General features: G+C 40.6%; 1 protein-coding gene across 1 annotated transcript; it reads left to right on the plus strand.

Moving 5' to 3' along the window:
- The first annotated feature begins 31,958 nt into the window (after positions 1–31,958).
- On the plus strand, positions 31,959–53,653 carry OPRK1 (opioid receptor kappa 1). The gene is made up of 4 exons (XM_030012847.1): positions 31,959–32,344; positions 32,843–33,169; positions 46,963–47,315; positions 52,044–53,653. Exons 2-4 carry the CDS (start codon positions 32,910–32,912, stop codon positions 52,574–52,576), a joined length of 1,146 nt encoding a protein of 381 aa, XP_029868707.1. The 5' UTR covers positions 31,959–32,344; positions 32,843–32,909; the 3' UTR covers positions 52,577–53,653.
- The last annotated feature ends 18,436 nt before the right edge of the window (positions 53,654–72,089 follow it).

The raw sequence follows: 72,089 nt of genomic DNA on the forward strand, positions 1-72,089 counted from the left end.
TAGGACAGGAGGACACCTGCTCCCATGCTAAGTGGAGGCTGAGCAGGAAGTTCATCATATGGGGAGAAGACTGCAGTAAGCTCTGTGGATCACCTGATATTCAGAAATTGATGCTTTGCTCTGTGCGGACTAGATATTTCTGTAAACAAGCACTTGGAAATTTGTTTGTCCTAAGGTGAATATATTTTATTTATTGAGCAGGTTCTATATAAGCTGATGTTTTTACAGTAACATTGATTTTTCCAGATTCTAGCTTAGATTCTCAGATGGAATAAATCACTGTCACTTCAAAGGAACTACCTACACTATAGCGTCACTTACCTTCAAATGAGGAACTTCAGTTTACACCAGCTCTAGAATTGGCCTAGGAAGTTAGCAATTCTCAGTGATATTAATGTAAATTTACCTGATTGTCGTGCATGCTCTTTTAAGTGAGAAGAATGATCTTAATTACCTCAGCTCCTCCCTTTCAGCACTCTTCTGACTGGGAGCAAGCAGAAATAGCTCTGCAGAAGTGATAGACCTAGGGCTAAGATTGAATGCTGTATTCAGTAATAATAAAGGTGAAAGCAATAGATTGACTAGTGATTTAATTCTGCTGTGGTGGGGTAGAGCTTTAGAAGGAAACCCTGAGAAACACACAAAAAACATTTCTGCAGGCATCTGCCTCTAGGGAATTTACAGACCAATATATTTAATGTTTGGAAGGTAGTTAAGCTAACATTATCACTTCCGCTTTATTCACCAAAGTGCTGGGTTAAAAAAGAAAAGTGTTTCAGATGAAACTGCTGTGTGATAAGGGAAACTTAAACTTGGGATTTATCTGTGCAGCTCTATTCCAGTTTCGGGATATCAGGACCTCTCAAGGGCTATTTAAGTCAGCACACAGTGCTTAGCTCTTCAGACAAAAGCCTTTTTTGTTGAGCCTTCCTCCTGCACCTCTGGTTGGGAGGCTCATCACCTATTAGGAACAGCCAGCTCAGGCTTCCCCAGAAATGCTGGCTTTATGCAGCATGTGGGTGAATAATTTTGAAACATTTCACTGGCAAGAACCACTTCTATGTGACCTCCTTATCCCTCAAAGGACTTTGCTGTTACTTAAATTTGGCTCTCCCTGTGGCCTGAGGAACCTGGTCTGAACAGCTAGACACACACCTATACATAACTATATATTTTTATATATATATATATATGTGTGTGTGTGTATATATATATATCTTGGTTATGTAACTTCTTGAAGCTGTATGTGTGGGTGAGGAATAAACAACCAACTTGCCACAAATAAATAACACCTTATAAAATATTTATAATGTTTTCTAAGTAACACACTATGCCTAACAGAATGAGAACATTTAATTTACATTGACAGAGCTACTAACTAACAGTAAGGGAGATATTGTCCAACAGGGAATTACCTTCGTCTTTCCTCATCTTCTAGAAGCCTATTTGAATAGTCAAAGCCCCAAAAGGTACCCTGATACCCTGTGATCAGGCTGTTCAGGGAGGCGTTGGTTGAGAGCTGGAGCTCCTGAAGGTGCTCCGGGCTGATCCTGTGCGCAGCTTTGCTCACCCCGGAGCAGATGGGCTCGGGAGCCTGGCTTGGCAATGTGGTTGCCTGCAGTGTGCCTGCCCTGCTGGGAGTCCCTGTGCAGAATGTGGGACCCTGCTACAAGCCCCTCTTCAGGACATGGGGAAAATGTGTTTTCTGTGGTCAACTAACAGTATCAATCCAGTCGCAAAATGGGAAAAGCAGCATTGACTTTATCTAGTTTCTGAGGAGAAGGCAGAAAGATGCAGCAGAAATTCATACTAAAGAAATTCATACTGACGCAAGGCCTGAGCACCAGCTTATGTGACTGCAAGCTGAGGTGACAAAGCTGAAGTGATACTTTTAGTTTATAAGCCAGGTCAATAGGCTTCAAACACATTTGGTTGCTTTAAAATCCCTTTTCCATCTGAAGTGATGCATTAGGTATGTTATGGGAAAAATTTACATTCAAGACTTATAGAAGATGCCCGAATGATAGTCCTAGACCTTGGAGTCTGCTAACTTAAAGAAGGTGCAGGAGAAAGGCAGCCAAGCTTCCTTTTTTTTTTTTATATGCATTTATATATACCAAAAAACTTAGCTCAGAGCTGGAACATACAGATCCTTTGGAAATATCCTACTAATAAAATAAGAGTATGTTCACAACACATCCAGAAGAGTAACAGTACGCAAAAGCCATTCAAATCAAAAGAATAACTCAGTGCTACCTAGACAGATTAGAGTTGGAGACAAAACACTCTGAAATCACATTCTAATTGAAAAAATGCAAATGAGATTGTAAAGTTCCATACAAGGCACAAACCTTGAAAAATGTAATGTCAAAAAACCTCAGGGTGACAGTGGGCAGCAGATTAGCTATAGATGGTGATATGCTTAACATACAAATACAGAGGAAAACCAGACAGGTTTTTTTCTGGTCTGCAGGTACAGGAAAATACTATCAAGGGATATAGATGTTTTCAGCACTTACCAGATCTGGAAATGCAGCACGCTTGTCTGTCTAAAAGAATATTTTTAGAAAACAGGAAGGAAGAAAGGACTAATTTGCAAGAACAAACCATCTTCATTATTACATGTTCAGCTAAACTTGTTCTTAAACTTTGTGGTAGCTCTATTTCCATTAAAATTGGATGGGTTTTTCTGAAGGTAAAAATGCAAATGCCATCTGTGGTTTGACTGCTTATGCACTGCATTATCTGTAATAGCGTTTGATGATTATTTTAATTTAGGCTACAGCATGTTTTTAGCTTTCATTGAGTCTCAGACGCTTGTGATGGCAGCACAGATGTATGATCGGAGATATGAATTGCCTGCTTCAGAGAGATTGTCTTCTAAACTTTATAGAGATTTTCTCCTGGGTTTTAGCAACCTGGGGTGCCTGGGCAAAGAGCAGTTAATTGGTATTGTGGCTTCAGGGAAGCAACGTTTCCAGGGAACAGGATCGGGGCCAGAGACACTGTGCTCATTAATTTGACCCTTGGGATGTCTTGAGCTGGAGAGTAGATTCTGTGGGATGAAAACTCTCTGAGCACCAAGGAAAGATATGGAGTAGCTCCAAGACTCAAACCCATTGGTTTCACTGTTATATGTGGGTGTAAAAAAGAGCGGTAGGCTGTTTCCCACTAAAAGAAAAAATATATGCTGGATCTCAAAAGAGCTGCATACGGTGGAAATTGCATTCTTCAGGCTTCTAAAATCAGAACAGGGAAATATTCCAGAGGACTATCCTACATCAAGAACTGTGTTGGGTGGATGGACTACTGTTTGATTTTGCAAATAAAGTGGTAGTTGTTCAGAATTAAATGCAGGTTCTACACTAAAAAAGAAAAACTCAAGTGGTACTGAAATAAATCAATACAAATCAGGAACTGCAGAGTTTTGTTATCATTTGTCATGGTTTCAGCTGGGATAGAGTTAATTGTCTTCCTAGTAGCTGGTACAGTGCTATGTTTTGGGTTCAGTATGAGAAGAATGTTGATAACACTGATGTTTTCAGATGTTGCTAACTAGTGTTTATACTAAGTCAAGGATTTTTCAGCTTCTCATGCCCAGCCAGCAAGAAGACTGGAGGGGCACAAGAAGTTGGGAGGGGACACAGCCAGGGCAGCTGACCCAAACTGGCCAAAGGGGTGTTCCATACCATGTGACATCATGTCTAGCATATGAACTAGGAGGAGTTGGCCTGGGGGGGAATCACCACTTGGGAGCTAACTGGGCATCGGTTGGTGAGTGGTGAGCAATTGCATTGTGCATCACTTGGTTTGTATATTCCAATTCTTTTATTGTTATTATTATCATTATTATTTTCTTCCTTTCTGTCCTATTAAACTGTTCTTACACCAACCCACGAGTTTTACCTTTTTTTTCCCCGATTCTCTCACCCATCCCACTGGGTGGCAGCAAGTGAGCGAGCAGCTGCGTGGTGCTTAGTTGCTGGCTGGGGTTAAACCACGACATCATTATAATACCAACAGTGGAGGTCATTTGAGAGATTTGGATGTACAAGTTACATAGCAAGAGTAACACTGAGCGCTGAGATATGCTACTCTCCCCCAAGCAAGTCATCAAGTTTATAACACCATGACACCAGTTCACTCTTGCAGCTGAGAGGAGTGCCTTCGGACTGGGAATTTGGAATGAGACCTCCGCTTGACATGAAATTTTGACGTATACAGTCAGAGCTACTTATTTATAAAGCTGCAAATTGGGCATGCTTATTTAACAGGAACTGAAGCTGTGTGTGGGTGTGGATTTCTCTGCTTTAGTCCAGTATCCAGGTATCAATTTGGGAAGGATTCTTCTCCCCAGGTAAGGCTGATAGGTGCCTTTAAAGGCGGGTGGAGTGTGTACACTTTCTTCTGAAGCTTGGGAACTGGCAAGATCATGGAGCTAAATGTTTTTTTGAAGGAAAGGCCTGGACATTGGCAGCAGCATGGTCTCTAGCTGTAGTAGGTGTTATTTTGGAGGACTGGGATATTTGGTGATACCTAATAACCACTGACATACAGAAACTTAGATTACCCAAGTTATGTTTATAAAGTTTGTACAAATTTAGGGACTGTATAAAAACATGTGTATGCACTAGCATAGGAGCATGCATATCATCACTACATAGTCCTTTCAAAAGTTACTATGAGCAGAAAGCTAGCTACTGCTCTGCTGTGAAATCAGGAGGCATCCATGTGTTCCAACAGTAATTGACTGAAACAGTCATTGACCTCTTTAACTAGTGATCTGATGTTTCCTGTGATGAATTCTTTTTGGCCAAGCATAACTGCTATTCTTGTAGTGCTGTTGTTGATTCGGCTTTCATACTTCATAGACAGCTGCAGATGCAGCCATAGCTATTTTCTTTTCCCTTTAATTTGCTGTGGAAAACTGGTAATTTAAAGTCTAAAAGACCAGTGGTAGAAATAGCCCAACTATCCCACAGGGTTCAGACTAATATTTCTTTCTATTCTGTTTCTCAGTGGTCTTTTATGGCTGTTGATTCCCTACACTGGTCTCCCATGGATTATTGGTCACTATTCTCTCTTTTCTGTCTGAATGTGTATTTTATTGTTTTAGAGCCGTGAACACTATTGCAGCCTGGCACAATGTAAATAGTTTCGTGAAAAAAACAAGTCTGTTTAATTTGATTTTTCTATTTCTGTGACATCTGCAAGGTGCAGTTAATCAGGCAAGAAACCTCAGTTAGGAAAAATCTTTCCATCAGATTGGGAGAGCCAAAGGCCCAGCGTGGTCAACAGAGTTGTGCTAATTTGTTGTTTGTCAGGCAGGTGTTTCCCTGGCACTGCCAAGTCCTAGAAACTGGTTGGATGGTTGGGCTCAGAGGGTGGTGGCTAACGGGTCATACTCTAACTGGAGGCTGGTGAGAAACAGAGCACCACAGGGGTCTATCCTGGGACCTGTCTTGTTTTACATCTTTATCAATAACCTGGAGGAAGTGACATTACACGCTCATCAGATGAGCAGATGACACCAAACTGAGGGGACCAGTCAATATGCTCAAAGGCAGGGCTGCCATCCAGAGGGACCTGGACAGGCTGGAGGAACAGGCCAACAGTAAACTCATGAAATTCAGTAAGGACAACTGCAAAGTCCAGCCCTTGGGAAGGAAGAATGGCTGGCAGCGATGCAGGATGAGGATGGACTGGTGGGGCAGTAGCTCTGCTGAAGAGATCCTGGGGGCCGTGGCAGACAGTGAGTGGCACACGAGTCCAGTGTGCCTTGTTGGAAAGAAGGCCGATGGTGTCTTGGGTGATATCAATAGCAGCGCAGCCCATAGGTTGAGGGAAATGATGATCCCCTTTCACTCAACACTCTCAGGCCACACTGAGATTCTGTATTCAGTTTTGGGTCACCCAACAAAAAAAAAGAAGACATCAATCAGCTGGAGCAAGTTCAGCAGAAGGATGTTGAGATGGTCAGAGACTGGAGCACTTGCCCTGTGAGGAGAGGCTGGGGGATGGCGTCTTGTTTGGCCTGGAGAGGAGACAGCTGTGGGGGCACCTAACAGCAGACCCCAGTATCTCTGAGGAGGTCATTGAGAAGAGGGAGCCAGGCTCTTCACAACAGGGCATGGTGGGAGGAGAAGACACAAGAGGCATGAGCTGAAACAAGAGAGGTTCAGACTATGTACAAGGAAAAACTTTTCTCCACGAGGACAGTCAGACAGTGGCACAGGCACAGTTGTACAGTTCCCATCCTTGGGACTTTTCAAGACCTGACTGGATGAAGCCCTGAGCATTCTGGGCTGACCTCATGGCTCAGCCTAGTTCAAGCAGGTGGTTGGACCCCTGCAGATCTTTCTAACCTGAATTTTCCTGTGGTTCTCTGGACAGATGGTGTCTGTCACACAGCAATTTGCAATCTAAATTGAAAACAAAGATGACCACAGGGGATCACAAGAGATGCAAAAAAACTATAAAGCATTCTTGATCAGGTGGGAAACAGTAGTTTTGGCATGCAGTGGTTTTACTGTTTCGAAAATTTAGACTAAATGTGAAGCGTGGAAACATTGAAAATTGTGGTAACTGTGACTGTGACCCATAAAGACTGTGCATGGCCTTTTCTTAACAAAACTCTGTCAAACCGGTCCTGTCCAAAGGAGTGTTGACTGTAAACCCTGGTGCCTCCAGCGTGTTCCAGTATAGGGATGGCTTCCTATCTGAAAGAAGTCAGTAAGAAAAATGAGTCACAGCTGCTTTCTTGGGAGCTTGCTGCTTTCAGAGACCAGGAGAAAACTCAAGATGGAATTTATATATTTTTCAGTTCACCTTTTTCCTGATTTTTCTTTTTTTTATGCAGGTCAGACTGGGCTGCTTATCATAATGATTAGAAATCTGCATTACTCTCTGTGTCTGGATTTTGTATTCCTATGTTTGGGTTTTCTAGCGTCCTATAGACTCTGATTTAAGTGCTCTGTTTAAAATTATGCTTCCTAGATTAACAATGACTGCATACAACCTACAAAGTGAATCTGACTGCTGTATACCCTTTACAGAATGCTTTAAAGATTAAAAAAGGAAAATTATCTATTTGTATATGTGGTATTCATGTACACAAAATTTTGACTCATCTCCTCAGTCAGCAAAGTTTTGTCCATTTAGGAGGATTAAAAATTACACTTTTTCTTTCTGTTACAACTCTCTCAGTCAACATTTCCCTTTAAAATGGCAATGTGCAAAATTTTACATTCTTATTATGTCATTGCTTGTAATCTGCCTCTCTCCAAACATATTTTGCACTTTCTCAAGCAGAGAGTGCAAAAGATGTGCCCAGATCTGTTAACAGAAAATGTACAAATTTCTTTTGCCTGTGTGAAATGTATTCACTGTCATAAAGATCAACTGATATGTTTAATTCATACTGCAAGTTTTTAATCTGCTCATTTGACCTTTTTGATATACTGTCAATAACACTGGTGCTTGAATAATGAATTTTATCTGTTCTAAGCAGTAGACTGATTTACTGCCTTCACAGAAGGTTTTGAGAAGTGTCATGTCATTCAAGTGGTACTAAAAGTGAACGATGCAGTGTTATGGAGGAAAATGGTAAATATTGCCTTTAGCAAATGTCGGAGGTACTGGAGCAAATTCTTTGCACGAAGATTCATGAAATATTTCTGTCTTTCCTACAAAGTATAAAGAGAATTCTTCAGCACCTTTTTCCAGGGACTCCACACCTTTTGATGAATCCTCAGTTTCTTTTCTCATAGTTTCTCATGTACGCATTGGAGTCTGCGGTGCCCCAAAGTTTTGATGTGTTCATACCAATGGCCTAGCATGAACCAGTATTCAAATAGAGTTGAAAAGATGCAAGAAAGCCTCTGAGACTGTATTTATGTGGCAAGGTTTTGGTATGGGGGGAGGCTGCAGGGATGGCCTGTGTGAGAAGAGATCAGGAGCTGCCCCCATGTCAGGCAGAGCCAGTTCCAGCTGGCTCCAACATGGGCCCACTGCTGCCCAAAGCTGTGCCCAGCAGCTGGTGGTGCTTCTGCAAAAGATATTGAAGAAAGGGTAAGAAATGCTATGCAGCAGCTGTGAGAAAGGAGTGAGAAAATATGAGAGAAACAGCTCTGCAGACCCCAAGGTCAGTGAAGAAGGAGGGCAGGAGGTGCTCCAGGCGCTGGAGCAGAGATTGCCCTGCAGCCCATGGGGAAGACCATGGTGAGGCAAGCTGTCCCCCTGCAGCCCAGGGAGGTCCACACCAAAGCAGATAGCCACACTGCAGTCTGCAGAGGATTCTGTGCTGCAGCAGGTGATGTGTCCCCTGCAGCCCATGGAGATCCCACGCAGGAGCAGGCTCCTTGCAGGAGCTGCAGCCTGTGGAGAGGAGCCCACACAGCAACAGGTTTCCTGGCAGGAGCTGCAGCCCTTAGTAAGCAATCTCCCTGTCCTTACCTCAACCCACGAGCTTTTCCGTCTCATTTTCTCCCCTGTACTGCTAAGGATGGGGAGTGAGAGAGCAGCTGGGTGGGCACCTGGCGGTCAGCGAAGGTCAGCCCACCACAGAGACAAATGGCATATAGACACCATTTAAGAACCAGTTGGGTGTAGGGGAGAAGAACAGGTGAAAGTTTAGAAAATAAATCTAATTTCAGCCTGGTTCTGAACTGAGGGATTTCTGATCTGAGCAAGGTCAGAAGTGAGTGGACGTTGAATGGATGATGAATGTATATATGATTCATTCACCTTTGTAGTTGTGATAGTTGGTAAATTAGAGTCTGCAATGAGAGTCACAGGCTTTATACATTTATCTGTACCCCAAGCTCAGAGTGGAAAGAGGTGTTGCCACACAGCCCATACAACTTATTTTCACCCAGCATTGAATTAAGACTTTATTTTCTTTTACAGCTTTTCAGTTGTAAGCAAATGCTTGCTTGTAGCAAGATGCTATTTAATTCAACCTTAACCTGTCACTGTGAGGTTGAGGAATATTGTTTCCTTCCCCTTAACAAATGTGATACCCAGCAGGACTTGTTCAAGATGACAAAGAAATTTGGGTCTGAAATTAGATTGGAACCTGAACTCCCACAGGATCCCACAGCTGCAACGATGGCATTGAGGTGCTTTTGGTGACAGCTCACACTAATCATGATGAATAAAGCTGTACTGATCTTTTCACTACATCTCTCTCTTGAATGTGTTCTCTGCACGAAGCAGAAATCCTGAAGGTAACAAAATGGTTCATCTCCTTTAAAATCTCCATGGTAATGCATATGCACAGGAGGCAGAGTTGCACAGATGAAACCAAGTCAAAACCAAGCATCCTTCCCTTTGCCTTTTCTGCCTTTTCCATGCCCAACCTGGGGAGCTTCCCGCATTGAAAATATTGCACTTAAATAAGTAAATTTCAACCATAGTAATTCAAGATATTATTTCCTCAGTAATCTGAAAAGTGCAATTGGACATAAACACAGCACAAAATAGCTTTAAAAATTTAAATCAACTGTTATAGTTGTACATCTTCATATTTATGTTTATGTCTATGTTTACATATAAATATACATAGAGAAAAGTATATATATATAAATAGGCAATATTATGTCTTTTCATAAGTTATGTGAGACTGTCTCAGATCAAAAGTACTTTATCAAAAGTTTGTCCATTAATAAATGTGTTCTAAAAATAGTGTCTGTTTATCAATAGTATTTAAAGGAACATTTTGATACCAGGATCAAGATTAAAAAGCTTAGATCAGGATTAAGGATCTTTGAGATGAAACGTATTTTTTTGTGTTCATTACAAATATGTATGGACATTACAAGATACACTACATCCTTCATGTTCTACTACTTTGGTTTTTGGTGTTTGGATTGAGTAAATGCTGTGGTAAGGTTCTTTGACAAATGTTTATTCAGGCATTTGTTCAAATTGAAATTGTTTTGTATAAGATACAAACTGGAAATTTTTATATATTTTAAGGACAAGTTAGTCTTCAGTCTGGACTTGATTTTTGAGTCCCAGTGAGATTTCAAGAATAAACCAGATGGCAGAAAATGGGTTGGCTCACTTTGGAAGCATTTGTATTATGATAATAGCACTGACATAAATACATATTGTCCTACTGGACTAATGTCTTACCTGTTTTATGCCAAGAAATTGTGGTTGATAGGAATTCTGTTTTTTAATGTAAACCAAAAGATGATAGCTGGCATTACTGGTGGTAAAGTTTAAAAGCATTGAAAAAAACCCCTCTTAAAACTCTTGTGCTCACTCTCTGAATTTCTCTTTTTTTTTTTTTTTTTTGATACCTGGCAAGCTTTGCAACATTGGTGGTTTGTGTAACTTGGTCTCTGTGGCATATGGATGTAAATGTCACACTTCTGTTCCCTGAAGTAACACAGGGCTAAGACAGTGTATGGTCCTGGGCTGTGCTGGTGGGGGTCTTGCTGACCACAGCGAGGGAAAACATGCTCCAGACCATGAAGGCTTCAGCTTCAGCACACTAACAGCAGGGGAATGAATGCGCCTGCTGGCATTACAGACATGGTAAACTGGTCAAGATTTTACAGCCCTTGTGTGGCTAAACCCATCCATCAATTTTTTTTTTCAATGTAGGCACAAAACATTTTCATTTCAAGTCCTGGTCTACAACCAGCTGGCTGCTAAAGATCAGCGTGAGGTTTGTTGGTGCTACAGACATCTTGTTTACAAGGTTAAAAAGCATATCTGGGCTATATCAAAGGAAAAACATTTATATCGTCTCACCGAAGAACATTCCCTCAAAGCTCTTGTAGCTGCTTGAAAAACTGCAGCCTGGTTTCCTCACACCCTCTTGTTCTTAATAGGCTGAGACATGGCAGAAGTGACAGGCTATGGCTGACAATTTTGGATACAATCAGACCAGATCTAGTGAGGCCAGGATTTCACCCTCAGACCTTCTTACAAGGAAGAAAACGTCTGTTAATTAAAACATTTTATTAAAGCATATTAAAAACTGCCTTGCCTTTGCCCTAGATAATGGCAGTTGTATGGAAACAAATTAGCTGTTTATAATTACCTGGTTTGTCATCCTCAGAATTCACCATGTTAGAAAACCCAGGGATGCCTAGGGTAAACCTCAATCAGATGAAATAACCTTTTGATCATGTTTGAAAGCATGACTGTTCTTATTCAAGCAAAGCCACAGTTAGTGTCACACCGAAGAAATATTAGCTGGAATCATACACACCCTCTGCTGAAGGTGATGAGCTGATGAATCTCACTGTACAAGGTGTGATAATATTACAGCTGTCTCGAAAAGCAGGTGATAAAGGTACTGGAATTACTGAAATATAAGCAAGGGTAAGATTTGGTCTACAGAATGTTTATTCCTGGTCATAAAGGAAAAAAAAAAAAAAACCACAAAATCCCCATAGTCTTCTAGTTTGTGTTGAGTCTCTGAGGCGCAGATGGTTAGAAAGCTGCCTTTTTACTTCTGAATTGATATATACTGTATTGAGACACAGTAACCATGAAAATCAATGATGCCACTCTTGCAGTACCCTATGAACTGGAGGAGTACTCCAAATACAATGAAAGGAAGCAACTGTGGAGATATTTTATATTCTTTATCTCCTAGGGACAAAAATAATTTTAATTTAAAACTCTGTTTGTTGCCTTCAAGTATAGATACATACTGACACAATGGAGAAGTAAAATGTTACAGCAATTGCAAAGTAAATTTTGTATCTAAAGATGAATTTTCAGGGCAAATAAACAGAAACAAGAAAGAAAAGATCCATGCAGTTAAATAAGTATAATAAGAGTGGAATTTAACACATTAATCACAGTCAACTTTAAAAGGTAGGAGGCCTTCCTTCATTCTCTCCAGACAGAATATAATCCTGCCAGAGAAGGGAAAAAAATAGCTGTCTGTGAAACTCCAATAAATTTTTCATACCCCTGTAGGACTATAATCTTAGAGCAGTGAAGACGTCCTGAACTTTTTGTATGTAACACCGGAGTCTAACATGAACTGAATCAATGTGGATTTCTCAGGGGGGAAGAGTTCAGTTCTCAAGAATTTTCCTTTTGTATTTAAGAATAACTTTAATGTCATGCTAGAGAATAACACTAGGAGAGTTTGTAGGCATGAAGTACTTGTCTAATCAAATGGCACAAACAATTTGAACTATGTGGTTGTTAAAACTGACTATTAACATTTTAAAGGAAGCAAGGAATAAAGCCTGCTTACAGTGGCTGTAGACTAATTTATTCATCAAGACCTAATAGCAATCCCAAAACTTATGAAGCATTTTATTGACCTCCTAGCTACAGAAGTGTGGTTAAGTCAAGCATTCTTTGGAGAACACTTTACTAGACGTTTGGGTTTAGCAACAATGCTTTCTTTTAGAAGAGTTAGTGTCAGTTATTCTGTTTATAGCCATGACTATGATTTGGGCTTTTCTTCAAACTGATTTAATGCTTGGACTGAATTCCCCTCCGAAGAGGACCCGCGAAGTGAACTACATGATATGATATAGTTTGTTGGTTTGGATTTAAGAGAAATAATCCGTGACCTCGTGATCCAGTGGTCATCCTCAGCACGAGGTCAGCCCAGCCTCATTGGTGCCCACACCAGGTGTGGTGAGTGTCTCCCATTGACTGTAGAGGAAGCCTGGAGGACTAACTTTGAGCAGGCAGCAAATGCTTGGTGCACTGAAGGGGAGCCCCAGCCCTGCAGGTGGGCTGCCTAGTCTTTTTGGTGTGTAAGCAGTTTGCAGCAGACATAGCCTACCCCTCTCTGTGTAGGAAGCTCATTATAAAGGATCTTAATTTGGGGTTGTGCTAAGCATGCTGCTAACAAGCACCAATGATACGACGGATATGGAATAGGAGCCTGGCAATGTTCAAAATGCTCCTGTGAATGCAACTGGTCAAGCTCTTTTCAGTGCAGTGGTTGCCTTGGCTGTGGGTACTGAAACCAGGTATGACCATGAGGCGCTACCTGCCCTGAGTCTCCTTTCTTATAGGACAGGCCTCAGCATTTATATCGCATTTGGAACTAAAATTTGGGAATTATTTAATTCCTCTATGTTGTGGAGATGGTGATGCAGTGACTTTGTGCTGTACAGAAGTAGCATATGCTAAGGGGAGCTGTTGAGTTTCCTTGCTATCTGTGTAATGGCAGCAGTGTGGATTGTTAAATGCTTCTCATTGCATTTCTCTTAATTGAAAATTTACAATATGGAAGACAGGTTAGCACAAAGTAATTTTGGAAGTTCCTGATGCATAAATGTCAGAGGAGAGATCTAAAATATTAGAGAGACCTTGATTAAAAAAAAAAAAGGAAAAAAAAAGCAGTGAGATAAATTGATACTAGGTGGAAATAATACAGTGGATAACTGGGTTAGGCAGAAGGAATGCTCCCATCATTTATCCAGTTGGCCCTAATATGTCTCTTACCAATAAGAGCAGCAAAAGTAGTTTGGGTAGAGAGATGGGTATTCCTCATTTTCCCATTAGCTTCCATTCCACTAATTATGGCCATGATGTAGCAGGTGCCAAACATGAAGGCATCTAAACATAAGGTCACTATAAGGTTTGTTCTACTCACTTTAGGGCAGCATTATTCCCCATGTCAGAACTGTCTGCAGGCTGTTGTGCCTGGCTAAACCTTCCTTCTGCCAGGCTTATGGGCATCCCATGCAAATCCTCCTTCAGGGCCCCCTGAGCTATTCTCCTGCCCCACACATGGGCAAGCGGGCAGGACTCTGCCCAGTGCTGGTCACAGCAAAGGGATGTCTCCAGTTCTCTGGGAGCCCCAGGTGACCACAACTAGTAGAGCTGTGAAAACGTTCCAGGCTCTTCCATCTGGCTACTGAAGAAGCAAATTGGTTGTTTCAGGATCAGATATACCTGATTCAAGGATCAAAAGTGTCCTGAGTTAATTTCAGCAGTTTCCTTTTTGAAGGAATTTGCTTTACTTCACAGCTTATGTTAAGGACCAGAATCTCTCATTATAATTTACTTCCCAGAATATTTTATAGGATATATTTTCTCTGTTTTCTTTTGCATACATTACCCTTTGCAAAGAAAGATTTCAGTGCGTCTGCCATCATTCTTGAGGATTACTCCCTTTCCCCTGTGATTTAAGAATGTCCTGAGATTTCTGTCTGGTTTTGAAATGTGTTTTTGTAAAAAAACCTTCAGTCTATGTTCATTTCCATAACTACAAAAATTCTCTGACTTATCTATTCTGTTACTGATTACAGTTTTATCAGTGCTGGACAATGAAAAAACAGTAATTTACTTCTGCCAAAATTACTTCTCTGTTTAAAATCCTTGTTTCCTGTTTGTTACTGATCTTGAAACTTAATTTTCCAGACAAAGTAAGTATTTATTATTTTTTGTAAAGTATCTTTTGCAAGCCTCTCAGAGATTTAGTAAAATTAATGTATGAAAAATGTAACTAAAATAAAAATTAGATTGTAAGCTTAGTCCAAGTACTACCAATCCTATCAACTGTAGAAATATAAAGGATGCAAAACTAATTCAGAAGGAAAGAAAAAAACATCAATGTTAACTTACATTTAAAAAAAATAACATGATGTTGTTTACTTAGAGTTTAAACAAGGAGGCAAGTATAAAATAATTATTGAACTGAAAGCAATCAGTTCATGCTGTTTTGTGAAGATATGACTAAGATAAGACCTTTCCTTAGAACAGGTAACACTTCCGAGTTTTTTGCTCCCCTTTTTCAATTTTAGTTTCAAATCAAGGTAAAGACAATGGTCTGATAATAGCTTAGTTTTTAACACTGTCAAAATTGCATTTTAAATGGCAAGTGGCTGACAAACTAATAAAATGGGTGCAAATCCAAATGGTCATTGTATGCAAAGTGGGTGCCAAGGACACGTCCAAGGACTCGTCATACTATTCTTATGACATTTAGTTGCTTCCATGGCAGCAGAATGGCCACAGCTTTGGCACTCCCTTGTCAGCCTTTACTTAGGATGAAGCAGCTTTCCGCTCTGTGGGGTTTCAGTGCAGCAGTACAGGCCTCCATAATGCCATACTTAAAATAAATGAAAAATCTGGCCTCAGAAATGTCTCTATGTCATAATCAGGGTCTCGTTCTTCTGTCTTTAAAATGGAGGAAAGGCTCCTCATTCTGCTTTCTCATCTATTTCAAATCATTCAGCTATGTGTCATAGACCATTGCTTATTTCCCAAATGCAGGCACCAAAAGTATTCTTATTACAGACCTGTTGGAGTGAGTCCAGAGGAGGGCCATGAAGATGATCAGAGAGCTGGAGCACCTCTCCTGTGAAGACAGACACCTCTAAAGATCATCTAGTCCAACCCTCCGCCACAGGTGGCAGGGACATCTTCTACTAGACCAGGTTGTTCAAAGCCCCATCCAACCTGGCCTGGAACACTTCCAGGGATGGGGCATCCACAACCTCTCCGGGCAACCTGTTCCAGTGCCTCACCACCCTCACAGTGAAGAACTTCTTCCTTATGCCTAGTCTAACCCTACTCTCTTTCTGTTTAAAACTGTTGCCCCTTGTCCTGTCACTACAGGCCCTGGTGAAAAGCTTTTCTCCATCTTTCTTATAAGCCCCCTTTAAGTATGGAAAGGCTGCAGTAAGGTGTCCCCAGAGCCTTCTCTTTTCCAGGCTGAACAACCCCAGCTGTCTCAGCCTTTCTTCATAGGAGAGATGTTGCATCCCTCTGATCATTTTTGTGGCCCTCCTTTGGACCTGCTCTAACAGGTCCATGTCTTTGTTGTAAAAAATTCCTGTTATGGATTTGTTGTCACATATAGGGTTTTTTTGTTGACTTTTTTCTTGTAATTGAGCTCATCTTCAAAGCCTTTATTCATTCCATGTGTTTTTGTTTTCCTCAGTGACTCTTCTTTTCCATTTTCCTTGCTCAGACATTCTTCATCTTTTGTGGCAGCTATTGTCATCTTCCTCTTCTGGCAGGTGGAAGCAGTGGGTCAGGATTCATGTTGCAGTCTCTGTCATTACTTCACACCTATCAAGAAAATAGATTAGGTGATCATTGCTGGAAGATAGTTCTTTCCTTCTACTGTTGCTACGATCCAGATCTCCAGTGCATTCCACTATAGGGACTCATTTTTCTGCATCACATTTATCTTGAAAGAGGAGAACTTTCTATGCATCTTTAACTTCTCTGAGACCAGTTCCTACTTATAAAATCTCAACTCCATTGGAACTGGAGGGTAGGACAACACTGTTTTCAGAATGCTATCTTCTTTTAATCTCCAGCCATAGGAAATCGGTTAATTTTGAAGGAATGCTGTCACTGGCAGCACCGTAGTCTTATTGTGCTACATACAGAATGCCTACAGTTTAGAAGGTATCAAATTGCATTACTTGTTTTTAGGTAAAAAGAACAAAACTAAGTGTCACATGTATCTTTCTGGCTGTCTCTCCTAATAGCTTTTAAGGCAATTGGCCAATTTTAACCCAGCTTGTCAAAAGAATAATCAAAAGGATTTAATACCTGTGAGATGAGTTTAGTGAAATTGAATGGTCGGATGGAGAAGAGAGCGCACATTGGGACCCCATATGAGATAGAGGCTGAAGAAGGAGGTTTTAAACAGGACAGGAGTTGTTCCAGTACTGCTAGGACAACTTATTTTATTTTTAAAGCATTTATGAGTTCTTAAGGGTCTCCATGATGATCACTGACCTGGCTTGGCTTAGGTTAGTTGTCTGGGGCACAGTGCCCTATTTTATTATTTGTGTCAGGAAAGTAGAAATGGACAGAAGCGATGTACACCTAATTCATTCCAAAGCAAGTACACTTAAAAATGTACTATATGATGAAGTGTTTAATAAATTTGTGTTTTCCAAATGTCAGTTTGAGCATCATTTATCCACTTGGGACAGTGCATTTTTGCCGATCCATTACTGCCTCTAAGTCTGTAATTGAGTGGTTCTCTGGGTGTAGCATGTTGATTAACTTCAGTAACAACACTTTTTTCTGCATTTTTCTCTAGACTGGAAGCATGTCATCTCTGTAGAACATATATAAACTAGATGATAGACTATTATGTTGGTTTATAGCTTTGCATTCTAGATTAGCCATGAAGATTACATTAGCCTCATTGCAAAAGAAATGTTTGTTATCTGTACATTGTTTCTAGTATTAAAAAATACCACTTTATATCCATCCTTGGTCCCCCTTTCAAATATTAATTACTTTATTTAATCATTTTCATAATCAAAACAGGCTTGAAAATTAAAAAAAATATGCTTTCATACTAAATGATTGTTATTTTCCTTAGACACTTAAGCATGGTTGTAAATTCATGTAGATTTAATTAGAAGCACTCAAATGCCAGCCTGACTGTCCTTCCAAATTCAGATTTTTTTATTAAAAGCAAGGAAGCAATTCACCAAATTCTTCTTGTGAAAACTTACATGCAAGGTTTTTCACATAAGAGCTAGGTGAAAAACTGTCAAAAGATTTTTAAAAAGGCAGGATATGCAGTTAGGAAGAACTCAGTGTAGAAAATTTCCATCTTTCATGTACTAAAAATTTCCTTTTCTATGTTTTCTAAAACCCATAAATACTGGAAATTACAACTACAGTCATGATGGTGAAGCAGTCAATGAGTGTTTTTCTGTTGGCTGGAAAACGCTGACGATTTTCCCTCTATTTTTACTCTAGCTCTTATTACCTCAGTTTTATTAGTCTTATTGGCTACTGGAAATACCTAACTGGTTTGTGAAGTGTGTCTGTTTTTTTCTCCAAATACATTCTTGGACTAAAGACTACAGGGTTTTGAGGGGAGAAAACTGGAAGGAAAAGACAGAGGAAGGGGAAATAAGCCTTCAACACAGGGTAGATTTTCTGCTGTTTTGAGCAAGTCTTTGTTTTGCTAATGTCAAAAAAGCAGTTAATTTCACAGTGGTGGAACTGAAGGCTTTCAAGCAACAAATGGTTATCAAACTGATGGTCTTGCCTGAGACAGTGTACGCTCATGGCTGTAGAAGGTTCTCCATATTAGACTACAGAAAAGCAGGTAACAAATGGGGTAACAAAATGACCCTACCAGATAACAAGGATAGTGCCAGCTGCACGGCTGAGTACCTCCTGACATCAGGACAGTGAAATCACTGAGAAGCATAGGACTTCAGAGGATCCTTTTGTTCAAATCTAATTTAAATTTATTTGGGCAATTTACTTCAAAGCATCTTTTTTATAAACTTATTAAATCTGATTGAAAAAGAGGTTAATTTTCTCATCCACCTTGCAATGAGTTGGAAAAATAAGTAATTTTATGGTATTTCCTATGGAATCCAGAAGTAAAAAGGCAACATGGAGGAAAGAGTGAACATTTATTGAAAGTTTTTGCTTGGGAGTTGTCCTGCGAGACATTGCTTGTAGAAGAAAAGGATGAGCAGTAACATAGAGTGTAAAATGGTAGTAGTGGTAATTCCCTGTAGTCTGACACGGAGAGCCTTGAGACCTGACTGCCCCAGGCCAGGTGAACCAAATCTTCTGAAAGTTACTGCCCTGTGGCTGGATTTTGGAAAATCTTGGGGAGATATCATTCAAATCTTTGCATTTTCAGCTGGATTTATTCTATGTTATTCAATTATTTGTGTGCTGACTCGATATGCTACGAAAAAAATGGAAGTGGAACACGCAGAAAAAAGTTTTCAGGTGATCAAAACTATAATGTTTACTGTCTCTGTTCACAAGCTAAAAAATAATCACAGGCTATTTTCCTAGACTGCACTCTCTCTACAGAGATTATAATTAAAAATCAGTTTTCCCATGTAGTTACTACAGTTATTATGTCTTATTCTAAGTAAAGGCAGCAGGCATACAGCCAGCTGCTTTTGTCCGCCTCTGCCTCTTTCTTTGTCCAGTCTCCCCAGGCTTATAATCCTCCTTTCCTTCTGTGTGTCTCTTTCTTTTCTTTTTCGCTGCCTTGGCACCAGGGCAGGACCTGATGAGCTGAGGTGGTTGTGTTCGGTTGGAGCCAACCTGCTCAGGGCGAGCAGACTTTATGGAGATATCACCTTCCTATGGTCTGAGAAGTAGTAAGTGAGATTTTTCAAAAGCTTGCAACAGTAGCACCATTTGGGGAAATTTCCATATAAGCAGTGGTCTCATAGTTCAAGGTGATTCCATTCTGAAAAATGTGAAGTCTTTCCGCTAAGATGTGTTAGTACCAGAGGGCCTCAGCAAAAAGACAAGGTAAAACCAAACTGCTTAACTTTGTTCTCTGAAGTGGCTGAATGCTTTTCTTCTTTGCCAATTTCTCTCAAAATCATTCAGCTAAAGGCCAAAAGTTAGCATGAAGAAAAAAACCCCAAACAGATCCGGTATTAAAAGTTTGTCTGAAAACTGAAAAATAGTGCCTCAGAGAGGACAATGGTTGAACATCTCTACCTGCTGCAGCAGTAACTTCTTAAAAGCTGATCCAAACCACTCTGGGAATAGCCCTCCACTAGGGGCTATGGGAAGGGGCAGGAAGAGACTTTTTTGCTTGTTGCAGCAGGAGTTCACTCATTTTTCTCCAGGGATTGCTGCTGATGCCTTTTTGTTGGCTGCTGTGGGGCAAGGCAGGGCATGGGCGGAGGGGGCACAAACTTGTGCTTACTTTGCTGAAATTGGTGATTCAGTGAAGTGGCTTAATCCTGCCAAATAATTGTAGCCATCAAAGTCATTTGGAACATTTTTCAATGGAAGCATATTTTTTTCAATGTTTATTCTGTTTTTCCAGTTTTCAGTTGAAGCATATTTAGGCCAGGGTCGATTAAATATGCTTTTAAAATATTCTGGAAGTGTTCTCCTCGCTAGCCAGGCATTTCCTGTCTTTTATGAGTTTGATGATTTTTAACTACTGACAATTTGACTTTACAAGAAAAGAGGAATGATAGTCTTCGTAAAACTGTATAAAACTCAGAAGATGTTTAATGTCACCTAGCAGTGCTTTTTATTATATACAACTATATTTATGCTGCATAAATGAAATACTTGATGTGTGTAGAACACAATTTTCTTTTTTTTGAGGAAGAGTCACTAGGCTTATCAGGTTAGGACAAGTTTGGTACTCCATAAGGTAAAAAATCCAAATATGAACCAGAGAAGCTATTATCCTGCCTTATCTCATATTGCATCTTCTACGCATGTCTATCTCTGTAACTCAAAAGGTGAATAGGTATACAGTAGAAATTAAGTTTTGATCTCATGGTGAAGAGATTAGTAGTTATATGTTCAGAATTTAGTTGCAGCAGAATTGGTTGAAATGGAAATATTTCTTTTCTGCTGAGTGTAAAATGAAGAAAGACAAGAGAAAAAACTTTCTTAAAAATAAGAATGGGAAAGGTTTAATACCAGTGCAGTCTGGGGAGATGATCATAGGAAGAAGGATATGTCCACCTACAGTATTTTAGGAACAAAAATGTGTGCATCTTCTATTGTAGAAGGGCTATGGAGCCAACTGTTGAATAAATTAGTGAATAAAAACAGTGAATAAATTACTTTGGAGCCATTTTTCAATTCTGTTTTAATATGTGATAGAATTTTAACCCCCCCCAAATTTGAATCCTTCCCAAGAAGGGTAAATTATAATTTGGCAGTTGTATTTCATATCTATGGTGGTTGCACCTTATAGATACACCAGTGTCAGAATTAAATATGTCATCCTTCCTTATTTTCTGGTTTTCTTATTTCTTGGTTGCACTGAAAAGGTCATAAGGCTAAACCACTTCAAAGATTTGCTCTCTGTCATGTATCAATTCATACTTCCTAAGAGATCTTTTTCATACCCCAAAAATATACGAAGTCTTACCAAAATGTAGGTTTGATAAGATCATGTGCAATTCATGTACCTTCTGGAAGTAAAACGAAAACTAGAAAGGCAAATGGCATATTTTGGTTTTTTTATAGTTGTAATTAATTGTTGCTTATACCTTTCAAAGGAAAGTAGCAATGCAAGTGCCAATTATCAATTATAGATGTATTGAGTATATATATTTATTTGTGGAAACAGGGGTTTTTTTATAAGACTGGTGGCTGAGGCCTTAGCCTCTAGTACTGCTGTTGCTCAGTTTCTGAAATTATTCTTGTGCACACTAATTAATAATTCCTTCTGTCATAAAGTTACAGTACCGATAGGATATGGATTTTATACCAGTAAAATTCCTGTTGGTCTAGAGTTGAGTGGCTCACATCATAATCCCTTTCTTTCTCCTGCATGGTAAAGAGCTGTATTCAGACTATGAAAGAGACTAACTTCCTGAATATGCAGGTGGTGTGAAATACTAAGGATAGATGTTTCCACAGGGCATGGTGTTAGGCATGCTTTTATTTTCTGTCCTTCTTATTGATCTGGAATCATAGAAAAATAATCCACTATTTTAAAAGGCCTGTCCTGTAGGGCCTTACTAACAGGGCTAATTGGACCAAGTCCTAGCAGCCTTTGGTGGATAGCTTTTGATACAGATGAACCATTTGACTCACAGAGGGTTCAGAGGTCTGATGCATAATTAGCCAGAGATACCAACACAGGGAAAAAGCTTAAGGAAGAGGAATGACAGGAAAGCTTGCAGAAAGGCTGGACACATGATCTGGTAAAGGAGAGAATAAGTAGAGGAAAAAAGAAGGGACTTCTGAGTCTGCTTCTGGCCCTCTTACTGATTCCTTCTGTATGCCTGGAAGCAGAGTACAACCTTTATGTGTTTCCTCTGTCTTACAGACCGTGAGCCTTTTTAATGTATTTGCCTCACAGCAGCATTGCGGTGCTTAAGCAGTTTGTAAAACACTGTGTTATAATTAATGAGAATGCCCCAAAAGCAGAAAGTACCCATCCACAACGGCATTTTCCTGCTTCCTCCACGCAGGGCTGGTTCAGACAATTTTGCTGGCAGAATTTATTTAATCGTGTCCAGTTATGCACAAAACCAGGCCCACAGGGAAAAAAAAGAAAAGTTGGGGCATTTAAAAAGCCTGTGCCTACCTGGACATATAATTATGATGGAAATTGTTTTAGTGGAGTGTACCCTCAAAATCCATTTAGTTCATTGCTATATTGTGGGGCAATCACAGGTAGAAAGCAGTAGCTGTGCATTTATACGGCACATAGGTTCAAAAATGTTGAACCTGGATCCTTTCCCAGAAACACGTTCTCTCCAGGAGGAATTATTAATCTGGAAGTGGTAAAGTTTTACTTATCCTTTCAAATGACAAAATCTGCAAAAGAACAATATTCATGAGCACGGTCTGCAAAATACTAAATAAAACGGGCCTTCAGGTTGTTGAAATAAGTTGCTGCAGAAATGGTGTCTGTAGAAAGCTCACATTATATAGATATGATTACTATTTCACCTGATCATGACTATCTTACTACCTTAGGTGTGCAGAAATGGTTGAGTTGCAACAGTTTATTGTTAAATATTTATTGTATGTCTTTATGATTTTTTCCTTAATATGCAATTGTTTGGTGTAACGTACTAACCCATGGGGTAAACTAGCAGCTATGGAGTAGGAATTACAGGGAGAACGGGTGCCCAGGAAAACCAGCAGTTTGGATGGAGGGCTAGCAAGTCAAGGCAGACCACGGGTGCATAATACTAGTGTCAGCTGAAACGCTCCATGGGTCTTCAGATTAATCACAGTGCTGAGGGACGACAGGCTTTTTAAGCCAAACCGCCAGCTGGTAATTGCACAGTAAGGGCTTATCAGGGCCGAGTTACTAAGAAGCTTCCATGGCAACATCTGCAAAAGAGGACCTTCACCTAAAAGCCAGCGTGCCTGCATGAAGCGCTTCCAGGGGCGGTGGGACTGATCTTGCCCGCGGGGCTGGGCTGAACAGCAGGGATGGCCATGAACTCTGAAGATCCCTGGTTATTTTGTTGCCATAGACACGCAAAAGAAAAGAAAATCTAATTATAAGAACAGCTTATCCGCCCCGCCCCCCCCCCCCCAGACACTTGCAGAAACTCAGTAATGTAACTCAATGTAACTCTGCAGCAGCCTTGGTCTCATTTCATTTTTTCTTTTTCAGAGGCAACAGAGGTACAAGAGCAGAGGCCTCTGATTCTGTCTACTTTCAAATGGTTCATTCTTGTATTGTCCAGACTATATACAAAATTTAGAGTGTCACCTCTCCTGTGGAAGAATAGCTCTTCTCTCTTCTCTCATACCATTCACTTCCTAAAAGCTGGTCCTGTATTTTCGGTATTTCTAATAATGGAAGGAAAGTTAATGACAAGAGGTATCCTGCATTGTTCTGAGAAGCATAAAGAAGAACACCTCATCGTGATCCTTTGCACTCAGTAGACCTGTCTATAAAACCCAGACCCTCGTTTCCTTGGAACCAGGATTCATCCCCGCGATCATCTAAGATGATCTTTGAAACTCTCATCTGAGACGACATGTGTATGTTGTGATTTCTGAAACAATACAGTGTGGGGGCACTGCCTTGCAGCATGAGAAGGATACAGATTTTGCAATGCTGCAATAAATATTTTAATCCTGTTACACTCGCCTGACTATTCCAGAACAGTAGGACATAATTTATCTTGAAGTTTTTCTTTATAACTTTTAGCCTCTTCCATATCAATTTTAACATAAATAATAAACCTAACTTGCTAAAGGACCCATAATTGTGTCTGAAATTATTGCTGACTGCTAACACAATAAATTTAATCTGAATAGTTTTTGAGACTTTCCTAACTCTTCATTGATTTAAGAGGTGGATTAAGCATTCTACAAGCATCGTGTGGCTTTAAACTATACAGCATCCCATAAACACTTGGTAAAATTCAACGTAAATAGCATTCAAATTCTACAGTAAAAACTTGAGATTTGAATGACTGAAGCAAGACACTCAGGTTCACAACTGAAAGCATAGTGAGATGATTTTATAATTTATGTTGAAATATTTAAGTTTTGTTACTAGAATTTACAGGTTAAATTGCTATTGGCAATTTAAGTGTGAATGTTTGGATGAAACCAAACACACTACTGGTGGAACCCAGTAAGGACAGGTTCACTTGGCCAGTGTGTGGGAGATCAAGACAGTTACTATATCTGGTTTGGAGCAAGGAGGTGGGCCTTGGCTTTCTCCATGTCTAGCAAGAGTTTTGGCTACTAGAGTAGAGAGCAATCTGTCTTTCTCTAAATATTTGTTTACCTACAATGGACTGGCTCCAAGAGGAAAGGCTAAAGCCTCAAGGTGGGTTGTTTCCGTAACCCTAACCACCAACCCATTTGCCAGCCTCAGCTGCTAGAGCTCCCTATCTCTCTCAGTCTCCCTGTATGTGTATATATGTATCCATCTTCCATCTTTGGCAGTAGCAAAGTGCCATTGAAACAGATAGTTTCTACAAAAATTGTGTTCAGGAATGGGTTATTTGCACATCTTGAGCTTTTCTGGCTTGAGGAAAACCTGCTGTACAAGACAGTGTCTTTGCCAGCTGATCACAGGACAGTCTCGGGGAATTTGTCTGTTTGTTGTGCAAAATTACTTGGAGCCATTGGATGGCACGCCTATGAAAAGCATTTACATTCTGGTTACCTGTAAGTAAATTTTAGGAATAACACCGGTTTTAGTTACAATGCAGATTTTCTTAGAAATTGCGTATCTGCATAAGAAGCTGGTTGCCGGGCTCAGTCCCTTGGAGGTGAATATTTTTTAGGAGAGTTTCTGTCTGTAGGATGCAAAGGAGCCAAAGGGTTACATGTTGTCAGGAACGTTACAGGCTGTATGCAGGTCTTGTGTTTTCTAAAGCTAATCAGTGATTTGTTTGTGTCATATGAAATAAGCACTTTTATGCATGTTTAATGCCTTGTCCTTTAATAGCCTGTGTGGATAAACCCCAGACTGTTCCATCTTTAACAGCCAGCTGTGTAAAATGCCTGACTGGCCAACTCTCCCTGCTGGTAGAAAACATCAGTTTCTGCCACTTTGCATGACAGAGCTAGGAAGAAGTCACAGGCAGCAAAGACAGGCTGGTGTCTTCACTTAAAGCATGCTATTGAAACAATGAAAATAAAACCATTGGGCACTAAAATACTTTCTATTCTTGAGGTTTCAAAGGATCTTGGCACTTACTAAAAAAATCCTTCAGTACATAGAGCAATTAGCAACTTAAAGGAATTAGTAATCTTTCACCACTATTGAAAAGTACTTTGGAAAATTAGCTGGTATGGGATTCTAATTTATTCAGATAAAAAGGAACTGCCTTGGTGCCGTTTACTTTACGACTATGCTGGTAACTTGTAATAATAGGCAGTTATACTAACAGTAAAAGAAGTGAAATTAGAAAAAAGGTGAAGACAACCCAGTCATAGGGTATACTTCACTGTAATGTCTAAGCCTGTGATGATTTTCTTTGTTCCCCTGCCAAAGTCTTAATTTACACTCGATGTTTCTTTTTGGTGCCACTTGCTCGCTCTAATGATACCTAGTCAACCCTTTCCCCTTCTGTAGGTTGTGTTTAGCTTGGGTTGCTCTTGCAATTTTCTGGATTATACTTCTAGTGATTTTCTTTTCCTTCCCCTCCTCCTTGTCTTTTAGAAATGAAATTTTTAGCCTGGTATTTTTACTCCATGAGCAGTGTTACTGATTTTAGTGGCACTACACACAGTAAGTATTGGACTTTGGTATTTTATGTGACCCACTTAGTACCCCTCTTAAGTGAGGCATGAGTTTTCCAGTTAGATACCCAACTCGGCTGTAAGCTATCGACAAATTGATCCCAGGCTCATGTTCTTCTGGCATCGCTTATTTAAACTGTCTCAAAAGGTGCACTTCCGTATGCTGCAAAACATTGGCACGAGTTTTCAGATTAATTTTCACACTTAGTAATCTACAAGTTAGCAGCAGCATCAGACAATACAGCCTCAGATGCCCGTCTGTCCTCTTTGTGACATTTTATACGTGAGCTTAAAAGTCGTCTTGTCTGTATCTCCTAACAGGGGTTGCCATTTCCTACGCTGAAGCGAACGGCTGCAAAAGGCTTAAAATACCTGCCTTTCCGTTACTTGCCGCCGCGCAGTAATTACAGATACAACCAGGGGGAAAAAGTGGACGGTGGGACGTGAGAATGCCAGGCAGAGGGGCGAAGGCAGAGGGCTGCGAAGGGCCTCACCCCCCGCCCCGGCGCGGCAGCGCGGGGAGCCCGGCGGGGGCAGCCACCCCGCTCCCGGGCAGCGGGGGGGGGCCGCTTCCCGGCCGGCTGCAGCGGGGCCCGACCCCCGGGGAGCGGCTGCTTTGCTTGGGGGCACCGTGTCGGGGCACCGACCCCCTCTGCTGTTTCTGCTGGAAACAGCGCTGGGCACGAGTGGGTTTTGGTTTTTTGGTTTTTTGTTTTGTTTTGTTTTGTTGTTGTTTGTTTGGGTTTTGTTTGTTTGTTTTGTTTGTGTTGTTTTGTATTGTTTTGTTTTTGTTTTTGTTTTCCGGGTGTGCTCTGACCAAATGGGCTCTCTGTGCAGTCTGGCAAATTTTGCCCCCTCCCGCCACCCTTGCCTTTGAGTAATTGCTTGCCAGTTCTTAACCCTGTGTTCGGTGGTGCTCAAATAAACCCAAGTAACCTCAAGTAATTCAGGGTTTGTTTTGTGAGTATCGCTGGGACACGTGTATTTAAGTAATCCCTCTTTCACTTCAGTCTTGCTCCTGCGCTGCGGAAAGCTTCGTCCTCCACGCCTGATTTTCCTTGATACTCTTCGCTCTCAGCATCGCTCACTCCTGCAGCTCACGCAGGTTCCCCGTGGCACTGACTGAGCGACTAATGGGACTCGATTAGTGGGGAAAAGGGAAGGGGGCAATGGCTAAGGGAGCTTTAGCCTTCCCCCCTCTATCCTGGAGTCAGCACAGGACTGGCTTAGTCAGCTGGCGCAGCCACAACCCCTTACCGAGAGCGCTAAATTCACCCCTCTTTTATCACAACACTGCTGTGTTTAAGCCTTTAATTACGTATGAATGAAGGTGCCAAAAACAGGCTGCAGAGGAGGTGGGAGGGGCAAGGTTTACGGGTTGTGTATGTAAAATACACTTTTCTCTAGCTTCAGCTACATAATTTTTCAACCTGATTCTTACTGCCGCCAGGCATCAGAAAAAGCCAACAAACAATTCAAAGTCTGAAGCAAAGAAGATTAAGATTTAGGTATCATTGCCATATAATCAACACAGTTCTTACCTCCTGAAAATGAATCATCTTTCTTTTCTTGTCAAAAAGGTAAAAAGAAGGCTCTGCAGGAGCCTGAGCTCTTTGGGAAGAAGTCAGTACTTATCCCACACAATCCTCTGGGATCATCCTAAAAAGAAACAACCAGGCTAATCTTAAAGTGGCTTTTATTTATTCCCATAAAACTTATCAATGGCATCAACATCATCTCGTGTCTCAGAGCCGAAGCTGGGTGGAAGTTTGGCTTGTCTTAGCTGATCCCCTTTGCCTCCCTGGAGCAGCGTACCAGCTACCAGCAGAACTGTGCTTCCATGTGCTGGAAAGCCAACTTGCTGTGAAAGATGATTAACTGATAGTGCCCCACAGGAGAAGTAACTGTAAATAATGATTAGAGACACTTAATTGGTTTGGTTTGGTTCGGGTTTTTTTTAGTAAAAAAAAAAAGTCTGTGTCAGATGAGCTGATCTGTAGACGAGATATCTATCTGTTCTACAGATATTTGAAGAATACTACAATTTTCTCTTTAAAAAAGAGAAGCACTAGAAGTTGTTCTTTAGCTCACTTTCAGCCGCTCTCAGCGTCCTTGTGCCTCCTCCAGGAGTCACAGCTGTAGCCTGCTCCAGAAAAGCGGGAAGTTATAAAACTTCCAGCTGAGGACCTTGACGAAATGAAATGCAGGGAAGATGGCAAAGTGGTGACCCGCTTGGACAATTCTGCCCCTACTCCAAGGCGCTGGCCTATGTGGCACAGCCGGCTGGGGAGCGGCAGGGCGACAGCAGGGCAGAGCAGATGGCCTCCTGCTATGACCTGCTGAACTCCTTAATCCCAGCCACTGACCTCCTCGCTGCCAGTTAGCTCTTGTCTGTATAACACCCCTCCTTTTTACAGTCCTAGGGTCAGAAACATTTCAACACCTGCCCAGTACCTCCCTGCAGCTGGCAGTTTGAGGGTGGCTCGTCTCTCCATACCCTCCCAAGGACTTTCCCGTGGAAGCTGGATGTGTCTTGGGACAGGCCACAGAGGCTGTCCCTGTGCTCAGGGTTTCATTGGGTTGGTTTCTGAAGGTGACCATGGAGATCTGTACTAGTAATTTATTTTAAAATGTAACACGAACTTCTGCCATCTACAAGTAAAAAAAACAAAGCACAAGTCTTATGCCAAATATTTAGTCTGCTATGACCAAAATAGGTGTACAAAAGCTGTTTAGGAAGTATTACATATACTTTCCTACCTCTCTTTTCCCCCTTCCTCTCCCTTACCTGTCTTTGAAGAGGATAAAACACATCATTTCCCTAGAGCTGCGTTCACGCAGAGAGCTAACATTTTTGCATGCAGAGAGACAGGAGAACTTTGTTTCCCTGGCAACTGGAGCCACCAGAAAGTGTTTCCAGCACCTCCTCCCTTTATTCAGGTTCGCTATTATTGTAGCCTTTGGTCAGTCAGTCAGATAGTTAAAACAATTATGCACTAAAAAAAGCATCTTGATAGCGTGCTCCACTTAACTCACCTGGCCTTCCTCCCAAAGCCTAGAATAAAAAGTGACCTCTGCAAATGATCCTGTATCAGACTATCCAGTGTTACAATTCATGGCTGAACTTCAAGGTCTGCCCTGTCCTGCACATTTAACTTAAACCTAGAAAGTGTCACGGTCTTCTGGGAAACAATGTCGGCAACTAAGCAGCTTTCACTCCAAACCTGCATGTGCTGGAGTGATGGAGCTGGGTCTCTGCTGCGGCAGGGTGAGCGGGTGCTGCACAGAGTCGTGCCGGTGATTCAGTGCAGTTCATTCTTACCTCTGAGTCAGGGCTGAATTAATGTCCCAGCACATTGTTAAGGTTTTGAAGCAGTGTGGTGATGGGGGCAGCCCTTTACTTTAGCTTTTGGTAATAGAAAAGACAATGCTGAAGCCCTTCCCACCTGCTATTGCTAAATATCACATATTTCCCTCCCCCCATGTTCCTTATTCATTCAAAGAATTTCACTAGGATTGTGAAAGAAAACACTTTACAGAGACAAAATCCCTAATTTATGGTTATCCTTTCCACTTAAATGTAGCCATGTTGTGTAGCTGATCTGTGAATGAGGCAGAGAGCCTGGGAAAAACAAAAAAGGTGGTTTAAATGCACAGGTATTGTAGTGCCTAGGTATGGGAGAACTGAATGTGGGTTTTTTTTTACCTTTGAGGGCTGGAATTCACAACTTAATATGTTCCTGAAATATAGAATTTGATATATAGTTTTGTATTTTTAATGAAAAAAGTCCAGGTGATTTCTGTTGTGTTTCCCAAAGTCCGGTGAGGTGAACACTGGCTCTGCAGTGTGATAGTGAAAAAATCAGGGGGCACTTGAGTGACAGGTTTGTAACAACAGTGCTGGAGGCAAGTTGTAGCTGAGTGGTGAGACCGTGCTTTTATGCTGTCTGTCTTCCCTAAATCTTTCCTTGCTTTCCCTTGAAAGAACAGGGCCTTTTGTCTAATGTGAGCCCTGGGAGGGGACAGGGACTTCTGGCATCAGTGTGTGGGGTTAAGTGCCGCGCAAACCCTTTCTTTCTCTTCCCTTGTGACTGCAGGAGACTTCTGTCCTTTTCCACAGGACTATTGGGAAGGGCACAGAGGCACTGAGCAGTTACGTGTTGAAGGAGAGGAAGACAGTGATGGAGCGTGGCTCTCCCTCTGCCCTTGGTTTTTCTTTTGATATTATTGCAGGTGTTTCCAGTACCTGCGGTGAGACCAGCTACTGCTGATAATCTGAATATTAAAGTTTTCATCAAGAAAGCAAACATAAGGAAGAAAAATATTATTTTTAATAGTTTATATAAATTTGATTTGACTTTCAGAAGAAAAGGCATTTCTGTAGCACAAGTACTTGCTTTCTACTGAATTGCAAAGGCCTACATGAAGCACACACAGAGAGAAAGCACCAGACAACTGGCTCACCCTATAATTTGCAGTGTTGTGGTCAAACTCCACCTCATTCCAGTCCCATGTAGCTGCAATGCACACTCCATTAAGGGTCAGTGACTGTAGCTGTGAGCACATCTTTTTTGTACTAACTCTAAGATTACTGGAGAGTTTCAGCACAGAATTTAGCTAGAGAAAGAGCAGTGTATTGTCCAACCACTGGTGCTTGAAAAAGCTTTGACTCCGCTATTAATCTTGCTGAGTTTTTTACATCATTTGTGCTTTAGATTTATGCAGAGCAATAATAGACTTTTCTTCCCCATATAGAAGTTTCTGATCTACCTGTAGCAATTGCAGAGTGACAAACTGTTGCTTCTTTCTCCCTCACTTCAGCCTAACCCTTAGAATCCACTTCAGTGATTATTTTGTGGCTGTATATGCTCATATTTAAGGTACTTATCCAAACAAAATGATTGCTTATAAGAGATAAATTATCAATGAATGCTAAAATATTGCTACCTTAAACTCTCCTGTATATTTTAATTCCAGAATGTGCAGAAGTATGAGGAAGATATTAACAAGTTGAAAATTGCTAAGAAAAACTATGTGTGAAAAGATACAGCAGTAGTAATTCCCTTCAGTACATCTACAAGAGCCCATGGATTGCAGAGGATAAAAACAGGATTGGGGTACATTTTATGTCAGAATCTCACTTTATCTTCCAAAAAATTATTACTGTCCCAGGTCTGTGTTCCATTCTTAAAATGTATTTGGCTCGGGGGCATTTTTGTCATGTGTTCGCTATTTTGCATTTTTATCCATCTTCATTAAGAGTGAAACTTTTAGAGAGCCCTATAGAGATGACAGTGAGCAGGTGCTGATGTTCTGGAGAAAGCAGTGACCACAGTCAAAGCCATCACCGCATTTGCACAAGCCTCTGCCTCTAAGAGAGGGGATTCTGTACCTTTTAAACCTCCTACGTGACTTTTGACTCTACAGCTGACATAATTTCTCATCTTGATTATAGGAAAGAAAGTTTTTTAGAAACAGAAATGGCAGCCTGATCACAGGCACTCAACAAGAGGAGCACGAAGTAAAGTTTCAACATTAAAAAAGAATGAAGGAAACCCACAGCCTCTTTCCAGCCATCTAAGCTTCCCCAAATGCTCAGAGAGGCACAGCTGTCTGCTATTCCCTGCAGAGACCTGCTTTCCTGCTGCAAACTTTGAGATGCAGCCAGCCTGGCTGTTCCCCACCTCTTCCAAAGGAATGGGAACAACTCAGGGTCTTGCCTTACCTCTCCCAGTTTGTCATTTAGAGGGACTCCTGGTGGGGCTTTCAAGGTCTGTGTGCAAATTAAGGGCTATCCTGAGCACAGATTGGTGCGTTCCCAACCCCTGCTTGATGGAGTGTATTAGGGATAAGCTCTGAGGAATGTGATTTCTGCATACATCATCTCTCCACACCTGGCTGTAGCTGGAGCCTAGGGAGCAGAGTTCCAGCAGTGCTACAGGGAATTCTTGGCTTCTCACATGATGTGGGACAGCTTGAATAAACTAAGGACAGTAATTGGGGTGCCTCTCTCTGCTTTGTTAGCCAGCTTCTGACTTTCCTCCAAGTTGCAGGTGTAAAGAAACAGGGGCACAGCCACCCAGCCAAAAGTGTTTTGGATGCACAATTGCGGAGCTGAGGCATGAAAGACCTGAGGGACCAGGCAAGGCATCTAAAATGAAAATCCCTGTTTTATTCAGCATATGCTAGTCTGTAAAACCTGTGGGATTCAAAAAGGCTTGCTTGAGGCCTGGGAGTGCAGGGGGAATGAGGAAAGGCAACTTGGAAAAGCGTATTAAAAATAAGCATTCATTCATTGCAAAACTTATTTCTTGCTTTTCTTTTAATTTATCTGCCTCTCGGTGTTTAGACAGAAGTCATGTGAGCTTCTGAGCTGCAGGGACAGAGACAGCGGAGAACGTGTGCATCAGTGCAGAGTGCTGCTGGAGCCCTGGCAGAGGGAGAGGGAGGCAGAGGGAGCCTGAGAGGGAAAAGGCGAAGTGGTGGGAGCTGGAACAGCAGCAGCGGCTGCTACCACGTTGCGGCTCATGCCCTGGAATCGGCTCAGCTGCCAGCACACCTCTCCGAAGGCGCAGGTGCCTCAGATTCAAAAGTCCTAGAAGGTCGGTGGTACTTCCAGGAGCCAAGCGGAGCTGCTTTATTTTTTTTTTTTCTTTTCCTGGAAGAACATCTGTTTGACGACTCCGCTCCTTTTCCCGTACTGCAAGAGGTATTTTGTGTCATTAATGTGTCTCTTCTTTGAAAGCAGGTATGGGATCGGGAAAAAAATAACTCAGGGCAGGTTGTCGAAGCAAATGTGCAGAGAGGTGGGGGGTTTCTCTTCCCCCCCTTTTATAGCAGAGTTTAGGCAGTAAGGAGCCCCTGTCATTAGGATACAGTTTGACTTAAAATATGGAGGATGGGAGAGACAGGGTTAAAGTGTGGGGGTGGATCTGAGCTGTTTCCCATCTGATTTGTTTCTCTGTGCAATCTCTGAAAGTGGAGGAAAACTTTCCTTGTGCACCTGGAGGAGCAGCACTTACCCATCACATAGCGAGATGTAAAACCTGTGATTATTTAATATGAATGTGGTTTGCTTAAACCTCTGCTTAGCAAATTACAGTTCCCATCGCAGCAGAGCTCCCCTTAACATGTACAAATTTCAGAGGTCTTAATGTCTGGTGGCTGTGATAGCACTTGTTTCTTTCCCTCTCTTGCCTCTTTCCAGCATACTCGCCTCCTGCTGTCTGCACTCTCCTCCCTGTCTCCCTCCTGCCCGTGGGGGCTGCGCCCCTATGGATGCCCCCGTACAGATTTTCCGGGAGAAGCTGGACTCTACCTGCTCCCCGGGGCCCTGCCGTCCCCCCAGCACCAGCAGCAGCTGGCTCCTGGGCTGGGCGGACTACGACGGCAATGCCACCGGGGCCTTCGGGGACGCCCAGCACAACCACACCAGCATCTCCCCCGCCATCCCCATCATCATCACTGCTGTCTACTCGGTGGTCTTCGTTGTCGGCTTGGTGGGAAATTCTCTGGTCATGTTTGTCATCATAAGGTAAGGGGCTTTGGACTACCTGTTGGAAGAGGTGCAAACAGCCATCCCTAAATTTGGCAGGGGCGGGGAGGGGGTAGTTTATGGAAGCTCTCTGGGTGTGCATATATGAGGGGCTGGAAAAAGCAACTGGAATGACCCAAACCTTTTCAGTCACAGTGGTTTGCCTGGATGTGCAGTTAGAGACAGAAGGCAGAAGCTGGTTAAAAGTGAGAAATCCTGCAGCCTGCGGGAAAGGCGCTTTGTGCCCCGGAGCTGCGTTCAGCGGGTGCCCTCTAGGGATGAGAGGCTGCTCGCATCCTGGGGAAAGCTCAAGTGGAAGAAAGAAACTTCTGCAAGGCAGCTTTTTTCCCCCATGAGGAGTCCCGGAGGGATGGCTTATGCATCTAGTCGTGTGGACACTGATACATTGCTGCCTTGTCACCTAGTGGCTCGTTTAAGAAGGTGGAAAAAAAAAAAGAAATGATAAAAATATGTGGAAATGCTTAATGTAAAGCGAGAGATGTTGTTTCTCTCTCTAGTGGTGTTTAACTCCAGTTGTAGGTGTTGGCTTGAAAAAAGCAAAGCAGATGCTGGAGAGGTCCACTTGTCCTAATGTTTTTCAGGAAAAAGGAGAGAGCTGTGTATCTGTGTTAGTTTTTCACTATTGGTGAAATGCACCAATACTTACACTTGTACTTACACTTGTGTATTGGTGTGCATTTTAGCTCGCACTATGATTTCTCTCTCTTTTTGCCCTTTCCTTTTGCAAGTTATAAAAATATCTGCACGGTACAGATCAGCAGGGCCATAATGAGCAACCAAGGGGACTGAAATCATGCAACTTTTTGGACTCCTGCTTCACAGTCCATTTGAATCCTGCAAAAAATTCTGAAAAAATATAATTGTGGAGTATTCATTGCTCAAATTAAATCAGCTTCTACATAGAAAGAAAAAGGGAGGTATTGGAAGGGATCTTGTTAGTAAAGTGTGCATGGTAAGGGTCAAGCAATTGCAGAATTGTGAAGTAACTGGCAGACTTGATACTGGGGGAAGTTAACTAGAGGTGGTGAAGTTGTTGATGAGGTACTTTATGAAAGATGAATTATAACCAGGACAATACTCTTGAAAAATGGAAATAAATCCCCTTTAATAGTCAGTGCAAGAAATAAAGATGCCTGTGATCAATGTGGAGAAACTGGTTTGCTCCAGCTTTGTGATGCTGTAATTTTTATAGCCCTCCATGCCCATTCAGAGTAGAGATTTCATTTCTTTTTGTATTTATCTTGCAAGAAGAGAGACTCCATACTTGACACACACACAGCTGTAAAGGCAGAGATTTTCTAAGCCATCGGCCACTAACAGCGATAGTTGATTAACTGTCCTGGGCAGTGGAAATAAATTCAAACTTAGCCAGAGCCCTAAAAGTTAGCATATATGGATTATACCGGTGCATATGTATTTCCTTTTTTCTCTCCTTCTGTTGCCCTCCAAAGATTATTTCTGTGAGGGTCTAGCTAGCTATGGAACGCTCTCCTACCAGTTCCTACATTAGCCTTTTGCTTCAGTTTCCTCTTGGTCCATCTCTTGATTACATGATCAAAAAAATAAGTATGACAAAACACCTATTTTTTTCTTCCTTTTTTCAGTATCCCCCTCTCCTATGTTTTCTCTGTGGCAAATGCTTTAAACACTGCTAGAATCATTAGCTAAAGTGCATGTATACACACACCTGCAGTTTCAAACATTTCTTATGATTTTGAAACATTCCAAATGTTCATGCAAGAGGTGTATTTTTTTCATTTTTGTCCTAACCTCTCATATCCCTCTCTCTTTCCCTCACATCCGTTCTCTGCATGACTGCATCTCAAGATGGGTTTTTCATGACCCATTGAAAAATGTAGCCTGCAGTGTGTGAAAAGCCAAAGTCTGTGTGAAGTTTGGGAAAGAAGGTGGCAGGGGGATCGTGTCCTCCAGCCATCCCGCGTTGCCTCTTGTCCAGCTGCCACAACTCTAAAGCAAGATGGGGACAGACTGTGGTTCTTCTTTACCCTCCAGCTAAGCACAGGGTTAGTGTGAGGCCCCTCATTGCTGTTTCTTATCTCTCTGAATCCCAGATCTGTTCTCCTCCTCCTAACCCCCACTAGACTAGCGGGCAATGCAGGCCCGGCTCCTCCTCCCTTTGCTCTTTAAAACAACACCTGATATTGTTAGAATAGTTCAGTTGGAAGGGACCTTCAATGATCATCTAGTCTAACTGCCTGACCACTTCAGGGCTGACACTGCGTCATCTTTTGGGTGACACACACAAGTCTTTTGTTCTGAGACTTTCAGTGAAACTGCTGAAATGTCAATGCTGTGGTAGATTCAGGAGACTCCAAATAGTCTTGAGATGCCTCAGACACAGGCTCAAATTCAGCCATAAGCTGTAGCGTAGGCAGGCTTCAGCCTATTCCTTGCTTTAATATGCCAACAGGGGCAGTTTTGCTACTTCTGCATATGGACTGCTGAAGAAGCTCATGGAGACCAACATCTCAGCAGCCTGCGTGCAAAGTGCTGGGTGTCCGAAATCTCCTTCAGGTGTGGTGGGGTGTGTTTCTGCTGAGCGGCAAAACCCCCTCAGAGTTTCCTCAGAGGGAAAAATAACAGGAGAACGGCACTTCGATCACATGTACAAGCTCCTGAAAGAAAAGTAGCTAAGTTTGATACAGCTCCTGTAAATAGATTTTGTGTTGAAGGCTGAGTGGGAATGGTACTTTAGTACGGTGGTGGCAGCATGGCCTGTTAAACCATGTCTCAGGAGACCTGGATTCTTCTCTCCGTTTTACTACCAGGCTCAACACTTTGTCCTGGTCAGGCCAGCAGCCGGGCGGGTGGGCTGACAGTGCCCCGCTCACGCCGAGCCGTGGCACAGGGGATTTAACACTCTCCTGTGGCTGCTGCTTTTCCTGGGGAGGGAGTAAGAGAGAAGGAGGGCATCGCGTTGCCTCTTGCACTGGTGGGAAATACAGATACTGCGTGGGAAGTGCAGTCCTCCCCCGTCAGAGGAGGACAGGAGGCGTGAAATGGTTTTGTAGAGACCAGGTGAAGTTTTCTGACCTCACCTGAGTAAAGTTATACAGCTATGTGTGTCTTGGCATGATCAGAATCTATCTCAAACCCAAACCTTTTCTTTTGAGATTAGTTTTACCTCTGAGGTCTTAGAAGATATTTCTGGAGGTGAAATAGTTGGCTGAATTTGACAAGTAAAATTACTTGTCCTTGGAAGCAAAAGGTCTTTTTCCTCTCTTCCTTCTCCCTCCTGACTTTATTTCTCTAAAATTTAGTGCTGGCTTTGAAGGAAATGATGCTTTCTTGTGACAGCTAGAGGGGAAGAAAAGTCTCCTGACTAAAATTACAATTTTAACTATGGATTTCCCCTTATCAAAACCATAAACATACTCTGGTAAAAACTCTGGGAGGTGCTGTCTCTTACCCACTCCAGATTCACTTTTTCTATATATGTGCCTTACTCTCACTGTTCCTGAAGTCATTTACTGAAAGCAGCAGCTATCATCAGGATCCTAAATAGCCAATCCTGTATTTCTTTTAAAATTGTCTTTCAAGCTTCCAATGAACTGAGTAATTTTCTACATTCAAAAACAGTTTTAACAAGAGGCTGTGTCACAGATATGTAGATTGATTCCTAAGGGAAAAGAGAAAGCTTGTATTCCTCTGCTTAGTGTAATGTTGAAGAAAAAATATAACGAGTAATACAATTTTGTTCTTATAGTCATCAAACCGAGTGGCATCTTATGTAACAGAAAGAGTTTGTTAAGAAATGTCCTATAAAATTGAGTCCTTTCCAGATTGTTTTTAAATCTCCTCCATCATTCATTCCAAACAAGAATGAAAATATAAAAAAAAAGTATACAAAAATGAAATTGATCCAATGTATTGGTTAAATCAATAACAGATTTTGATAACATCAGAATATTACTTGTTAATTTGCTTTAAATTATTGTTCTAATTGTATTAAATTATATTTGGAAAGAATATTGTTCTGAAATGAAAAATGAAGCTCTAGAAGAGTCAACCTAACTGAATTACCTGTTCCCTACTATTTTCAGTTGGTATGATTTCATTCTTTTTTATGAAATCAAGGGTTTGGCTGCTAAAAGTAAAGGCCGAGCTGCACTATACTTTGTGAAGTTTATGGCTTTTTACCTTTTTTTACCCAATCAGACATTTGACACCTTACTATTATCAGTACAGAAGTATCAAATGGATTGATAGTAATTCATCACAGGACCTCAAAGAGCATCTGGCCTTACCTCACTGATGGAGGTAATTTTGGTCATTTTTGGTCATTTTTGATCATTACCAACAGCTTTTACAGGTGTCACAAAGACCAGGGTAACAGGAAACACGGAAGAGGACAGTTCTATAAAACAGTATTGCTAGTTTGACAAGCACAGCACATTTAAACAAAATTTGAATGTTTCTAATACTTTTAATACCCTGCTAGACAATGACTAGGTGATACCTGTGGTTTATAAGCTGACAAGAAACTCAACATGAGTTTCCAATACGATGCTGTGATAAGAAGAGCTGATACTGAGAAAGCCAAGAGAGCAGAGGAAAGGCTTGGAAGGAATATTTACTAGAGACAGTATTAGAGAGAAGCTATAGCTTATAGTGAGTAATCTGTTTGGCTTCTGAAAAGTAATTTGGTGTCTATCCAGACACTTCTGCTGGGCTAGCAGCCAGGTAGTCATTTACTTCAGAGAAAGGCATAACTGGAATCAGTATCTGGAAGCAAGACAAATTACAGGGAGCCCTTTTGAACTGGCAGAAAGTGAAAACTTACAAGAACTTTCCAGTTTGGCTGCTGGCAAGGCAGAAAGCTTGAGATAGCTTGCCTGTCCTCAGCCAGGAGAGTGGTGGGGAAGCTCATGCTCCTGGACAAAGCATGGGGAGGGAGCACAGTGGGGAGATGGTGTTGGGGAGGGCAGGCTGGCTAAGCCCTTCTGGTGAAGAGGACAGAGTGAGGGAAGAGTGGGGACCCTTCATTTCATTTTATCTGAGAGAGGATTTTGAATTTGCTGAAAGGGTGTTGTGGCAGGAAATTTTTGACTGGGTGATTTGGATGGCCCAAGACGCACTAAGAGCAAGGGAGGATAATCTTTCTGGCTTATCTACTCTCACTGTCTATTCAAACGGTGATTAGTTTGTCCCTTAAGTTAAATTCTCTGAAACAGTTGAGTTCCCAAGGAGAGCTTTGATTTCAGTTACATATTGCTTTCTAAAGGAAAAACATCCAGAAAAACTTTGATAAACTCTACTTCTAGGAAGTTTACTTCATGTCTCTGTTTTGGTCCTCCCATCTGTAAAAATCAGGTAATTCTTGCAAAGTGTGGACTCTGTGCTCTTCTGCTCAAGGAAGACTTTGTACTTTTTTTATTGTTATTCTCTTTTGTGGAGTTTGAGGCATAAGGAAATGGCAGTGTGAATGTCATTCTGTCTATAGACAGGCATGAATGCACAAACTGAATTAGCTGTGGGGAAGGGGTGTGTACAGATGGAATGAGTACATGGAAAGAAGAGTGTCTGACCATACTGGTATTCTGCAAAATGTAAAAAGGATATAAATAAAAAATATGTAAAGGTGTGCAGCATTTCCATACTCCTATTGGGAAGTTTGCATGCTAGCCTGTGTATCATTTTTGAAATATTTATTTCTCCTGAAGCCAGAGGGCTCAGCTCTCATTAGATTCTCCTTCTAATCCCTAGGGAAGTGAAAATTAATTCTAAGCAGTTTGCTATTTTCAGTTTTGGACATTATTTACAGTGAAACCTCTATCTTCTCTGCCTGAGTATGAGAGCCTAACACAATTTTCTTCAGTGCACGAGTTTCCACTAATACATGGCAAGAAAGTATAAAGAACCTTTCTGTTTTCTCCATTCCTCATACCAATCCAGCTATGCAACACAGAGTGCTCTGCCTGACTGTTCCTCTGCTCCAAAATTCGGTACCATTCAGCAGTGCATTATGAGTCAATATCTAGGGTTTCCAAACTTAGCTACACTGCACCTGGAAGAGAGAGAATTTTATATTTGCTGACTGCAGATATAGCTAAATCCATTTCCCACTGCATTGTAGGTAGCCTAGCCACTGTGGCTACTGTGGGTGACTGGGAGAGGCCTCCTTGAGTAGTGACAGGTGAGAACCTGCATGGTAGGATTAGTTCGGCCAAGCTATTCAACGTTCATTTAGTGTTCACACTCAGAAAAGTTTTTTTACCATGATGCTGGCTGACGGACAGTATCAGGACTTACTGTTAGACATGTCTTTCACAATGACTGGTTTGTTAAAGTGTGCAGGAGAAGAATAATATTTTCACCATGGAAGCTACCAGCTGTGCTGTTCAGTGTACTGTGTCTTAAAGTTTCCCGCATTTCACTTGAATCATCTCCTTTGGGAATGTGTGTGTTCAGTTGTCCTGTGCTGTGGGCTTCTCTGAGGCAGGTGAGGAAAACAGACGAATGGGTAGAGTCCAAAGAAAGCCTCTCAGCTGCCTCCTAAGAGGGACTGATGACTTTTCCCTGAGCTGGCTCACTACTGATATATGTGTTTGTTGCCTTACCTCATAATCCTATACTTGTTATAGAGTGAGCTCCCCTGTCTCCCATTCAACTTTATTACAGGAGTGCTGACCAGAGATTCAGGTCTCCACACATCCAAGTGTGTAGTTGTCCTATAAAACAGTCCCAGCAGTGGCAGTTATTATTCATCCCTGTGGCAAAGTGGAGACCAGGTGCCTTGTTTTGAGAACAAGAGTGATACTCACACTCCAAGACCCCTGCTTGAGATGAGAGATTCCTGAATTCTTTCCTTATTTCTCTCCTGCAGAAACATCTAGAGGAAGCAAACATTCAATAACATTTGGCTGCTTCCAACCAACTTCTGCACACATACCTACCTATGGAGATCAGAGCCTCTCCAAAGAATAAGGAAAGTAAGACTCTGAAAAACCTTTTGCTGGAGCAGCTATCCCTGTCCTCTTGAGCAATGAAATTTGTTCTCTTTGCCAGGCAATCTCTGCCCTAATCACTTCTCTCTCCCACAAACATATAGGAAACACTGCTCTGCTACGGGAGCTCATGTCCTTCATGAAAAAAAAAATCCTTCCAAGAGATAAGAACAATGGGAAAGGTGGATGTTACCAGAGACAGATACTCAGCACTCCCAGGGCAATGTACCTGTGGCAAGTAAGAAGGATTAAAATGGGCTGTGTAACCCCCTGGGAACTCCCTGTAGCATGACTGGTCGTTGGAAAACATCTGCAGCAGCATAAAGTCTCTCAAGAGAGAGTCAGCTGCTTGACAAGGTCTAGATTCATCTTACTTACCAATAGAGGTCTAAAAATCAGGTACACAGTCTAAGCTAATTGTCTAGGCTCTCTAATAATAATATTAGACATACTGGTATTTGGATAAAGTACCGATTTTGTAAAATTCTGCATCCTCACTATTTCAGTTTAAGCCACAATAAATCACAGCACCTTGACATTTCTCTGAGCTCTCCTACCAAAATCATGGAAGCAAAAATTTTGCAATATTGCTGTTTCTAACATTAAGCATATTTCTTCAAAGAGAGACTCTTAAGCTCATACAAAAATATTAAAAGTCCTTATTATAGAAGGAGGAAAAATAGTTCATTTTTGTTAAGTAGGGTGAATTTTTCTTTATTTTGACCAGGATATATGTAGACTTGAACTTCTCTAATTCAGAAGCTGGTTCTTTAGCTCAGGAAGGAAAACTTCCACATCTAATCTAAATCTGCAAGGTCTTGTTCAGGCTCAGTTTATGGCTAGTTCAGAGAAGTAATGGTAGTGGTAAATTGTAAGGATTTTAATGATACCTTCCGACATTCAGGTAGATTATGCTCCCTGAGGGGAGAATAAAAGACAAGATCATGCTTTTCTTCTTTAAGCTGCTTAAAAATAGGTACCTACAGGTGCTTATTAATAAAGCGAATTCCACTTCAGGATACTATTTTGTAGGCAATGTACAATTTTTTGCAGGCTCCTAACAATTTTGATGTTAAAGACAGGCAACCTTTAAATGTGTGCAGTAACAATGTTTGCCTTTGTTTAAGGTCCTGTCTACTGCTAAATTCTGGCTGTCATTCAAAACGTGATAATAACATATAACCCAATATGAACATGGAAACTGCAGTACATTGATTTTTACATTCTTTAAATGACCTTAATCTTAGTTTCATATTGGCGTAAGCCTTTTATATTGAAGATCCAAAAGATAGCTGAGCCATCCTTTTGACGTGGTATGTGTTTGGAATAGATCCTCCTGGGTTGTTTTTTTATATATTTTTATTTCCACCCCCTGTTCTGATGCATTATGATATTGAGTGTGCCCTGAATATTATTGCCTTAAGATTTAGAGCTTCCCTGACTAAGCTTTTCAGCTGCTTGATCTCCATGTACTTCATTCAGAGGAACCTAGTGGAACAGAGCCTGCATCCTGCTGATAGGTTTTTTTGCAGTTTGCTTTTAGATGTGCTTTAGCTTTCATTTTCATTCACTGACTCAGGTATCTGCCAAAAATATGTTTGTTATACCTCATTGTATTTCATGCTTTTGTACTTTCACTCTGCTGCTAGAGAATGTAGTAGTATATATGTTAGTCCTGCTCCCCTCCCCATCCCTCATTTCATACTGCAGGGAACATTTCAGCCTATTACAGTTACATGAAAAAAAATTGACCAGAGCCTCCTTCTCAGCTTTTATTAACTTTACTAATGTTACGGTGTACTTTAGAATCACACTCCTCTCCTGTGCTTGAGATAATAACTTTAAGGGGCTCTACTAGCAGATTTAGTAATGCATTTTGATTTTTTTCTGAAAGCATACCAACTCCTTAATAGCATGCTTCCTTCTTCTGTTACCACAATTTCATTGATAAGCTTAGGCTGGAGGTGTGATTTCTTCCTATTTACTGTCTTAAAAAAATGTGCAAATTAAATTCTACTCCAGAAGGAAAAGTACAGTAATGATGAGTCAACTGAGAAATGGGGAAATTTTCTAAGGGTCAGCCTAAAGTCAGTCTCAAAGAACTTTCCACTTTTGGAGTGGACTTAGCGTAAACTGTGATAATTTTGAGAATTTTACTGTTGACACATAAGTAGACATCATTTAAAACTTGCTCCTTAAAAACTCTCATCATATATCCATCAAAACCCCCATCCAAATGAAACCTTTATTGTTCATTTTGACTATTTTTCTGCAGAGTTTCCATATATCTTCCATTTATTTGAATTCTACAGAGGCTTGAGACCTGCTTATAGCTTGAGAAGCAGTCTTGAGATCTACCAAACAGCTTAAGTCATCAGAGGTTTTTCTGCCTCTTGAAATTAGATTCTAGCACCTGATTTAAGAGAGGGACCTTTCATTCTCATGTAGGATTAGAAAAGTTGTCACCTTGTTATGAAATCCCAGTATTTAACAAACCATTTTCTAGACACGGGGTTTCCCATGAGCAATTTATACAACAATGGTTTACAAATATTTTAATGGTCTTTGAAAGTTATATCTCAAAGACACTAAGAAAATGTTTGTCATTAATTACCACTATGCTATCTGTGCTGTAGTTATGTCCAGGTTTCCCTTATCTGTTCTGCTAGACTAATTAAAGCAGATAGCAGTATTTTTTCCTTAAATGAAATTCAGGTATTTGATCAATAGTTTTAATTTTGCAAAGGAAGACAAGATTCCCTTGCTCGATCACTGTTTTGACCTTGTTCAAGTGCAGATTTGGGTGAATGGAGGGTATGGTGGGAAAACCTGAAACCATGTGAAATATTGCCTCCTATATTTTGGTACAATAGAATGAGTTTTAGAAAAGCAGTTAAATCCCTCATCTCATGTTCGAGTTAAGACTCTATCAGGGTCCACTTCAAAGTGTCTGACAGCAACAGCAGTCACTCCATTACTTTAACTGGCCTTTTGATTAAGCCTGCAAGCACATATCTTCAGAAGCATGTAGGCATTTAATAATTTTTAGGTGTTTAATTAAAAACATTGAAAGGAGTTTGGATGATTGAGTCAAGATTCTCAAAGCCATTTCTGAATTTTATGAACTTCTAAATGAATGTTTGATTTAATCTATATTGCCTAACAACTTTAAAGGCCAACATCTCATTTACACAGAGGCCAGTGCTTTTAGGTGAAAGTAATCAAGCAAGCTCCTTACATTACTAGTGTGAGATCAATGAGTTTTAAGGTTGCATCAGTAAAACGTGCTTGGACTTAGCATTGCTGAGGTGAACCAGTGCACCCTTCCTCCCTGAGTTAGGTATGCAGGATCCCTCTGCAGTGCCTGGGAGAACTGGTTGCCTAAATGTAATAAAGTATTTACTGGAGCAATATTTATTGGTCTCTCGCCTTCTTGTTCAAAGTCTGGCAGAGAAGGGGTCAGGTGCCTATTCTAGCTCAGAGTGAGTCATTCAGGGAGGCATCTGTGGTCTGGGGTAGATTTGGGCGAGGCCAACTAGCCATGGGACTGCCAGGCTGGTGAGCTGTAGGGAAGCACTAGATGCACACCAGGTAAGGTTATCAAAGCTGGGTTTATTACATGTGCATGTGCCCCTGAAATGAGCCAAATCTTTCACGGAGCTTTATGGGAGGAACGGCACACTGTGGATTTTTCTTTTCCCCATTATATTTTCACTCCTGATATACAGCTTTGATTTGGTTACATTGAAAGTTGTCTAAATGCTGATGCTGGGATGACTCTGTATTTCTTACTACCTGTGAATGACAAGACATCCTTCCTGTTGGACCAATAGTAGTGAGAAAAAGCAATTTTCTTATATGTGCTTGTGTTGCATAGTCCAAAAAATCAAAATTGCTCACTTTACATGTATAACATGAGCAGTACATACACAGAGAACATGCTTTATGTTACAGCTTCAAAAATTTGAATTTTGAAGTGACATAAAAAACTAGTTCTATTTTACAGAGGGTCTTTCCTATTCTGCCACTGGAAGGCTGCAGGAGAAGGGAAAGGTGTACTGGGAAAATATGGTATATATGGTCACAGTCTCACACACAGAAAAGTACTGAATTAAAGTTGCAAGGAACAGGAAATGCCAGATGATATAAAAACTTTCAGATGTTTGAATTTTCAAGGCTAATAAAATCCTCTTAGTTATCTTTCACTACTTTTCTGATTTTCTTTAAGGAAAAAAATCAAACTAATTCTTCCATATGTGAAACAAACTTTCCCTATCCAAACCCTTGGGAAAGTTTTTAAAGATCTACAGAAGTAATGATTTAGAAGAACTATTAGTTACTTCACCTCTGCTTATCACAGGCCATTGCATTTCATTTAACTCTTCCTGTATTGAGTCTAGTAACTTGTATTTGAGTAAAGCACACCCTTTGCAAAGCAGCAGACATTGATTTGGAGACATCAAAAGATGGGAAAATTACTCCTTTCTTGCGTAATTTGTTCCCAATAATAATCACCTTAGCTGTTAGGAAAAAATCTGTCATTGTTTCTAAGCTGAGTTTGTCTGGCTTTGACTTTTACGTATTTGTCCTTGTTATGCTTTTCTTTGTAGTCTGAAAGAGCTCTTCAGTACCTGCTATTTTCTCCCTGTGGAGGTCTTCAGACACTGTAATCAAGTCACCTCTCGGTGTTCTTTTTGATAAACTAAATGTGTTGAGCTCTTTAAGTTACTCACAGTAAGAATTTTCTCCAGTCCTTTCACTCATTTTTGTGGCGTTTTTAATGCATCCTTTCCAACTTTTCTTAGTCTTTTCTTTGCAATGTGAACAAGACAACAATTCCAAATATCATCGGTGATGTCTGTAGAAGTAAAATCACCTTTTGACTACTCTTTTTCAGACATTTAATGGAAATTAGCCCATTTTAGCTCAGATTTGCAATCTGAGTGTTTAGTGAGTTTTTGTTCAGTCTTACAGCTGAGATGCACTCGGAGCTGCTTTTTTTTTACCAGAAGGAAAGTTCCTAATCTGTTAATGTGCCTTATATTTGTTTCTTCTAGCTATATACTCTCATATTTGTGTTTGAACAGTGCCTTACGGGCTATAATGTGACCTGCTGGGAGGGCCTGTTGAGGAGATTGATCTGGGGGGGGGGGCAGAAGCCCAGCTCTGACTGGCAGGTGCCTCCTTGCTCTGCCTTTCATCTTGGAGAAGCCCAAACCAGGGCAGAGGGAGTCTGGACCATGGGGGTCACACCAGCAGTGTCGAGCTTTTGTTGCTGCTTCCTTTTGGCTGTCTTTTCTCAGAGATTTCTAATGCTCCGCTGGCTATGGCTTTGTTCAAGATGTGAGCCTGGGTATGGTATCTGAGTGAGAAGGGTTTACTTTCTTTTCCCTTGCAGTTCTCTTTTCTATGCTTTGAACCAGCGTTTGGTTTCATTTTCTCAGTAAGTCATAATTAGAGTGTTTTAGAAAAAACAATGCTATTTATTTTTAACATTTCCTGTTGGTCATGAAATGACATTTTTGCCCATATTTTAATTAAGAGCTAATTTACATATTGGGCACATTTTGTCAACAGTGCTTAAATTTTTTTAATGTTATTTTTTATTTTACACATCAAAGATTTAAAGGCAAAAAGACACGTTGCCCTACATGTTCATTAGCTGAACTGGTTGAATCTTATATTTCCACTGTAAATTATTAATGACATATAGCCAAATCTAGCTAGATGTGTTTCTATGTGTGTTATATATGCACAGTTTAGTTTGGGCACACATTCAAAATACAGGGCTGAAACAGTTTTGAGAAAGAAAATCTGTTATTGAATCTGATAATATATTAACACCAATGACCAAAAGTAACTAGTTGGGGGGAAGCATTTCAGAAAGGAGAGTTAGGTATATCCCTGTGTTGACAGGCTCTCCTTCCTCCTTTGTGTCCACAGCAGGGCTGGAAGCAGTCCTCCACACCCCAGGGCACAGGCTGCTCCCCCAGATAGTCATCGGGGCAGAACAAAGCAGGGTGCCGTCTCAGAAAACCAGATCCTATTCTGTGTAGGCTGAGGTTCTTACCAGCTGGAGAAAAACAAGTGCTTCATTTTGATGAAATTAAAGGATGCAGAAAAAATAATGCTATGATCATTTCTTCCCACTGTGGTATCCTACTTAAACAATAGTCATCTTTTACATTAGCAGTCACAAAATAGAGGACTGGGAAAAACTGATGATAAGAAAGGAGGAGGAATTGGAAATGAAGGAGCAAAGAAGGGAAATGACTAAAACTTGTGTAAGCTGGTGTCATTGTAGTGAATTCAAGGAAAAGCAACTATCATATAAGAGGCAATCTGGCCTGGCAGACATAACAGTTATCATGGATTCTTACCTGAGAATGGGATAACTGTTCCTTCCACAAAACAACCCCAAAAAGCTCTCAATCACTGACAGTTAGCTATAAGAAAAGGAAACACAAAACATTTTGATCAGTTGCAAATGTAACAGTGATATTTTCTTGTAGAAGTATTTGAGAAGATAGAATTGAAACAGGCATGTTTCATTAGGTGAAATGTATTCTGTTTTTGCCTGTGGTGAATAGTTCTAACTGCTAGTGCAAGTGCTGAGAGACTGAGTCAAATGTGTTTACTTTTATCTCAAGGGTCTTGCATTTGTGTGGTGTGCACTTCTGTCATAAATCAGAAATGACAGAAAAAACCCCAACTATGGCAAAGCCTGACTGATAAGCTGTTTCATATCTGAATGTGCATAATCGTATTTTGAAATGCTAAAGCCTTACTTTTTTTGTTCTTCAGGTACACAAAGATGAAGACAGCAACAAACATCTACATTTTCAATCTGGCTATGGCAGATGCGCTAGTTACCACAACCATGCCTTTCCAAAGCACTGAGTACCTGATGAACTCTTGGCCCTTTGGTGATGTCCTGTGTAAAATAGTTATTTCCATTGACTATTATAACATGTTTACCAGCATATTCACACTGACCATGATGAGCGTTGATCGATACATTGCTGTGTGTCACCCTGTGAAGGCTCTGGACTTCCGTACACCTCTCAAGGCAAAGATAATCAACATCTGTATCTGGCTACTGTCCTCATCTGTTGGTATATCTGCGATAGTTCTTGGAGGTACCAAAGTCAGGGAAGGTGAGTGTGAGCATTCAAAATTGAGTCTCCTTGTTTCTCAAATGACATAAAATGTAACTTGGAATATTGACTAAACCCGACTGATTCCTTTTTCAGTAATCTGTGCATGCTCAGCATGTTTATCTGCGTTCCTTGGTTCAAAAATTATGTCTAAATTTCTGACATTTTGAAATATATTGTGGAACATTACAGTATGACATATTAATCATTTAAGCTCAGATACCTTTGCCAACTAAAAGAACAAAATGCACTTTGAAGCATTGGCTATGTTAGAATGAGGCCATCAAAAACTAGTTGCAGACACCAGCAGAAAATAATCAGGAATTTGCTCACAATGGACAGACCAAAGATCGATTTAGGATGAGACTTGAAATGTGGGCTTAAGGTGCTTTTTTGTAGCTGTTGTGAGAGTAATTCTGCTGAATTTCCAAAAGCAGAAACTAGATTGCTTGCCATTAGTATTAATATTAAAACTATCATTAGTATTAAGACTTGGGAGCTTATTATCAGCAGCCATTTCACAGAACTTGAAGGTGTGGTGAAGAAAAGAAAAAAGTCAGTAGCTGGAGAAAGAAACTGAATCTAAATTCTATGAAAATGACAGTATCTCAAATTCTTGTTTAGAAGGGATGGGGATGTACATGGAGACTTGGAAAGGCTGAAAATAAGGATCAGCAAAGTAACTGGGAATGCAGACCATGGCAGGGAAGCAACTATAAGAACATGAAGTCGATGAGATCTGTATGGAGACCACCTGTAGGCTCTGCTTGAAATTTATAATCCGTGAAGGACTGCAGATTTAGCCCTTATAACTAGTGATGCATTACCAAAACTGCCCTGCTATGGAGTTAATCTTATTTTGAAATCCTCCTTGAGAAGGAAAGGGGAGAAGCATTCTCACACACATATACTTCAGACTCACAAGCATGACTGTGGTGCAAGAGCACCTCAGTGTCTTCAAAAGGCTGGAGGCCTCTAATGATGCCCTTGTATTGGGGCCATCTGTTATGGATGGCTCAATAAGATACAAGACATGCATGTTTATTTGGTGGTAGTCTTGTCTGAGATGTAAACAGTCTTTGGAAGAATGATTACTAAGTTCCTGAATTAACAACCTTTTCTCTTAGAAAGGCTTCACTCCTCCCAAGAGAAATGGTAAACTTCAGATAAGGACACTGTTTTATCTGGCAGAGGCAATAAACGCTGTGTATTAAACTGTTTGGGATAGATCAAAGCAAACAAAACATTTCAGTAACAGGTGCTCAAGGGCTGATTGATTTGGCTGAAGATGTATAGATTTTGTTCTTGCTGTTGGTGTTCTGGTGGGTAGGTGACAGGAGAGTCCTCTGGAAGCTCTTCTTTCAGCCCTTCGGGAGATCAAGTGACCTGGTCTGCAGTGCTGTAACTCTTCTCCCCAGAAAAGTTTTGACAGGCCCTATAAAACAATGTCTAGCTCAGGAAACATACACTTCCAGGCATCTTCATTCGGGAAGAGTGATTGTTTCACTATGTATGAGATCTTGAAGGCCATGGGACATTGCCTCAGTCAGGTGTTTTGTTGGAGCATGCTTAACTAGCAGAATATTACTTTCATTCCCTGTAAGCATCACATTTAGATCAAGTGGCTGCTCTGAGGCCAGCAACGATTAAATGCCTTTTCCGCGCCACGTGGCAGGCAGCCTTTTTTTTTTCTCCTGGAACAGAGGCTAGTAATACATGACTCAGCTGGGCCAAACGAAGTTGGAAATTATTGGCAAATGCCTGTCAGCCCCTACTGTTCAGCCCTGCTTGTCTGATCTAAGGTGTCGCTTGAGCATTTACTGCCAATTATCTTGTCTGGTGTGTTCATGAATTGTGCTGATAAATGCTGAAGGGGAAAAGCAAGGATCCTCCCTTTGCCTGACAGCTGGAGCTCAGGACCGAAACTTTGTGTTATATTGGTCAAAATAGTTGCTGTTTATATGCTACAGGGCCTCTGTTGGATTCAGATTTAAACAACAACTGAACATCAAATGGGAAGTGATCGTATTTAAAGTTCCCACCCCATGCTCAGTTAGTCCCTTTTGTTCTCACACTACAGAATTGCTCCCAGTGGTGTCCTTCTGGATACATGTTCCCTGCAGAATAAATTTTACATCTATGTAAATATTCCCTCTCTGGCCTTAGTGGAGTCTTTCTTGCTGAAGAATTTTTCACTAAAAAAATAAAATAATAAATTAGAGGTACTATCAGTATTCCCAGTAACAGCATGAAGACTCCATTTGAGTACACAGGAGTATGGATGCCTGAAGGTGACATAATTAATAATGTATCTAACAGAAATATATTTCCTATGTCAAGATTAAGATTTATCTTAAATGGTAGCTTATCAAACACATTTAAAAATTTATTTACACCAAAATACCATCTAGAATGGAGTATTTTTCCTTAAATATATCAATATATTTGGAATATTTGGCTTTCAGAGTGGAAAAGGTTAGTGTGCAATCTTAAGTACTCGCTTTGTGATGCTGTACTTAGTTCTGCATCTTTTCAGGTAACAAGAATAAAATATAAATTGGATTTTATTTTCTTCCAAAGTTTCTGAAATTTATTATGATATTGTGCATTATGACAAGGATCTTTGCTGATTGTTTGCCAGTTGTAATCTGGGAAAATGTAAATGGGTTTGATACAATTCATAGCATTATCTATATATCAAGGGAAACATGTGGATATTAATGAATTTAGAATAAGATTTTCCATAGAAAATAAACTGCAATGAGATGTAAGACAATCATTAAATTTGTATTTGATAATTTGGAATTCTAAAATACCACTGCCAACTACAAATTATATTAAAATGTAGCAAGCATGACCTAATTATTTTGATAAATATATGAAATTACATCAGCGGATCTGAAGAGGCAGTTTCCTCTGGGACGGAGTTTCAGTGAGTAGCTGGATGTGGTCCGGAGCAATTATCCCTGATCACACCCCACTTCTATCCAGAGCTGCACATCTGGATGCAGCTTTACTAGTCTAGGTATTATAGCTGCATCCTGATTTTATTGCTGCTGTTAGGCCATGATCTACTACAAATAACAGTAATAATCAATGTGAAAACTGCTTTGAAGGTGGTTGTTGACATTTCTAGAACAAAAATAAGTAAAAGCAACTACACTTATGGAAACCTAGATGACAAAGGATTTAGAAAAGTTGACTGAGTGTCAAGACCCTAAGTCATACTTGTGCTGCTAGCTTAGCATCCTCCATCAGGCTTGAAAGATAGGTCTTTTCACTTTTCAGCTTTCAGAATCATCCACTAGTTGTTATGCTGTTTAAAATAAAACCTCAAAATATTTAGCTTTGATTTCAACTTTTTTATTTGAATGTTTTAGTATTCAATATCACCCAGTAACAGCTTTCTGATATTTAACTGTGGAAATGTCTGTATGATGCTGTAATGATAACTTCCCCCCTAGCTGTTTTTCAAAACAAATTCTCTGCAATATCATCTTGATTTGTGAAGCATTTCAATAGCAGGGAAATATGGCTTGATGGAATTTTTCTGACTAGTTCTGCTAGAGACAGATATGAAAAAGTGATGTGCAAGAGTATATGGAATCATTCCACTCTTAGGTCTGATTCAATAGAAGTCAATACATAATAACTTGTAAAGGAATGACAAATTCACTAGTGAAAATGAAAAAAATCCAAGCATAATGCAGTGCTCAAGACGATAAAATCTAAGCTACAATTCAGAGTGAAAAATCCCTGTGTTACCTTGACTTGTCTTCAGTAGAGTTTAACTGCTGATAGTAGTTGTAAATTTATCCTTTCTCTTGCCTTGCCATTTACCTTGCTTCTTGGTTTTCCATATGGTTTATATGCTGGAAGGCTCCAGTGAGGTCAGCAAATGAAACCTCAAATATTTCATTCCTTAGCAGCCTCCTGTCACATGGAGTATTTCTGGGACATAAAATCAAGTGACAGCCTGTGACGCTGAATCCTGGCATGGGCAATCAGAAAGGGAGTGGGCTGGTGTCAGTGGCCCAGATCCTGCAGTCTCTGCACAGGCTGAATTTTCAATGACATGATCTGCAAAAAAAGCAGCTTCCATTTGACTCTGCGCACATAAATATTTTATTTGCTTATATTAAACTGAAAAGAAGCTGTAGCCAGGAAATAAGTTTTTTCTGAATGCAAGCACTTACGTGTATTCCATTTGCACTGAAGAAGGCATGTGGGAAAAGATTATTACACAATTATCATATATTGGCAAAATCTTCCTACGATCAAAACCTCATTCGGCTCCCACCATTCATGGTACCAAAAATCTGTCTCTGCCCACAGACAAAAACATATGTAGTTTGATAATAATGATGAGATTTTACTCTATTGAACAGGGTACTCATTCTGGCTTTAAATCTCAGTAAGATTCAAATAGAAACATCTTTACAAATTTTTGGTTTTGTGCTCTGCGTTTTTAGATCATCCCATGGGAAACAAATTTTATACAATGTTATGCATTTTAAAAAGCCCCTATCTCTTTAAGTAGTTTCTAGAGACAGCTACATAAACCCAGTTTCAATGGTAATTGAAAGCCTTCCTTGGAGTGATTTAATGATAACTCCATTTGTTAGTATCACATTACATGATAATCACTTTTCCTAGCTTATGCTATGATAATTACATTGTTTAGAATATCTAATAAAGCAATTTTCTTCTTGCTTCTTTCATTCCTAGATACTGCTAGCACTGAATGCTCCTTGCAGTTTCCAGACAGAGACTACGTGTGGTGGGACATCTTCATGAAAATCTGTGTCTTTGTCTTTGCATTTGTTATTCCAGTTCTCATTATAATTGTTTGCTATACTCTGATGATCCTGCGCCTTAAAAGCGTACGGCTTCTCTCAGGGTCTCGAGAAAAAGATCGAAACCTGCGCCGCATCACCAGGTTGGTTCTTGTGGTTGTGGCAGTTTTTGTTATCTGTTGGACTCCTATTCACATCTTTGTGCTGGTTGAAGCGTTAGGGGATGTGTCCCACAGTACTGCTGCTATATCCAGCTATTACTTCTGTATTGCTTTGGGTTACACCAACAGCAGCCTCAATCCAATCCTTTATGCTTTTTTGGATGAAAACTTCAAGAGATGTTTCAAGGACTTCTGCTTCCCCTTTAAGATGAGGATGGACAGGCAGAGCACCAGCAGAGTCAGAAACACCGTGCAAGACCCGGCTTATATTGGGGAAGCAGATGGGACAAACAAACCTGTATGACTAGTCGTGGAAATGTCGTCTTACTGTCCTCAAGGGAGAGAAGAATCCAACGACCTAGGACTGACGCAGATTACCACTGCGGTTTGAACTAGACTTACCTACACAGATGTTTCTGGAATATTTCAGAAATTCTAGTAGTTCGAACTAAAGCAAGTTTATTATCAACAAACAAGAACCTCCTAAAAGTAAGCTCAAATGAAAAGGACCTGGCTGATGGTCAGGTTTTGGCACCATGTCTGCTGTACTCCAGCAGCTACTAATACGCACTTTTGGGGAGCCAGGAGATAGTGTTGTACCAGCTGATTCTGGATAAGGAAAGTTCTGGGTTTTCTCTTTACAATATGTAAGGTTATATTAAGCAACATTTGGTAGTAACACCGAGTTATGCCAGAAACTTCTGCCCCAGCACTGATTGCTTCTGAATGATGTAGTTTGACAACTTGATTTGTCATACTTTTACAGTGAAGAATGTTGTTTAGGTTTCTGCAGAATAATGCCAGAGCTATAATCAATATTGTCCTCAACTAATATATCTGTAACATTTGTCTGTGCTGTGGAAAACCAATTTAAGCATGATCTGCCTACACACCAAAGTGATTTTATGATGTCTATGTATGGTAAAGCATTTTGGCATTTAAAAATATTGGGATTTAAGGAGAATTGTTAGTATATTTTTAGCACGTGTTTAATCACCTATGTGTAATGTTTTCTATGTGTGATTTTCCGAGATGATTGTATATTTATTGATTGTGAATAATGTAATATGCATTTCCAGAGTTGAACAAGTGTTCCAGTGTTTTGAACAAGAGGCTAGAAAACTTCAAATACTTCACTTGTTAGAAAACTGATGAAAAACAGTGCCACATTCATTACATGGGGGGAGATAATTGCATTCCATTTTCAGTGAAGGGGACAAATGGACATACTTAAAAATAGTGCTGTACTTGTTTTCCTGGACAATTTGTAAGCAGACTAAAATAAATATTTGATGAATTAGAAACTAGTGCATTAGCACATGGACTAACTGGATTGATACAAAGGAAATTAAGATTAAATATACTGGATGCTTTAATGGCATTTGATTGGAAAATTTCCCATTTTATTGATGATGATACATTTTCTTTGATACAGTCCTATGAATTCAGTAAATTTCTCTGTTTTCCTGTGAAGATGGAGATGCCAAGGCACAGCTACACAAGATACTGGCTTGCTGAAGGTAAGTTTATGGTAACACTGCGCCTAACTTTCAGTCTGCAGTCTTTTGTCTTCCTAATTGTTATATATTACTGCCCCCACTTCTGCTATTGCTGAAGTTTGGAGGAATGCTCTCATTGTCTTCACTGGGAACAGATCTGGTCACCAGACATCTGCCTGGTAACTTTGTTCTTTATACAAAATCGTGAATAAGGTGGGTGCCTTCATTGCATGGCAAAATTTTTTCAGAAACACAGTCTGGTTTGGTCCTACTGGACCAAAAATCCTTTATGCACACCAGTATAAATAATGAGATTTGCTCTCGTAGCTGGCAGTACAGTTCCTCTGGAAATGCTGTAGAGATTCAGCCCTCTGCATAAGTTCCACATCCTTTATTGTTAATACAGTCATGTATGTCAAATATTTTTGATATCAGGTTGATAAATGCAGTGCTCCTACATTCATCTTGTAGCACCAAACCAATCCTGAACAGTCAGAGTTGTTCACAGCCTTTCAGTGGCTCTACCATGTGCAGCAGAGCTGTGAGATTCAGGCCACGGAGTCTGGTACTTGAGAACTAGCTGTTCTAATGCAATTATCTTTGTTAATAAAAGTATTCAAGATAATGACTTCTGCACAAGTCTAGCACTTTTTGATTGTTTCTACATGATGCGTGAATAGCTGACCTCAGGATACTTGATTTACCTGGGGAAATGAATGATGCTCACTCAACTGATTGAGTAAGTCTAACTTCCTACTCTGTCCCTCTTTCTTTTTTTTACATGCATACACCTTTCTAAATAAATTTCTGACCTTTAAATGGTCACAAAAAGAGAATGTTTAAGGTAAAAATTGACAGTCCAAGGTATTTATCAAGTAGGAGCAAGTGAACTGTGAAAGAACTAGGCTCTAATGAATTATTTTCATTCCAAATAACCTGTGTTCTTGTTAATTATTTACCATTTGCATATGTATATCTGTGTTTCAATAGAGTTATTACTCTATACATTATGTGCAGTGCTCTGCATTGTAATGAAAAATCAATGTTCTAATTTTGTACAAAGGAGCTTTATAATCATCAATTTTTTTTTTTTTTTTTTTTTTTTTTGTGATTAAGTTTTTAATAAGGAGACCACCTTCCCTACCATAGTGGGACAAAAATATGAGATCCTAGCAATTTTTCTGTGGTATGGAAATACTAGGCTTGAAAAGTGATACAAGAATGTGTTCTAAAGATTTATTTCTTTCATGGAACATTAACAGTCAAATTAGGCTGGATGCAGCAGAAAGAAGTCTTGGAGGTTTTCTTGTCAAATTAGGCAGCTTACCACACTTCATTGAACAACAAAGGAAAGTTGGCCAAGATTTTTTATATATTATTATCAAAAAATAATATGATGTTTTTGCTCACAGAATCTGCTTCCAGATAATTAAGTTCCCATTGTTTGTTCAGCAGTTCCCAGGCTGGAATGACTAACAGGCAAAACCAATTACTCTCACAGGAACACGCATGGTGACTTTGGAAACCTGTATGTAAACCTTGTAAAGCACCTCACTTTCTGTGTCACTCCAGACAAACGACTTGCCTTCGCTCTTGTGTAGCCACCTATCTCTGGGAGGCAGCGAGAGGTGGAGGAAGGGGTGAGAGCTGCCCGGCGCAGCCGTCGCAGTGCTGGGTAGGGGACGGGGCAGCAGGGACAGGCGGTGCTGTCCCTTGGGTCCTGGAGGAAGGCGACATGGGGCAGATACGTGCAGGCAGCCTGGGAATCGGCCGTACTTGCTGCAGCCAGTCTCACATCTCTTCTTTTAGGGAGGTTCCAAAAATTTGGTATTGCAAAACTATGGTACACGGTCATTTGACCTGCTTGTGGGGTTAATTGCCAGTCAACTAGTGTGGAAATTAGGGTGTCACCTTCAGTGTTCCCTGCTGCTTTTCCTTTAGAAATCTATGGAAAACATACCAGGGGTCTGGTTCAGTGCTTTTGTCTCTGCTTTGGAGAGCAGAGCAAAAGAGCAGTACCAGGGAGCTACTGAAGTTTGCAGATCAAGTACCTTCTCTGCAATCTCAGTTTTTGCAATGTAGAGGCACCAGATGAACTAGAGAGCAGAGGGCTGTTTTAGTCTCACCTCTCTCTCCCTTGTAAGTCTAACTATCCTTAACATTTAAATACTCCACAGCTGACACTAGACAACACCTATAGTTAATTTTGTGTACTTTCTAATGCAGATTGAAAAAGAACAATTAGGTGTAAAAAAACCCTAGAAACTTTATTCAAATATCTCTGTTCCTGGGGATTTAACTCAGTCTACACATTTGTGTATTAGAATTGCACCACAAGGAATAATAGTGGTTTTGTTTTTCTTTTTTTTTTTTTTTTAAGTTGGGGAAAAAATCCAGTGAAATCTGTGTGTCAAATGTCCTTCGCTTTCCTTAATGCTAAATATCTTCTACACTTTGAAAGTGTCTTTTTTCAAGTAAGAAAACTATTGCCTAGGTTTGACATTACCCTCTAAAACCCAAGGTGGCCCCAAGGTGTTCCTTTTGTCTTCAGCTACAGTTCTGTAGTATGTTACTTCTTGTTGTCCAAGACAGCATTATACCAGATTTTTTTTTTATTTAATGACAGTCATGGTTTCCTCCTAACCTAATGAAAGCAAATAAGCACCGAAAGAGAGACAATTTACATAACTAATTTCCATGACAGAGACAGCCTAGAAATGGAAAGAAAATAAAATTAGTGTAATGCAAAAGCAGAACATCTCACCTATGGTGCTGAGAATGTGAGGTTGTTTGTGTGCATGAGAAATAACTATTTTTCCTGTGCACGTGCACATGCACATGCATGTGGAGAACTGTTCAGTGCCTCACTGCTAGTACATTTAGAATGCATTAAATTGAAGAGGAAACAAATATTAAGCATTATGTTTTCTAGCTACATGGATAAATAAAATATTAAAGGAAGATTATGCATCATTACTCAAATGCAAAAAATAAGATATGTTCTGCTACTGTTTATGAATAGGAAGAGCTAAGTTTTCAGGTAGTTTCACCTAATTAGAGGTAATTAATGCTGAGACACGCTATCTTGTTTTGGATTGGATTTAAGAATTTTTGATTTAGCATCTGGCAAAGTAGCTAACTTAAGCTGCCGCTCATACTGTCTTACATTGAAAAACTGGCACAGAAGGAATCTTTAGGGTGGCATAAAATACATTCCTTTCCGTGATTTTCTGTGCTGATACCAGATGGGACCAGAGGAGAAAGTTTCACATGCTGTGAGAACAGTCAGATTTTGTATTGTTTCCAGCTAACTAAAAGAAGAAACTTGTGATCTGTGTTGCACACCGTCACAGAACTAAGACAAGTATGTGACAGTTAAAGTGTTTCAGGGAAAATATATGACTTTTAAGTGTCCTGGGGGAAAAATGATGTCACGCAAACATCACAATTAGTTATCCTCCTTATACTCAGTAATAATAATGATTTTTTCATAGGAAGTCTAAAGATGGATAAGGATTTTTTTCAAACAGATGTTTTCATTTAAATTCCATATTTTGCCTAGCTAAAGCAATGAGGCTCAGCTAATATTTTTCAGGCCTGCATACCACTCTCAACTTTTCAACTGTGACATTCAAGAGGAATTTACGTCCCAAGGGGCAAAGAAACTACTTTCAAAAATATGCATGCAAAAGTGTATACAGTTTCCAGTAGGCCTTGGATGTCTTATCTCACTTGTGCCTTTAAACATCTCCTCCACACATCCATATAGCACTTTATTTTAAAGATAGGCTCTGGTAATGAATTCAAGGAAAGACAGGGCTTGTTATTTTTTTAAAAAGAATCTTAGACTTAAAAAATGCAGATGTCAATGAAGTGATGCTATTTTACCACAGATGAAGAAGCAGGCCCTGAGGTATTGCCCAAAACTGCTTTCCAAGTTCAAAAAGCATATCCATTAAAAGCAGCCATCTCTCAGTAAACAGACTCTTCCCTAAAAATTCAGACCTCCTTACTTCTGTCAAGTTATGGTCAATGTAAACAGACCAGTACTGAAACAATACACTTGCTTGTTAAAACATGTTTGATAGTGAGACTTCATATTAAAATGTTGAAATACCATTTTTTCTGCTTGCAGCTGTTGTAGTCAGCTAGAAAACTTCTACACATGTTAGCTTTCAGCTCAATACGTTGGTGGAAATTGGCTTCCTCTTAAGCAGACTTCACTGTATGGTAGGAATAGTAGCAACACTTTTTTGAGGGTTTATGAACTAGTGAGACAATAGAAGGAAAAGAAAGAAGTGGAGTAAAGCCGATTTGCCTCACAGAATGCTGAAGACTGCTCAAAAAAAAAAAAAAAGAAAAAAGAAAAAGAAAGATACAGTTAATCTTTCCTTTCTCTACTCTTTTTGTGAAAGATTGCAGATTTTTTTTCTCTTTTCTTTTTTCTCCTCCCCCCCGCAGTGATACATGTGGGACATTGTCAAGAAAGAACAAATTATTCTGGACTATTGCTTTCAAAGTGCTGGTTTGAAGGCCAATTAGTGTTACTCTCTGATAAGGTTTGGTTACTCATTATGCACACTAATAAAATGCTCAACGGACACGGAAATGACCATCAATGAGAATACCCTTGTTTCCCCTGTTCCACCTCCTCACAGAAGTGTGATATTTTTGAATTGCTAGGATTTGGTTCTAGCTTTAAATACTTGTGATGCCGCCTAAAAGACAGAACTTTAAGGTGAAGACTGTGTGGTAACGGGATGGCATAGCACAAGTGAAAATCTGTTTGAAGTGTATGAAATGGTGAGACCAGCAGAAAACAGAGAAATGATGCTCAGATGCTTAGAAACTCCAAGCTTAGTGAATGAGAAATATCTCAACATGCCGAGAAATTTGGAAGAAAATTTAAAGGGAAAATTTTGTCCTGTGAAAGACAAAGGGAAAACTCTTACTGATCTGAGACAGCATTCCTCTTGGTGCTGGTAGATGAATATAGTCCTTGCAAAGAAGACAGTCAGGGGTGATTGTGCTTGGATTTTTTTTTTTAATTGCTTATCAATTCTTAATCAAATATAACCCTTGTAAATCCATTAATTTTTTTCACTAGGCTATTTTCTTGAGAAAATGTGGATTCAGGAAAACTGATTGAGTTTCTGATAACTTACATAAGCTGTCAAATAAAGAAATTCATTTTGCCTGGATGATATCAAAGTGCTTCATTTTTAACTGTATCTGGCAGGTGTGTAGTACAATATAGTGAGTACATCTATTAATTGCCAGAGTGATAGACTGAAAGATGTTTCAACTGGCTGAATCAAAGTATTTTGGTTTGTTTTGTTTCTTGAAAAATCCTGAAAGTTTGACTTCTTGTCTTGATTCAGAAACAAACATAAAGTTTGAGAATTTCTCACAGAATGAGGAATTTACTTGTTAAATGTTTTTGTATTACCTCTGCCCCTCAGGAAAAGGACCCAGCTGCCACGTGTGTGATAGCAGCCTCCAGCAGAAGAACATGGGGGAACGTGGGGAGGAGAAGACTTCCCTGCATAGATAGTACCCTGCCTGTCTGGGTATAAAACCAGGGCAGCAGTGGCTGTATAATGCTTCCCAAAAAGCAGAGCTTACTGTGGCAGTGCCACAGCTCAGTCAACCCAATAAATGTGCAGGATGTGACTTTGCACTATGTGAATTTTTCAGCTTGGCTTTCCACTAGCTAAGTTTAGGTTACTAAGGAAGGGAACTTGGTGGGCCACACTACACACAGATGGAAATGGACATTGAGAGGGGATAAAGATGATCTGTCACCATAGCAGAAGAACAAAGATACACCTTTTGAAATTGAAAAAAAGTTGAAAACTCATAAATAAAAGTACTTTTATACATATAGCATGTATTGCTAGCACATGAAATTAAAGGCCATGGTTGAGTCATAGTCCAAAAGAATTATTTATGTAGTTGAATCAGAAAGTTAGGAGGATGAAAACCTTCAAGTTTTCAACCACCATTTCAGGCATTAAAGCAACACTAACCTTGCCAGGGGTATAACACAAATTCCAGGTTTTTAGGACACGTAGCAGGCACTAACACAAGGGAAGTTGGTGTCCAGCTTTGTTCGAAGCCCCTGCTCAGCGCAGCAGGGCATTTTGGTAGATGTTGCTCTGAGAAGGATACCCAGGAATTTTAGGCTGAACTACAGTGTCTGATGCAAAGGGAAACTAGTTATAAGAGGCAGCTTTTCCTCAGGACTGAGAAACTACAATTTTAAAATGGAATCTAAAATGAGAGCTATTGCTCAGGAAAGGAATAACTGATGATGTACTTTGGTGTATGTGCCAAGACATACTGTACCTGCTGGATAGTAAGGAAGTGCTATTTTAAGAACCTAAAAAAAGAAAACATGTACATTTTCATAAAGTAGATTCTGGGGAATAAAGGAACAGAACAATGTTTGACCAATCTGCTAATTTTAACAGCTAATAATATTGTCCTTATATATTTATAGTCTGTGTTACATTTTGATCTATATACAACTTTTAAAAACCTTGTTACCATCATGCCAATGCTCTATTATGTGTGAAATGATCTAACTGTGAAAAATAAAAGAGGTGAAAACCAGGTTTTCCCCTTCAGTATCTGCAACAGTTCTTTGCATGTGTGACCTGGGGATAATTGACAAAATAATCCTGTTTTCAAAAGGCACATATTTTGTCCACATCTTCAAAAATCAATACTAATATTTGGCACAAATTACTCATGTGACTGATTCTGATGGAACTGGCTAAATAAACAGTTTCCCCCTCCTGCTGCATTTGTACCACGTGCAAACAGCAGGGTATGTTGCTCAGCATTACTTGATAGCATATTTGATGAAAGTATCTCAAGAGGTGAAACATTTTTTGTTGTGATTGAACGTAAAATGCTAAGGCTGAAACTTTCTCAGAAAGCATGTAGTTAGACATGACTAAATCAACCAGGTAAAAGATCAAGATTTTTTTGTCTGTATGATTTATCACTTTTTCAGCCCTAATTAGAGATTCTGGGGACCTTGTCCCCTATGCCTTCTAAAAGGCAATTTGATGGCTTTGAGCATGTCCTTGGGGTAGATCAGGACTGTGAGGCAGCTGATAGAAAGCTAAGATTTAGCAGCCGTTTCAGAGTCTTCTGCTCGAGTTAACATTTGGGCTGTGAGTTTCCTTGCTTTGCTAGCAAGGAAGCAACTATTCTCCTCTTCTGAAGAGAAGTGTAAAATTCTGAGCCAATATGCAGCAGTTTTGGTAATTCAGAAGCATAACGGTACCTTTCTTCGTAAATCATTAGCTGTGGTGGCAATGTTGTTTTGTAACTGTCCAGAAAACAACAAGCTTTACCCGCCTCTTCAGATACCCGACGGACTGTGCGTCGCTCGGGAGCAGCTGTTGCACAAAGCACTGACGTGCAAGGTATTGGTGATCTCTGACTGCAGATTTTGATCACTCACTTACTGAAAAGCCTTTTGACGTCCATAAATCATCCACCTGTCTGGCTACCGCAGGAAAGGTGGCGTGCGAGCACTGAGAGCTGCTTGCGGGAGGAAAGCGGCTGGCCGCAGGAGCTGCCGGCTGCCCTGAGCAGCACTGCTGTGCTGGGAGGCCACCGGCTTCGGCAGCTACTTCGGTCGCTGCCTTGGGTAAGTCCTGGCCTGTGTCCACTTACTGGTCACAAGCGGTGCGTGCAAGTACTGCTCAGATTTAGGTTACACCACTTACAGAAGGTAATCATGGAAGTAACCAGCCTGTTCAGTGTGCTTTCCCTCCAGTGCTGATTTTAACTTGGTGGCAAATACGAGCTCTCTCATCCAGCTCCCAAAGCTGTTTATACCAATGGCAACACCTCAAATGGGTTTAGGGAGTTTCAGAAGGGAAATACCCATTTCCTACACAAGGAAGTCTGCCCCAAGTCCCGGGGGCAGACTGATGGCTGCAGGGATCTAGATTGTTACTTCCCTGTTAAAAGGAATATCAGAAATATCTGCTGCTTTGTACTCCACTGCAAAGTTGCACCAAAACCTGTAACCTCCTGGAGGTGTTAGTATTTATTAGCAATTTTAATGGTGTGAAAACTTGGTAGTGGGGTAATGGGTACATGGTAGGAGAAAACTGTATTGACAGTGACAGCAGACGCTTAGGAAAGGAGAATAAAAGCTAGGAGACATGAGAAACAGGGGGCGTGAGCGTATGTGTACCTATGTGCAGGTGTACAAGATCTCTTTTTTTTTTCCTGAAGAACTGTGTCTGTTTTACATGGGTTACATCAAAGAAACAGCTGACTTTTTATCATCTGTTTCTCATCAGAATGGCAATACTCCACAAGACTCCAGAATTAAACATGGATTTAATCTTAGTCTGGCTTAGAAATGAAGACTGCAGGTAAATTCATATTTCACAAAGCATGAAGGTTAAAAGGTCTTAAGTTTTTATGGATTCCTCTCTGTAACTTCAAATATAATTTTCTTCCTAATGCTTGTTATAAACACTTGGTTGTAGGTGTTTCTTCATTCATTGCAGCACAATAACCTGCTTGTCTGTCTGTTGAAGTAAGACTCTCTGGGAATTTGGTAACGGGAAGGCATAGAACCCTGATCTCAGTTTTAGAAAGCTCCTATAAAGCATAAGTCAGTAGCTCTGGATAAAAAGAAAGTTATTGGTAGCATCACCACTGTGGAGCTGAAACCCCAGGGAAATATAAAAATGCCAGGTGAAAGTGGCCATCCCTTCAATGTATACGGGTTGGTAGTACGCGTGGAGATGGAGCTCCTGGATGACTTCTGTGCACAAATCCTCTCCACAAACCAGCTGTTAGCACAGTTTGAGTGCTGGGTCTCTGTATCCATCCTAAGGCAAACTTAATTAATAGAATAATTTTGTCTTAAAATAGTCAAGTGTTATAAAATGCTGTTTTGCAGAAGACTGGTCCTGGAATATTAAGTTTTAAGGGAAAAAGCTGTAAAGTAAAAAGGGAGTTTGGAAACCTGTGTGAAATACTGCAGAATTTCTTGGTAGAGGCCATCATGTCCTGGAAGAAGACGTATCTTGGAAGAAGACGACTTATTACTGCTGATGCATTTTATTCCAAACTGTCTCCTGTCAAAGCAAATACTTAGCTGTCTGACTTCAAAAAAGCCATGACCATTCTTAAAATATTTCGCTGTACAAGGAGGTTTTCAAAAAGCAACACCAGGAAGCAGTCTTGAAGGCAGTCTGATGATAGACCTGGGGCTAAAGGTTGCTCTTTAGTTATTGCTTAGTATGGGCAAGAAACCTGTTGGCTGTATTTGTTTTCTATTTCTAAAAATCTGAAACACAGCATTGAAATTCTGCATCTGTTGGACAATTGTTTGATTGACCTGTGAAAATACTCTTGTACTGTGAAGTTGTAATGTACTTTGCAAAACCACTGTTAATTAGCCAAGGAAATGGCAGGATGCATTTTAGGCATAAATACCTCCCCTCTGCCTTCACTTTCTTCTAGAAGAAGAATTTTGTATGGCCAGAAATGCCCTTATTCAAAAATGCCTTCATTCAGCTCAAAAATAGCATTAACACACTGCCCTCTGTAGTAGGTAAGCTGGTATTTCAGGCTCTCAGAGCACCTTTGCCCTCGGTCTGGTGATGTTTCTTATCTCTGGGTTGTGTCATGGTGCAAGAAGTGTCCAGGGCGGGATGGGGAAAAGCATGGGCCATTCTATGCTCAGCAGTGCGTCACGGCACCAGCTGAGGAAGGAGGTGCCGCTGGTGCGGCCACAGGCAGCACAACTCGCAGACAGGGATTAGGTTTACCTAGCATATCATGCCCTCCTCTTCTTGCCACTCCTGCTCCAACTCCTGTCTTCGTCTTGGCTGAAAAAAGGACTTAGAAATTTTATTTGTAGGCATAAAGGTGTTATCTGTACATCCATATTTTCCTTTTTTTTCCCCTTCTTTTTTTTTTCATCATACCAACCCTTATATATATCCCCAAAACTCTGTGATTACCTCCAGTTATATGAATCACGTAAAAAATATAGTGCTTTGGCTTTATGGGAACTATGGCAGATGTTACAGTTCTGCCCCCTGTGTAAGTAGGCACGTACAGTGCTCCCTGGCAGCTGTTTCTTGGTATGGAGTTTCTCTTTTTTTATCTGACAGGGCAAAGTGAACTTTAGCCACTCTACTGCACCCTGTAGGTATCAGCAACATAGGATGATATAGATGGTTCTTACTTGTGTTTCTGTTTGTGCATTCTAAAAATGTTTTATTGTTGTTTGTGTCATAACCCAGAGGTACATACAAATCGATTCCTCAGTGTGGCTGCCATAAGAGTGAGTAATACTAATAATACTACTACTAATAAATGGATCGTATAAAATATTAGGAAAGTAATTGAAATATTTTCCTTGAAAAAATATGATGTTTGAGACATTCCACTCAATTAATGAAAAAATGCATGTACTGTCTCTGGGATCAGAGGGAGAATAGAAGGCCTTCTCATCCCAGGAGAACACTTCAGTTATGGCCAATGGGTTTTATTTGTTTTTATACAGTGGAAAAGCTTTTCTTTTCCACTGTATAAAACTCTCTGCAACTTCCAATTTCAACAAACTGCCTATAACACAAACGAGTTTCCATGTGCACTGTCAGGGTGCTTTCAGCTGAGTGAGTGATAGAAGTTTGAACATCACACAGTAGATCTCAGAGCTGGATTTGAGCACGGTGTGGAGTGCTCTGTCCCCAAGTTAATGCTGTTACTACAGTGTTATTTTCACCTGCTTGAGCACTAAATGGTGGTGGCTGCAAGTGCGCTTTATGTTGAAGCCCGAGGCATGCAAGGAGCTCCTTGGGTATGGCACAGGCTCGGCAAACACAAAGCAAAAATTTGGACATGTAGAAAACTTCAGGAACACGTATATGCCTATAGGTTTCTGTAGTGTTAAATGGCAGCTGGGCAAGATATAAAAAGTATGCTGCTGGCATACAAAACTCTGTTAAATTCTACCTATTCTTTAAAGAGAAGCAGATCTTTCTCTTCACAGGCTTTGTACTGAAAGTAATTGTTCTGTGGGTGACAGAAACCACATTTCTGATTTTACTCTGATAAATGAATTTTAAACAGAAAATAAAATATAGTTAAGTCACACAGACCTAATGATAACCCCAGGAACATCACATCTGCAACTCAAACCCCATTAACATCAGATGACTAATACAGAGCTCTTTTTATGAACTTACAAGCTTAACTCTTCATACCACTTCTGGCCAGGAGCACACAAATTTTGAATCCTACCTATTCAAGTAATATTAACTGGTGTCACATATGCAACATGTCAGATTAGATTCCCTCGTACAACCACTGTACAACATTTTTATTCATTTCTTAATCAGTATAGGAAAAGGTAGAAAGGTTTTATAAAGGCATATTTCTCATTTATATGGCTTAAAAAAATCAGATGATAGTCAGGACAATCATCATGCTGTTCTTTAGGAAACATTTTTGTGTAGTCTCGTCAAACAGCACAAAGCTTACAAATAAATTAAAATAATAGAACTGTACATTTTTATAGCCCTTTTCAGTTGGAGGGATCACAAGGTACTTTACAAAATACCTACAATGAATAGAAATTTATTTCCTGACAAAGAAATGCAGCAAGCTATTTGGTTATTGAGAGAAGTTAAAACATCTTTTTGTTTAAATGTAAAGCCAGAGAATTTCAGGTAGGTGAATGGCCAGGCTTATAACTAGCCAGCCCCTTTGAAGGAAATGTTATGGTTTTGTAGAAAACGAGCAGGTGGGGTTTCCAGCCAGTCTGATGTTCTTTACAGCAGAGATGTTCCCAAAGGGCAAACAGTGGCTCATGACAAGGGAAAGGGACTGGTTTGACCGAATACAAGGAACCAGGCAGGAGACAGGGCTGGAGGACAAGCTGGTTGGATAAAAGGGCGTGAAAAGGACTCATGGAGAGGAATCCCTGGCAGCACCTGTGGCTCTGAAGCAGAACTTTTATTCACAGAGTGCCTCCTGTCCAACCAGCAAAAGCTGTTTCCAGAAGATATTTAGTCCCTCAGATGGTACTTTGAGGACCACCTGTTTTACAGTATAACTGTATCTTGTTAAGGCAATTCAAAGGCTGAAGCACCTACAGAGGTATTTCTGAACTGGCAAAGTCTTCTGGCCTTGTACCCCTCACAGGAAATGCAGCTGAAAGCCTTGGTTTGTACTTCTTCCTACTCGAAAAGCTTTGATCCCTATGCTCCGTCCCAGTGAAGATGAGTTCCAGTGTTGGGTATTGTTGATTAAGAAGCTGATATAGGCAGGAGTACCTCGGGTACATGGATACTACCACTCTCAGGTAAAGAAGATGGAGTAATACCATTTGCATTCTAACAATCATCAAGTTTTTAGTGCAGGCTTTTGCTTTATTTATGATACATTAATCTACCTTACCTTGTCCTTTGCCACCGTATTGTTCATAGATGCTATAAAGCTGCTGTTAATCTTATTTAATTACTAGAATTAAGATTTTTTTTGTTTGCCAGAGAAGTGTAGTGAAGTAATAGAGATCACTTTTTCGTCTGGTCCAGTCTGTTCAGTATTGGGTCTAGTCATAAGCAGTTAAACATTACACACCCCAGGAACCTATACTTTATTTATTTTATTTCATTCTATTTTATTGCAGTCTAGTAAATTTTGTGGCACCTCATGGCAAAATACAAATGACATGTAAACATACACAGAAAAGACTATGTTGTCTCAACATGCACTGTGAGCAATTCAGCCAGCTAAACTGAAAAACATTCCTCACAAGCTAAAAATTATTACACTATCCTTTATTTAAAAAATTCTGCTCTTTTAGCAAACACTTAGAAGACACTTCTTGCAAATTGCTTTACTCTTTTCACCTTTTATCTGGTTTCCTCCCAAACCAGGTGATATGTGGCAATACTTTTGCAAGAAAGTATTGAAAGAAAATATTTTTTTCACAAATTTATTCCCTAATTTCTCTCTTTTCTGCAATGAGAAATTAAAAAGTGCTGCCTTTTAAGAGATTTTAGCTCCTTCCAGAGCCAGACAAAGCACTGGCATTGATGGGGACATGTATTGGATTTGGGTGGTAAGGTTTTGGTAGCAGTGGGAGGGCTACAGGGGTGGCTTCTGTGAGAAGCTGCTGGAAGCTTCCCGTGTGTCTGACAGAGCCAATGCCAGCCGGCTCCAAGATGGGCCCGCCGCTGGCCAAGGCCGAGCCCATCAGTGACAGTGGTAGCCCCTCTGGGAGAACAGATTTAAGACAGGGGAAAAATGCTGCAGCACAGAAACTGCAGCTGGAGAGAGGAGTAAGAACATGTGAGAGCAACCACCCTGCAGACACCAAGGCCAGTGAAGAAGGAGGGGCAGGAGGTGCTCCAGGCGCCGGAGCAGAGATTCCCCTGCAGCCCGTGGGGAAGACCATGGTGAGGCAGGCTGTCCCCCTGCAGCCCAGGGAGGTCCACGGTGGAGCAGATATCCACCTGCAGCCCGGGGAGGACCCCACGCCGGAGCAGGGGGATGCCCAAAGGAGGCTGTGACCCCGTGGGAAGCCCATGCTGGAGCAGGCTCTGGCAGGACCTGCAGACCCGTGGAGAGAGGAGCCCACGCTGGAGCAGGTTTTCTGGCAGGACTTGTGACCCTGTGGGGGACCCACGCTGGAGCAGTCTGTGCCTGAAGGACTGCACCCCGTGGGAAGGGACCCACATTGGAGCAGTTTGTGGAGGACTGTCTCCCGTGGGAGGGACCCCACGCTGGAGCAGGGAAAGAGTGAGAGGAGTCCTGCCCCTGAGGAGGAAGGAGCAGCAGAGACAACGTGTGATGAACTGACCCCAACCCCATTCCCTGTCCCCCTGCGCTGCTGCTGGGGAGGAGGTAGAGAAAACTGGGAATGAAGTTAAGCCTGGGAAGAAGGGAGGGGTGGGGGGAATGTGTTGTAAGATTTGATTTTCATTATTACCCTACTCTGATTTAATTGTAATAAATTAAATTAATTTTCCCCAGTTGAGTCTGTTTTGCCCGTGACAACAATTGCTGAGTGATCTCTCCCTGTCCTTATCTCGATCCACGAGCTTTTTTGTTATATTTTCTCTCCCCTGTGCAGCTGAGGAAGGCAGTGATAGAATGGCTTTTGTGGGCACCTGGCATGCAGCCAGGGTCAACCCACCACAGGACACTTGGCTGTTTGCCAGCTATGGCACTGCATGGTTGGGAGAATATGCCATGCTAGAAGGTGATATAGGAAAGATTAGGACGGGCTACAGCATTCACATATCTGGTCTGTTGCTGCCTGTCCACTATTTGCTAAACATTTATTTTCAGAATGAAACATAAAGCATGCTCTACTATAGCTCCATCACCTAGTTTTATTACTTTTAAAGGCTTGGAATAAACTCAGGTAGGGCCTAGAGAGTCATATTTTTAAAGTGATTGCTTGGGGAAAGAGGTCTTCATGAGATGAGCATTGTGGAATGAGCTTTCTTCCCCCTGCAAACAGAAACAGGGGTCAAAATCCATCAGTGAGAAAAATATTTGTGGATTATTATGACATTAACAGCTTTTTATGAATTTGTAAACTGCCTTGTGGCTTGGTTTGATATGAAGATTTCACACTTCCTGGGTGCTTCAGCCTTGCAGGAACCCTCTGAGGTATAAAATGAATCATCGCTTTAATAAATGGAGGAAAGAAATGGAAATTTGCTGCTTAGCAGGGAAGGAGTTGGTAGATGGGGAAAGCTGCCTTGTTTATTAATACAGCTGATATGAATATAGAAATCCTTTCAGAAAAGCATTATGATCGATGGAGGGGAAAAAAAGAGGATGGAAAAATAGAGACTTTTTTTCTTCTTGTCTGGGGAAAAATAGTGTATTGCTGGTGGCCTGGCACTCTAATCTCCAGCCCCTGAGGAGGCTGGTTGTGGACAGCTGTTCTTGGAGCAGGGATGAAATGGCTCAGGAGCTAATAGTTGCTCAAGGAGCTAAACTGGCATCCTGAACACCTTTCTGCTTGTGGCATGTGTCTGTGGCCTATGGGCACAAGCATGTTAGTTATCTCACCGGCAAACTTAGGTAAGTAACTTTAATTTTAAATTTGTGGCTCTTGGAAAGACCAAGGTAAAGGAAATGATAAAATACTAAGCTTTACTTGTATTCTGTGTTAGTTTTTACATTGCATTCAAAGCACTTGCTCATAAAAGCTAGGACAATGATTTGAATGGAAAAGGTGGTGGGCTTGAATGACAAGGAAGAAATCATGATACTGCTGAGTAAGAGGAGTCTATTAACAGTACTCTAATGGCATCCTGGGCTGTGTTAGGAGAAGCAGTGCCAGCAGGTCAGGGAAGTGATCCTTCAACTCTTCTCAGCACTGGTGAGGCACACCTGGATTGCTGCATTCAGTTCTGGACTCCCCAGTAGAAGAGAGACATAGACAAATTGGAGGTAGTCTAATGAAGGGCCACCAAGGTGATTAAAGGGCTGGAACATCTTTCCTATGAGGAGAAGCTGAGAGTGCTGGGACTGCTTAGCCTAAGGATGAGAAGGCTCAGAGGCATCTTATCAATGTATATAAATATCTGAAAGGAGAGTGCAAAGAGGATGGAGCCAGGCTCTTTTCGGTGGTGCCCAGTGCCAGGACTGGAGGCAATGGGCACAAACTGAAACACAGGAGGTTCCCTCTGAACATCAGCAAATACATTTTTACTGTGAGACTGACCGAGCACTGGCACAGGTTGTCCAAAGAGGTTGTGGAGTCTTCACCCTTGGAGATATTCAACAGTCCTCTGGACACAGTCCTGGGCAACCTGCTCTGGGTGGCCTGGCTTGAGCAGAGGCGTTGGACCAGATGACCTACAGAGGTCCCTTCCAACCTCAACCATTCTGTGATACCACATTTTTCTGGAGACTTGAGCCTGTGGTTGCTGCAGGCAGAGCATTTTGCACTCTTAATACCAAAATAAAAATGTGATATATGGTAGAGAGATATGGTATCATGGTTTTGGTATATGTAAATAAAATAAATAAATTCAAATTCTTAAAAGGTACTGATTTAATTAATGGTGATCGAGACATTTTTGTAGTATTATAAAAGATGGCACTGTTAAGCATACTTTTTTTCTCTTGTGATGATAGCTTATAGTTTTAAAAATTATTTTTCTGCTTCTAATTACAATAAGCATTATCACAAATTTTAATTTTGAAATCCCTTCTTTACTCACGTATTCATAAATATTTTTTTCCTACTCTTGAAACATATTTAATCACCTATTAGCCTCCAATCACTATTTAAAATTGTTTTAACCTGACATTCATCCCTAACTCTGACTTCTATAAACCTTTTCATATCTTCTTTTGGACTTTTATACCCTTGGTGACAGAATGGGAGATTCTTCAAATGACATTTGCTAGCAGGCCATGTGTCCACTGGAAACAACAATGTCATAGTGATATCTACTATTCTCATGCATTCAATTGTGAAAAGCTCTTTATATGATATTTGCATAGCAAACTGTCCCCAAAATAAGATAATACCTTTGACAATGTGTCTCTAGGCTACATAGCTTCAAGATTTCTTATTAAAGGGAAATGATTCAGTTTAGTCCCAAAGTTGGGACTTTGCAAGACTAGATGCAATTTGGGGTCTGTCCTTTTTGTTGTGGAAAATGGGTTACATCAGAAATCTCTCCACTACCAGCCTTATACTTCTCTATGTATGTCCCCTAAAGAGTTAATCTGACAGCATTTTCTGTTTCACCTAAGAAAATTTTTTTCCTCATTACTTTTCTCTAGTACCATGTTTCAAAGTTGGAGCTTGGCAGCTTCACCGTGCTCCTCCAGGATGAGCCTGGCTGCATGGTTTCTACACCCTTTTATTAAGCAGTTGAAGGAAGTAATACATTCAGTCCTGAACCTTCACTCTGCAACGCTGAACAAACCCCTCTCTCCCAGCCCCTCCTTGTACGTCCTGTGCTCTCCCTTGTGCTGAACATGAAAAAAAATATATGCCCTTTGCAACCACCTTTCACCTACTTGAAAATTCTTTTGAAATCCTTTTAAAAATTGCCATCACCTTTGACTAAGCTCTGAAAATGCATTTTGCCAAGCCCCGGTGAAACACCTATGGAGAATGTTGTTCCTTTGCCTGTTCCTTGTTCTGATACCAGTACTTACCAAACTGCTAAGGTTTTAAGAGACTTTGAAAAACACTATTCATTTCCTAGACTCATTACATTGCTCCCATGCTGAGGGTACCTCAAAGGAAGTTTCAGTATTTGCGGGCTACATATGAACAGAAAATTTTTTTGACAGTATAACACCATAAAAAGCTGAATGAGACAGTCCAGAAGAAAGTAGTCATAGCAAGCTTCTGCCTAGAAAGAGCTAACTAGAGAGGGTGAGATGACCTGAAGGTGTTATAGGCAAGATGCCCATTGCCCATCTAAGCAATGCTGGGTTTATAACCTCTGACTGGTAATATGTACTGGCATGGCTTCTAGGCAGTTTCCCTCTCAAGATAAGAAAGTACTTTGGAAGCAGAAATTTAAACAAACATGAACATTGTATTTGACACAGGTCCTGGAGTCTTAAGGGTGGTGATGGGGAATTTTTCAGAAACAGTCTTCTGTCATCATGAGGAAGGCAATTGACCAGTTGGTAGGCACTTTTGGTAGCTGCCCTTTTGGCCCCCTTATCCCACCCCAAGATCGTTCCAGCTGCTGCCACTTCATTCTTGGGCAGTAGTAGCTGATGGGTAATGGAAATATTTTCCCTGTTAATTTGTCCCTTGGAGGGGCATCCATCCCTGATGTGCCTTTGGGAACCATCAATATTGCCTGTATCTTTAAAGTTAAATCTGAAAAGCCATTCAAACTAGCCTTTGAGGAATCACAATATTATTTGGAGGTACACAGAAGAGCACACATATTAGCAAGGTTAGATAGTCAGTCTTCTCCCTGTCGATGTTTTCTACGAATAACACCCACACTGCAAAAAAAATGAACTGCTTAGGAAATTTCTGCTTTATGGTGTTAGTCTTGTATGAATTTGCCAGATGGTTGCCTCCTTGCTTTGGACACTGAAGAAGGATTCATATGGGTATATAGAGGGAATTTTTCTTTATGAGGGAAATTGTCTTACTGAAGCATGGTAAGCAGCTCATAAAAGCTGTTAGAGTAATCAGGACATGTTTTTAAAAATTATCTCGCTGACTTTCAATACATAATCTCCAAATACCTCATCTTGCATGTGTCTGAAATGGGACACTCTCTCCGTTTCTGCACCCTGCCC

This window comes from Aquila chrysaetos, chromosome 4 (assembly GCF_900496995.4).
Source record: "Aquila chrysaetos chrysaetos chromosome 4, bAquChr1.4, whole genome shotgun sequence".
Taxonomy (NCBI): Eukaryota; Metazoa; Chordata; class Aves; order Accipitriformes; family Accipitridae; genus Aquila; species Aquila chrysaetos.

What these genes read in the sequence shown, in the direction of transcription:
- OPRK1 (XM_030012847.1), top strand. Translation starts at nt 32,910, where the DNA reads ATGGATGCCCCCGTACAGATTTTCCGGGAGAAGCTGGACTCTACCTGC. An exon ending in GTCATGTTTGTCATCATAAG is followed by an intron (nt 33,170 to 46,962) that starts GTAAGGGGCTTT and finishes TTTGTTCTTCAG; the next exon opens with GTACACAAAGATGAAGACAG. An exon ending in AGGTACCAAAGTCAGGGAAG is followed by an intron (nt 47,316 to 52,043) that starts GTGAGTGTGAGC and finishes TTTCATTCCTAG; the next exon opens with ATACTGCTAGCACTGAATGC.